Consider the following 72,089-nt stretch of genomic DNA (forward strand, 5'->3'; position numbering starts at 1 on the left):
AAAGCGGGCTTTCCTGTGCTACCGCGGCTTAGCGGAGAGACTAGAACTAGGAGTCGGATTCCTGATTAATAAGAATATAGCTGGTAACATACAGGAACTCTACCACACTAACTGAAGTTAATTGTATTGAGTCGGTCCAGAGGAAGGCTATTCGTTTTGCTTACCGTCGCTTCGACCGAGACTTTTCACCGTCAGCTGCTCTTGCGGAATTAATCCTCCAGTTTCTTTCTAGACGGCGGCACATAGAATCTCTGAAGATTTTCTATTCTTATAAGAAATCTCTTTGTCACCTATCAGATCCTTCCCTTTTAATGCCTGCTTGCCCGACTTCAACTAGAGCTTATCATGCCTCTAATATCAGACCACTCTATCCACGCACTAACACTTTCAAATACAGTTCCCCCCCCCCCCCCCCCCCCCATGATTGAACAGTGGAATTTGTTACCTGCCGAAGTTCGTTTGTTACCCATTTCTCAATTTTTAAATGCTATTGCTGATGTATAGTTCCTTCACATTTTTATATTTCTGTGTTGTTTTTTCTGCATATTATAATCAGTTTTCCTCGCATGTACACCCACTCCTGCCATAACCCGAACGGGCTCCAGTATGTATAAATAAATATAAAAATAAATAAAAAATAAAGAAACGAGAGGGCGGCAGCTCTTGTTGTGAAACTTAATAAGAGGTACAAATTAAAGGTCGTACAGGCCTGCGCGCCTACATCCAGTCATGATGATCAGCAAGTCGAAAGCATCTATGAAGACGTAGGATAGGCGATGGGTAAAGTTGAACCAAAATACACTATACTGATGGGCGACTTCAATGCCAGGGTTGGCAAGAAGCAGGCTGGAGACAAGTCAGTGGGGAATACGACATAGATTATAGGAATAGCAGGGGAGAGTTATTAGTAGAGTTTGCAGAACAGGAATAATTTGCGGATAATGAATACCTTCTTCCGCAAGCGGAATAACTGAAAGTGGACGTGGAGGAGCCCGAATGGCGAGACTAGAAAGGAAATAGACTCCATGCTCTTCGCTAACCCTGGCATCATACAAGATGTGGACGTGCTCGGCAAGGTGTGGTGCAGTGACCATGGGATGGTAAGATCTCGAATTACCCTAGACTTGAGGATCCATAAGAAGCCGGTCATAAGAAACCGACATAAGAAGCCAATCAATGAGTTAGCGGTAAGAGGGAAAATAGAGGAATTCCGGATCAAGCTACAGAAGAGGTATTCGGCTTTAACTCAGGCAGAGGACCTTAGTGTTGAAGCAATGAACGACTATCTTATGGACATCATTAAGGAGTGTGCAATGGAAGTCGGTAGTGACTTCGTTAGACAGGATACCGGTAAGCTATCGCAGGAGACGAAAGGTCTGTCACAGATGCCGATCACGTCCTTGAAGCTTCCTCGTCTTCTTGTGACAGCCTGTGAAGTGCGGCGCCGCGTTGGACCGCAGTATCTCCGGGATCAGGCCACTTTCCTCAGTACGTTCCTCGTAGCACGCTACGTAAACAATCGTGCGAGATTGTAGGGACTTCATGATCGTCCAAGGTTATCGTGCTTTAACACTTTTGCACCGGATTACAAATACCATCATTGTTTTAACATACACCGCATAACATAGCCAACGCCACATAGCAATAGGAAGCAGTCGAATTCTTGCTCGTCTCGCTGGCGCTGGGCCACTACTTATGCAGAAACCAACAACTGCCAAGTCGAGGGCGGCGTTGAAATCGTGCCGTTGCCGCCACAGGACGTGTGCGTCGTCGAGCTGCCATCGCCACAAATCTCGCGGTCCACACCTGCATACACTCCTTCACACAACCACGTTGGTCCATCTGGTATAGCTTCGCGGAACCCTTACATTGCTAGATAGACCTTTAAAATGTTTCGCATAACATTTGATTTCCAAAGTGCGTCGGATCTGCATAATATTTATTTAACACAATTGTTTTTCTAAGCAATAAATCAAAATTACAGATATTCAAGTTTGAGAATAGGCTCTGCCATATTTCTTTTTTAAGACATACATATAAAATTTTAACATACTACAATGGAGTCGACCTCATTTCACCTAGTATTGGAACAATATTAAAAGCGAGGGATGTCAAACTGCAGCACACTGTATGCGCTTGCTCCTGTTAAGTAAATTCTACTCCCAGTTGTCCGTAGAGGCCGCCTAAAGGTCACGAAAGTGCGCACTGCCAAAGTTACCTTCCGAGGTGCGCGTAAAAAGCTGGACTTCTACGGGCTTGTTTCCTTCTAGTTAGGCGAGGGCGCGGCCTTTCCCTCGGTTTACAGCCTGCTTTTTATAGGTCGCGTCGTTTCCATGTTACTGCGTTGCCACTTATCGCTTGGAAACAGCGGCGCAAGTCCTCGGCGCAACCACACGCCAAGAAATCACGTCTTCTTGGGCCACGCCCCAAGAATCTCGTTTCAGTTCGCATTCATAATTAAAGTACGCCGTCGACTCATGAGCTAAGGTATGCACGTCTCACGTCTCTGGCTGCGCGGGGAGGAGGGCTCATTGCCAATTCACGAAGCGAAATGAACGCAGAGAAAGATGCCAGTAGGGCGGCAGCACTACTCGGAAAAATGAGCTTAGCAGAGCCGTTAACGGGGGAAGCTTAAAGAATATTTGCGTGTACGTAAATTAGGTAATAGAGTGAAAAAGAGAATGCTACAGACCTCGTCCGACGCTGCCACTACTGTGCCGGGCGGCGAAGCACGGTACTCGTAAATTATTGCGACGTTGCATTTCTTTGTTCTACAGCATCATATAAGATTTGCCGCGGTGCCTTTCTACATTTTACCAGAGGTCATGCAAGAGTAGCTTCCCGAACTAAATTTACCAGACGGAAGCAAGCAGAATTGTCGAAGAAAAGACAACGCGGACTGCATCTCATTAACAGGCTAGGGCCTAAGTGTTCCAGCATATGGAAGTACAGTAGCAGTTTACCAAGTGCAATTTCGTTTACCTTATTACTGCGACAGCAATTATATGGATACTCCAGGGGCATTTTTATCGTTGGCGTTGTCGTCGACGTCGCTGTTAGGTTCCGTATAAAGTCTGAGGGCGATAAAACTGTCGCCGCGCGCCGTATGCTGCATGTGCGTTTGAAAGCGTGCCAGTGTGAGCCGGCGACCGCGGCGGGAAGCGCGGCGCCTTCTGTCGAGCGCAAGGCTTATGGAGTAGGGCGGCGTCTTTCGGGCAGCCTGGCCTGGATCTTGAAAGTCAGACCGCGCTGCGCTGTGCTTTCGCGGCGTAGTTGGCGTTGATCCGAGCGGCTGCGCGAAGGTCAATTGGCTCGATCGCTGCCGCTGCCGCGTTTCCTCATTGCAGCGTTTTGACAGCGAGTTCCCGCGGTCATCGAGTGAGGTGTGTCCATGTTGGCTTGTGCGCGCGTGACACCATGCTTGTTAATATGGTTAGTATGCGTTTACAAGTTTATACGCCCGATAAAACTACTATCCTCACTTATGTATCGTCACTTCGGCCACTAATTTGCTATCGCAATCGATGCTTCGTCCTTCGGGCGAAAGTGCGACATTTGTTCTCCAAAGGTAAACTTCACTGTAACTGAATGACGAGAGCCCAAAGATAGCACTATTCAGCATGTTATGTCATTGGTGCCTTGTTTTTACGTTTTAACCTTCTTTATTAAGATGAAACCAGCTGACCGCAATGAGTGTCATTGCAAAAGCAAGGGGATACTGATTTATGCCTTTGTTATTAATATCTTCAAGAAACAAATGTTGAGTGGGCTGGCTGGTTACTAATATACCCCAGTTAATAGCGCAACGATAATGAATAGACCGTGTGAAGTGAATACACGGGACACATGATTTGCGTTCAGTGTCCTGTCTGTGTGCACTGGTTCAGTCTGTCCATTCGTTATTGCGCAAAAAAAAGCTCTAGTTTAATTTATTCTTCCCGTTAGGGTTTGCCGCATCTCCCAACATACTTCTAAAAACTTAGGTGTGTTGGATGTTAGACAGCCCGACGGTTTTGAAAACTCACTAGCGCAGGTAAAGAAAAAAAGTAAGCTCACCAGAAATAAATGAGCGAGCTGCGGTAGAATTAGCAGCTGATAAGCAACTTTTCTTGCCGTTTTTGGGCTCCCGTGTTCTAGCAATCATTGCGGTTTTCAGAGTGGCACTCTGAGACGCTATTCATCAAAAACTGACCTATGCTTAGCGTCTATCCTTTCTCCAGAGAAAAAACATCAGATCATGTAAAGACTGCTTCTTTTATATAAACTATATGAGACGTCTTTCTCTTTCTTTTTTTGGCTGCATCAAATTTGGTAAATTTATTGTGTCAGATAGCACAATTTTAATGCTAGAGCTAAATTACTCGATAACGCGGTGATTGCTTCTACGAGAAATCAAAATGCTTAATTGAACAATCAGCCCAATTACATTGATTACCATTTTAATTAGTTACTTTAAGGCATATATTTCAATCTACGGATTGTAGCCGGTGAAATCGCAAAGCGTATCCACTTGCAACGAATTTTCAGGACTACGTCAGTGTTGAGATATTAATTTTCAGTATTCGACGAAACGCATTGGCATTCCATTAACTTTCGTGCTTCAGTGCATAAAACATTTTCTTAAAAAAATAAGCGAAACAACAATGTGGTTTTACAGCATTCTGATGGCGCATTTCTCGAAAGCGGTTCCGTACTAAGAATTCGTTCTATGTCGATATGCCTTGCAAACCCACTAGCTTCGATACGTAGATTGAAATATGTGCCAGAAAGTAATTAATTAAAAATATAATTCTTGTGATTACGTTATTTTGATTCTATTAGATATCTTGATCTTCCGTAGAAGCAATGGCTGACTTTTAGCTCAAGGGTTAGAATTGTTTCTTCTGCCACATGCAATTTTTTAAAGTTTGGTGCAACCAAAAAGAAACACCATATCTAGCATCTGCGCGGAAAGTGATCAATGCTGGGCGTTCTCTTAACATTATCTCAGGTTAATGAACAGCCGTGGTCATTTCACAGGCTCCAAGCCTCTGGGTAAGGGAACTTATTCACAGAAGCAAGACATTTTATTCGCTGGTGAAGCAGCCACCACTTAGAGGTGGTAAGCGACGCTTTATGTCGCTGTTTAAAAACAAAGTGCTGTGCGAGAACGTAAAGTGGCGCACGGCGTAATTTCTTGTGCAGGATCTCAAAGGAGCAGTGCCTGTCGAGCAACCAACCAGACGAAACCAACCAACCAGTGCGAAAAGACGACTCACTTCTGTAGAACCAAGTCCTCATTCCGCTATTGGAAACAGTGCCGCGTCTGATCCCTTTCCTTTTATGAAGGGGAGGCGATGAAAGCGTCTTAACCGGCTGTTCCGCGCGAAGGCTGCTCGGCGCGCTAGGAATGTGCGAAATGCTCGTGGAAAGCCCGAGGCTAGAAGCGTGGGGGAGAGAAGGGCGGAGGAGCATGGGTCGCAGAGTCGATGGGGAATGGGCTCTCCATTGTCTTCGGCATCTGTAACCGATGACGGCGGGAAATGAGTTCGTCGTTCGAGCCGCCATTAACGAGACGGACAATTACGGGGCGCGAACGACGGAAGAATGGCCAGTGTGCTTGCCCGACAGCGTGGCGCCGGTCACCCTTTGCGCCGCCGCTACCGATGCTTCTCCATTTCGTCCCTGGTGCGAATAGAGCGCGCTGCTTCTCAGTCGGAGGGGAAGGGGTGTCTCCATGGCGATGCGATCTCATCGCTGGCGAGCAATCGCTCATATCCGCGTTCGAATGCCTCTTGCGGCCGATTAAGCGCCCCACTAGGAGACGATCTCGCGTATGACCTACAGTCGCGGCTCCGGAAGACGGCGGAACTGCCTTTTATGTGCCGCAAAGTGATGAAGTCACGAGCCGTGGTCGAGCGAGGATTGTCGCTTGAGCCAACGTTTCGACGAGGGGACTCGTCTCTGTCGGGGCTTGACGAAGACGAGCCCCCTTGTCGAAAGGCTGGCCCAGCGAAATTCCGACCACGGTTCACCACTTCAAGCCTGCATGTTCCTGTGAACGTCTGCCTTGCAAAACAAACGAGTGCGCACTCTGCGTGATGAGAACTCAACGGCGCTAGGTTTAAAACAAGCCGGAAACAGATACGTTAACGGTGTAGTTTCTACCAGGGAAGTTAGTGCTAACGTTAACTTGCGCCGGCTGCGCGTTTGCCTAAGCTATCCGGTGCAGCCGTCGATTGCGGCGCCGCCGTACAGAAGGAACGGAAAACACATTTGCGCCGCTTATCTGGGCCCAGCCGCGCATCGGGAAGCAGACGACGTCTAGGTACGTCGCGCACCTACAGCGCAAATATCAGTATATTAGCGCGTTCGGTTTTGTCCGCTTAGAAAAAAAAAAGACAATAGCGGCAAACGGAGGCCTCTGGCAGAGCACGTGAGATGGATGAGACAAGATGGGCGGCGCAGGATGTCTGCAGCACCCACGGGCAGCGCGGTGATCAAAGCCATGGCCGAGGCCGGAGTGTGCCGGCGAGTGTTCGCATACAAAATGGCTGTGCACGATAGCGCGCGTCAGACACCTCCGGCACGCGGAGGCCGCGGGGAACCCGTTGCCCCTTTGCTGTCGCGGAGGCGCAGCCAAGGTGTAATAAAGATGATATGTCTACAACAAGCACTTGCGCAATTGCCAATGCGCTTCCCAGCGAGCATAACAAATGAACTACCAGAAATACTCGCGTTGTAGGTACGCTCCTTATTTCCGAGTCAGTGCAACAACAAAAGCCTTGGCGCGCGCCATGTAAACGTAGGGAGAAGGCGCACACATATATATAGATTTTCGAGGTTGTGGGTTCGCCGACCGTTCCGTGCGTCGTCACCGGCTGGACCGGTGAGCTTTCATGGGCGGGGCAGACATGCACAGTTGTGCGGCCAATCTGTGTCTCCGCCAACTGAAAGGTAACGGGGGTGGTGCGATTGATCCGTGGTTCTACGAGTTGTGTATGCCGCGGTCACATCAACTTTGCAAGAAATCATATTTGTAATCGCTACAATCACCAAAATCACAACGATCGCTTGCATGATCAACGTTAGTCACGCTTATTATGAGCCTACACGGAGATATTGGTCAATACTATGTCGTACCTGAACCCAGAAAATTTCTGACCTCAAATGTAAGCACACTACCGTGATCAATCTTATTCATTGCCATCTTTGAGGTCCTTTGCGTTCGCTTGTCATTCGTCCACTTGTGGTTATACACGGCAATTTTCTGCGATACCTGCATGCAAATGCGACTTGTAGTCGCTTTCTGTTTCTGCGTCTTCACCTTAGCTAGCATATCTGATCTCACTAATTACGGTGCTGTCTTCCCATAGCGGGAGCCTTTGAGTTTGGCCTAACTACAGTATTTATTTGCTTCTTCTTTATAGCTTAATTTTTAGGTGGGCCTTTATCCTTCAGTGACGTAAAAATAAAGAAAATATATATAGGTTATAAACAGGGATAAGGTACCTCGAAAGGCTGGCCAACATTTCGATACGAGGACCTATCGTCGTCAAAGGCGGAAATGAAAATAGGTCAAAGGCGCCTTTGACGAAGATAGGTGCTCCCATCGAAACGTTGGCCAGCTTTTCTGAGGCACCTGTGCTTGTTTATAACCTTTATACCACAGTGTGCTATTCCATCTGTCAGCCCCTTTGTTGATTTTAATTATATAGGTTGGAACTCGTAGGATTTGTTGCTTATAGATATGTGTTGTTTTCAATGATATATTCGAGCCACTGCGCTTCATATGAAAGTGCGTACGAATCATTATCGACCCAACGAGATGAATAAAATTTATTGGCACGAGAAAAATTTACGCCAAGCTAGAGGGTATACAGTGTGTGAGCGTAAAATGTGACCATGTGATTGTAGCTTCCTTCCTTACTTTTTTTTCGAAAGCAACTCCACATTACTAAAAGCAACGATATTCAACGCGCTCAACACGCACTTGCAGGGCCTGTTGCCATGCCGATGGCCGAGGCAGGTTCGTCGAGCCGAGGGGATCAGGCGGCGTGTAAGGCACGACGTGGCGCAGAGGGCAGCGCCCAGCGAGGCCTGATTCTCGCAGCATTTCGGTCAAAGACATCGACGCGACCGAGTTGATGACGGCTGCCTCTAAGGACAGAAGTACCCTAAGACGGACCATGACAGGAAGATCTTAGGCATAGCGCTGTATCGTTCGTGCTGTTGTCATGAGATATGTTGACAGCGAAGGTACAACCGTGCGGGGCACCTTACGTATTTCTTAAATACTCTCAAAATTTCTTATAATACTAGCAAGGAAAAGGCCTTGCTTTCAACAATACCCACTCTCACTCTTCCGTGACCATCAGATTGCCTCTTGAATGCTAGTGTCCTCGGTACTGACGCGAAACGCTGCTTAACGCGAAATTTTTTGATCAGCAAGCAGAAGTTACCCTTTGCGCGCAAACTCTCCGGCTTCGCGTGAGCGAGTGCGACCTTCATCGTCGAATCGATAGAGGAGCAGTACACAGCTCGGAGTCGTTGAAAGCTGGCTCACTGAAGCTCGGCCTTGGAATGCGACAGTCTGCAGCGGCGGTAGTGTGACGTACCGCGGTAATTGCATATCGTACGCCATCGGATGCAGTGAAGAGTGCAATTCGCACCTGGTTCGTCCGGCAATCGAATTTGTCTCCGAAAGGATTGCCAGTTAGGTCTTCCTGAACGCAAAGTGCGAACCTCGCCTGTGCACGTGTACCAAGGACATGTGCGTGTCCATGGAGGTGAGGAGAGACACACTGCATTGTACATCAGGGCAAACACGTTGTCGAGCGCAGCAAGTGGAGAGAGTTGACGTGGAGAGAGTGGAGAGAGTTGCTGACGGGGCGTGAGTCGTAGCCACGGGGAGCAGAACTCCCTGTCAGGCGAACATGATCAGTCGACACAGAGAGCGATGACGAGGATGACTGGCAAGCAGGTAAGCACACCAAGCTTTAAGTTTCCCGCACTATGGGAAATCACTGCTCTGCGGCAGAATACAGTGGCCGAATTGTCGCTTTCAAAAGAAACAACCGGCAACGCAGATACCCACTCGGCGAGCTGAATAATTGGCCCCCGGCTCACGGTCTTAGTAACATCGAAGTAACTGTGGGTACTATACGGCCCGTTTCATCGCCTACATTGGTGGATCACACTGATACGGACACCTTGCAGCCCCCTTTCTTAAGCATATGCATTCTTCTTTCTCAATGAAATATCGTGTCTTCGTCGTTGCCTTTATTGGAGCAGTGGAATGAAGAAACCATGCCATAACTTCCTTTTCACGGAACTTGTGAGTTAACAACAGCTTGATTTGAGCGAGTTGGTTCATCTTGAGTAAAACTTGAAGCAGAAGCAAGAAGCAAGAGAGTTAAGCTCTTTTGGCAATAGTCATTACGGACTTTGCGAGTGAATCTAATGTACGCAAATTCTCCGCGTTTTTTACGCGTTTCTTTGTCCTCGAACGTATATCGTCCTCTGCAAGGGAACAAGCTTCTTTTCTGAGAATATGACAGCGCCGATTGCCAAGCGCCCTATCCATTGGAAAGGCGGGATCGAAAATTCTGAGTTGCCTAATGTCTCTACTTGGTTTTTTATATGGTTCAGAACCAGCCACTGCCACGTCTTCTATTGCGCAGAGTAGTGAGGTTTAACATATACTTCGTACTTAACACCACAACATGGACTACAAAAGCGAGCAGTGCGCGTCATCACATTGACACTGGTCACTCATCCTGCTAAATAAATCTATCAGGAGTTACGTATAATATTACCATTCACTGTTCTGTACAATACGCCGCTTTTAGCAGATAACATTTTACGCAACAATAATCCACTTCCTTCTAGCGTGATTATTGTACCACTCCGAAATACGACACAAGCGTGAAGTGGTGTCTACAAGTTCCCCCTTTGCCACACTGTATGCGGCGAGAGACTTGTTCAATTTTATGGTGCTAATGTTTAGAATGAATTGCCACTTACAAAAAAGCCAGCCGAAAACTTCAAATTATCTAAGTATCTATCATCTAAGTTGTTTTATTTAAATCATCAAAATATTATCGAGTGATTTACCAGTATGCTTACATGCAGTTGTATTTTTGTCGCTTCAGCGTTCATGGCCACTAGCAATTGTATGTTGAATTATTCACCTCACTTTTCTTCTTTCTTCTTGTTTCTTTTCTTTTTAGTTCACCTCTGAAATAACGAGTAGATGCAATTTGCTTTGGACCGAACACTAGCCCCACCTCTATCGGTGCAGTTATAGCGTACAAATTTTCTTTGTGCCACTAATAAAGCTGATTGATTGAATGACTGATTGATAGAAGTGTAGCTGTTCGATTACGTCAGCTGAAAAAAAGGCAGGCGTAATCTATTTCACTCATGATATTTAGAGATATATTGCTCGATGGAAAAAAAAAAAACTCGCGATTTTGGAGAGCAAGGCGATAGCATGGTCCGTGGCCTTATTGCAATCGGCGCTTTAAATTGAAATAGAATAATCTAGATAAATATTAAAGGTTCAGTAGCACGTTACACTACTGCAACAAGTAGACGCAAAAGCCTGCTGCCCACTCGGTAATGCGTCGCCTCGCATCGTCGCGTTGCTGCTTTAGCAGTTCGGCTTTTTCGGCTCGTTTTCGACGCTTAGCTGCGGCTTCGCGCGCTCGTACAGCGTGTCAGGCTCGCGCCAGCGACGTTTCTCTTCGACTTTACGTTGCATTCTCTCAGCAGGAGATTGAAACGTATGCTACTCTGTGTGTTGTATGGGTGATTTGAACAATTGCATGCGCAGTTCGCTTCACTTGCTGAGCGCTTGTAGCCTTAGCCTTACGGCGGCATGAGCCAATGCACTATTTTGCTTGCCATTGCTTACGGAGGTATGAGTCATTGAGAAGCTCACGTCTTTTTTTTTTTTGTACCGCACGACTAGACGTTGCGTTTCTGTACGTTGTAGGCGCGATTCCCATGAATGTATGCACAGTATGCGCTTCGTTTTGCTGAGTGCTTGTAGCCTCTCCATCACGAGATGAGCCGTAGCATTCTTTGCTTGCTTAGGGGGGGGGGTTATGAACCATTGCTGATGATGATAGTTATTGTGTCATTGGACCGGACGACGCGTTCTTATCAAGGCCATCTTGCGCACGAGCCACTTTAGGCGTTCGCCTTAAATATAAGGTTTCACGCTACAAAGCAACGTACGGGCTATTACTGATAGTCTGGTAGGGCACTCCGGATAAATTACGACTAACTGGGCTTCACGAACGTACACCTAAAGCACGGCACACGAGTGTTTCTCATCTGTCCCTCATCGGAATGCGACCGAGGCGGCCGGAAATCGAACCCACGACGTCATGCTACGCTAAAGAAAGCCATGACAACTTAGTCACCGCGACGGGCTACGTAGATACCAGTCGCTACATCGGCATGCTGACTGCGCGAGCTTACAATGGCTGTCTGATATTATGCGCTGGCGTGGTCGCATACATTTTTCCCACACCTCCGTGGAAAGAAAACTGGTGACTGTCGCCATGAGCTGTGGATGCAAAGGCATCAGAAGTTGTACTGCCGTAAATCATTTTAATCGTTGCAAAGAATGTTACCTGCAGAAGATGTCCTGTTTATAAGAATTCAAATTGAGGAATTGCGTTTTTGGCGCGCGCTGAATCACTTCTAATGAGGTATGTTGTATTTAAGGGGAAAAGTTAGAAAATCTACTGACTGCAGGGTATTTGTTGTTCGTTAAATGTTGAAATCTCTGGAGAATAGGCCACCAAAGCGCCGGCTATCCTAATCAGAAATGGTAAACTTCATAAACAAGAAAGTTTAGAAAAAAAAAGAAAAGGCTGAAGAGTAACGGAGAAACACAACTCCACTCAACTGAGACATAGTCTGTTGTTATACAAGCTTGGCCAGAGAGCGCTGTATAGGCCACGTGCGAATGTCCAGTTGCTGCAGCTTGCGTTGGCAGAACAGTGGTCACATGTGCAATCACGACATAAAAAGCGCACAAAGAAGGAACCTTACGCGCAGTGAATAATAAAGCACGTTAAATAAAGATTAGCGCAAGTTTTCACAGAAGCGCACGAATCATAATCAGCCGTCCTTAGAAGGCTGCATAACGTACGTCACCGTCTATTTGGGAGCGGGATATTTGTTTAAGCCATCAGTTCCCTGTGACGATCATTACAGAAGTATGAAATTTAAGAAATAACACGCAAAGTTTACAACTGTGTCACTGAAAGTAAACACAAGCTATCAAAATTATGTCAACTGCATCTATTGGACAAACATACTCATATCTCCAGCATTTTTGAAGAACTCGCCTGTAGTATGCAAACCGAGTGGAAAACGCGAGCTTCTGGCGAGGAACTGCACAGTGACAATTCATGCTGCTCTTGGCGTGCAGGTTGCTTGACGCTGGTTTCCGACATTGTATTCACCCGCACGCCGACAAACTAACCTCACTGAGATTCTACAGAGCTGCAGCATTCAGAGAACCAGTCGATCGCTGCGGCCGAATTTCTCTTTTCTGAGAAACGATGGAAACGACGGAAAGGATACAGGAGAAGTGCTCGTCATGACAACGCAAATTTTAGCGCATTGGTAATCAGTGCGGTTGCATAAGCAAGGAGCGAAAGTGGAATGAATAAATAAATAAATAAATAAATAAATAAACCAGTAACCTCATCCTATGGATCCGCGAGTCGCCCAACAAATACAAGTTGGCGATGAATCACGACGACGGCAGCTGTCTGCTTACTAGCCCGGCACTACTGCAACAGACACCACATCGTCGTAGCGTTAATCATATATATATATATATATATATATTTTTGCAAAGCATAGATTGTGCGTGGTGCTAGGACATTCTGTCGTGCCAACGTGTTGGAATTTCTTTACGACATAAGAAAAAGCGAGCGACCTACGAAGTCTTCCTTTCGTACAGAAGCTACTGCGTAAGGCCGGAGAGATTATTGCGTGCGAGAGCGGGCTCCATTTCATTTGCATTTCATTTGCAGAGCTCTGAGCGGTGCTTGCTTCGCCGTCGGCAAGCCGTAACGTCTTATTAGGGGGAAAAATGTGCAGTGTTTGTCTGAAAAAAAAAAATGAGATAGTAAAGAGATGAGCCAGCGTTCTTTTTTTTCTTTTTTTTTTTGCAGTGAGGGGACTATCGAGCCTATCTATATTGTGTGCGTTGTTTGCTTTAATACGAATATGAGCTTCAGCGTTTGCTTATGTGATCTTATAGATTCAGCAAACAGTCGATTATAACGCCGCTGTTCTCCTATATTACGCAGCGTTCTTTTTTCTCCTCGTGTGTCAACGCATTAAACGCCAAAATGCGAGTCTCGGAATTGAAGAGCTCACTCTTATAGATTTTGAATTTACTCTTTGATAGTGAATTTTGAATATATCGGCCTTGTTAGAGGATTCTATCTATGTCTCCATCTATCGGGACTGCGGTTGCATTTCGATGGGGGGCGAAAAATTTCTTTTCGTGTACTTGGATTTAAATGCACGTTAAAGAACCTCACGTACGGTATACCTGAAGCCTCTCTGTTGTCCAATCAACCAGTGAAACGTTTACTTCGAGACAACCCCGGTGTAAACGTCGTTTCTTAAAACTAAAGGTTTCTTTGGCCAGTTGCCGCACAAAATAAAATTGCACGCTTTGTGTAGCTCCTTGCCTTCCACTAAGCGGTAACGCTTCACCAAAACTCCGTGTAACGTAGACCCCAAGAATTGCGTGGAACCTGCAGTCAGTTATTGGACTCAGAGAGTCGCAATTGCGAGCAACTGTGTTGCAAAAAGTTACACATTAAAGTGAGGCACCGATGCTGCACAAAGCGTCGATGTTATGCGGTAAAAGTTACGCTCAAAGTAGAGCAGCGACAAGCTGTGTCTTCCTGGACATCTCCCTCACGTCGATTTCGCTTACGTAAAAGCTGGCTTCCATCTGTTGCGCGTACTCATTCCCCAACAAATTGGAAAAGCACATTGTATCTGAATCTAACCGTTGCTACCTCATCCCCACTTTACTGTTACCTGGTACGACCCTTGTATTAGGTAGATCAAAACCCAAGGAAGTATCTTCTTGGTATAGTTGACAGAGACTTGTCCTGGACTCCTCACGTGAACCATGTCAAAAAGCGACTGATTGCTATATGTTATTTGTTCAGGTTCCTTGCAGGAAAGAACTGGGGGGTGTCCACACAATCCATGTTACAGCTGTACAGGGTGTTATTTGCTGGATTCATTCGGTACACCCTATCTATATCCAACACCTGCAAAACCAATTTGCGTACAGTTGAGAGCATTCAAGCCCAACCTCTGAGGATATGCTTTGGATTACCACGTAGCGCGCCTATGGCTGAAACAATTGCCATTGCTTAGGATTACTCAATGACGACGCACATCGTCATCGAGACAATGCGTGCGCATGTCAGGCACACTGCCCGGACCCCTTGCCACCACTTCGCCGCACTCGCCTTGGAAAAACCCCGTAGGTCATTGAGTACAACTCTCAGTGCATATCGTGCCTCGCTTACATCGGGGTGCACACCTGCGCCAAGGTCGGGGTCTCGTTCATGGTGTTTGTGCAGTCCTGAAGTACACTTCAGAATTCCAGGTCTAAAAAGAAAAGTCAGATATACCCCAACTTCCACTAGAACAATTGAGCTTACTCCCGTTGTACGAGAAATGCAGTAGCCACGTACACATCTATACTGACGGATCGGCCACATCGACCAGTTCTGGGGGTGCTGTGTTTATACCGACGAGAGGAATAACGCTGCGATTCAAGACGTCACATGTCACGACGTCCACAGCTGCAGAACTCACGTCTCTGCGCAGTGCGCTTCAATTAATTGACAAAAAGTCCTGGTACATGGGCCATGTTCTCCGACTCGAGAGCGGCTTTACACAGCATGCAGTGAATTCTCAGACGTGGAGCTCACGAAGAGCTAACATAGGAAATCGTCAAACTTCATCACGACGTCAAACAGAAAGGGCATGGAATTCTTTTACATTGGCAACCTGGCCAGTGGAAATGATCAGTGGAAATGATCAAGCAGGCAAAGTCACATCAAGGACAACACATCATTAGCATTGCTCTTTCCAGGAGAGACGCTGCAAGGTAGCTTCATCACATGACAAACAAGCTCTCTTCAACAGAGTGGGATACCCGAAATATAAAGCGCACCAGCTTGTACGAGCTGAGCCCTACGCTACAATTACTCCGACCTCCACCCGGGTTTCACCGACGTGAAGCATCGCTCCTCTACCGGCTGTGGTTGAGAGTGGCTTTCGCGAAGGCGTACACTACTTTGATAGGAATGACCGTCAGTGCTGCATGTGACGTCTGCGGCGTGGAAGAGAACACCGGACATTTATCGTGCCATTGTCATCGATTTCAGTCGGAAAGAGAAACATTATCTACCGCATTGCGACGACTGGACGATCGGCCGTTGTCTGTGGAGGTGCTATTGAAGACCGTCCCCACCGCTCGTCGGCCCACAAAACTATGAAGGCACTTTTGTCTTTCTTGAGGGCGACTGGCCTGTGTGAACGCCTCTGACGCGCTCAGGCCCACTGCGTGCGTGCGCGAGCTCACCACGGCTTTCATTCCCCTCCTCTCTCTCTGTCTTATCTTTCCATTCCCTCTTTCTCGTCCCCCAGAGTAGGGTAGTACACCAGGCCCATTTCTGGTTAACATCCCTGCCTTCTCTCTTTATTTCCTCCTCCTTATCCTCCTGAAAAAAACGAGGTTGAATACAAGCCTCTCTGCCAGCGGCTTTGATCTCCATCACATTAAACTCCGCCGCTCAGGTTTAGTTACTAAAATATTATTACGGCGGGGGTGGCTGCTTCTTATATAGGTACAAAAAATACAAGAACGATTGGGTAAATGGATGCACGCAAGCATTCGGAGAAAAGGCCGTTTCATGCCCGAGCAAAGCGACGCATCCGCCGTGCGCGAGCCGACGGGGAGCGGTACGAGGCCCAACCCTCGGCTGGGGAAGAAGCTGGCTGCAAGATCGGTCGAGAAGCAGCACGCGGAGGTTCCGGAAGGTGCTGAGAAAATTATTATTCGCCCGAAAGGAGGTATCAATCGCATCCTGGAGGAAGTTGGAAGATTGCGCATGCACGTCTACCTGGCCCAGGCAGCCGGGGTCGACCCGGAGGCTGCAGACGAAGACGTAGCATCACCAAACCTGACGCAGCAGTCGATCATGATAGCTACGCTAGATGCGGCACGGGCAAGCAAGTACGCTGCGATCACGGCCCTTCGCATCGGTGGATCGATGGTCGAGACGAAAGCGTATATTGCCATGCCGGAAAGCGGAGGGAAAGGAGTGATCCACGACGTCCCGCTGGATGCAACTCACGAGGAAATCCTCGATGCACTTAGAAGAAATAAGAAAAACCCATCGATCATTGGAGTCAGAAGACTTGGGGCGAAATCCAAATCTGTATTGATCCTGTTTGAAGACTGGAAGGTGCCGATGCAAGTTTACCTCCGATGCTTCCCCACACGCTGCTACCTATACAAGAAAAAATATGAAGTATGCGTCACCTGCGGAAAACTTGGACATCGGGCGGATGTTTGCCCGAACCCCAACCACGTCAGATGTCGGGGGTGCGGAGCCGAAAACCCCGAACCAGATCACAGCTGCGAGCCTCGATGCCTGCTATGCAAGAAAGCCCACCTCCTAGGCGACAACAAGTGCCGGGAGATATATCGCATGCCGTACATCATCAAGAAAAAATTATGGGAGAAGAAAATAGAACAAGAGAAGTTCCAGGTGCAAGCTCCAACTCAAGGCAAGCCCCAGGCCACCACCTCGGCACCTAGAGAGGAGCACCGAGGCAGAGCAAGGGATGCTCCCAGAGACCAGGCGGGGCAGCAGTCGAGAGCGAGATCTAGCTCGAGACCCGGAAGGAGGTCCAATTCGTGGTCCGGAGGAGGCCGCCAGCAGACTTCAGCCAAGTGGCCTGCTGACCAGGGCCGGGGACCCGCTAACCAGGGCCGGGGACCCGGCTTGCCGCCCAGGGACCCCAAGGACCCGTGGGGAAAAAAGAAGAAAGAAGAAAATATCCACTTGGTAAGCTTTGGTAGCAAGGGCTCCCAGGCTGAGAAAGATGAGATTAGCTTACTTAAGAAAGAAATAGAGGAGCAGAAGAAAGCAAACATGAGGTTAGAACGATTGCTGAGGGAAACCCAAAATCAGCTGAGCGCGCTAAAAACAGAGAGGGTACTTGCAGAGGCTCCCAAAAAATGCAACACCCACATCACTCCTCCTGCTCCTGTGCCAGCTGCATCTGGTCAGGAGGAAGAGGATATGAATGTGGATTTTACGAGACAACCCCCTTCCAAACGTAAGGCGGGGGAGACCGACCCGCTGGCGAGCTGGCAAAAGAAAATTGAAACGTGGCTAATGAAAATGGACAAGGAGAACGAAACCATGAAAGCAGGACAGCTACAGAATGGAGGAGCAATTGCGCTATTACAGGCGCAAGTGAACCAACAATCTTGCAAAATAGACGCCCTAAGCACGTCGATGGATACCTTAGGCACAACAATAGCTAGGCTGTGCGAGAAAATCGGCGCCATAGAAGCGATTCTTAATAGAAATGGATAAAAATTCGGTTAAGAAAAATGCCTCCACATTCTGGCAGTGGAATTGTAGAGGGTACCAGAGGAAAAGAGCGCTGCTGCAACAATACCTCGAGCTGCAACAGGAAGCACCCGTAGCCATAGTCGTGCAGGAAACGGGAAAGGCCCCTGTTAGATTATCGGGTTACCAATGCTTTGACAGCGGCAAGGGGGATAAATGCCGAGTCGCCACCTTCGTAAAGCGAAACATTGCAACCATTGTCCATGATGTCTCCCCCAGCGAGGCAGAGGCTGTTCTCGTTGAGATTATCACAGGGAAGAAAAATAGAGATAGCATATTCCTGCTGAATGTGTACAGCACACCCAAGCAAAAGAAAATTAGATTTATTACTTTATTCCGCAAAGCACTCAGAGCCGCAGATGGGAGACCTCTCATCATTATGGGAGACTTCAACGCGGCTCACGAGGAATGGGGATATACATACAGGGACCCCAAAGGTAGACGGATATGGGAAGATATACAAACGCTAGGGCTTACTCTACATACTGACCCATGCGTCCCTACGCGCACAGGCAACAGTATAACCAGGGACACAGCACCCGACCTCACGATAAGCCATATGGCGGGAACAGTAACATGGAAAAGCACAGGACAAAATCTAGGCAGCGACCACTTTATCATTTCGCTCACGCTAGGAAAAGGCGTCAAAACACGCCTCATCAAACAACCGAAACTAACGGAGTGGGATAAATTCAGAGAGATAAGAAAGGAGGCCTCACTGCCGGACGATATCTACAATATCGACGAGTGGACACACCTCCTTAAAACGCATATAGGGGAAGCGACTACAACTATAGAGGATGAGGACGCACCCCCAGCACTAGACAGCAAACTGCTGAACATGTGGAGCAGAAAGAGCAATCTGGAGAAAAGACTTAAGGCACAAAGATGGAACAGGAATATCCGGCGCGAACTAGCCAGACTCAACAAAGAAATAGAAACATATGCGATTAAGCTCAACGAGCAAAATTGGTACAGCAAGTGCGATGAGATGGAAGCCAATATGAGTCTCTCCAAAACATGGAACCTTCTCAGACATCTAATCGACCCTAGTAAATCAAAAATGCAAGCTAGCACAAACCAGGTGAGAGCGAGGCATGGCTTTGTTGGCACAGATGACGAGCTCATTAGCGAGCTCCAAGAGACATATCTTGGAAAAGCAGAGAGCGAGGTGTTTAGGGACTACGAGGGACCTCCCAATCCAGATCTCGATGCTCCCATCACCACGACAGAGGTTAGAGCAGAGATTAATAACCTGAGAAAGAGATCGGCCCCCGGCCCGGACGGGATAACAAACACAGCTCTTAGGAATCTAGACGATGAGTCCATCATTGCATTAACCAAATTCATGAACCAGGTGTGGGAGAAAGGAGAAATCCCCAAAACATGGAAACAGGCGGACGTAGTCTTTATTCCCAAGCCAGGCAAAGTACCCGGCTTGAACAACATGCGACCAATCTCCCTCACCTCGTGTGTAGGGAAATTGATGGAGCACGTTGTTCAAACGAGACTGACCAGGTACATGGAGGAGAACAATCTCTGGCCGCATGAAATGGTTGGATTCAGGCCAGGGCTCAGTACACAAGATGTCATGCTCAGACTTAAGCATGATATCCTAGACCGATACGACTCAACTGACACCAGGGCGATCCTAGGTCTCGACCTCACCAAGGCATTTGACAACGTTAGCCATAAGGCTATCTTGGTAGGCCTCGAAGAGGTAGGTGTGGGACACAGGGTATATGCATACGTCAAAGACTTTCTGTCACAGAGGGAGGTGAATATAAAATTTCTGGGTGTAAAATCCCCTCCCATCACACTTGGGAGCAAGGGAACCCCGCAAGGGTCAGTGCTCTCACCCTTCCTATTCAACATAGCGATGAGGGGTCTCCCGGCGGAACTCAATAAGATTAAATCGATTAAATTTAGCATGTACGCGGATGATATCAACATCTGGGTTAACAGTGGGAGTGACGCAGCCATCGAACTTGAACTACAGATAGCGGCGAATATGGTGGAAGAGTATGCGGCGAGCAGAGGCTTGGCGTGCTCTCCACAGAAATCGGAGCTGTTAATCATTGAGCCAAAACATCGAAGGAGACACGCTGGAAGTAGCAGACCCATCACTGTTTTCGTAAACGGAAATGAGGTTCCCAAGGTGGAGGAAATAAGAATTCTGGGCATGTATATCCAGAGAAATGGATGCAACCTCACGACAATCAAAAAGCTAGAAGGATACGCGGCGCAGGTCACGGGGATCTTTAGGAGAATTTCACTCAAAGGCAGGGGCCTCAAAGAGAACAGCCTCCTCAGACTCATGCAAGCCTTCATTACCAGCCGTATAGCGTATGCCACACCGTATCTTGTGTTTAGACGAGCAGAAAAGGATAAAATAGATGCGATCATTAGGAAGAGCGTTAAGAGAGCCCTAGGGCTCCCAGACTCGACCTCGACAGACCTCCTCCTCAAAATGGGGGTTCACAACACGCTAGTTGAACTCACTGAGGCAGTACGAGTGTCTCAGTTGGAAAGATTAGGCCAGTCTAAAACAGGGAGAAAAATCATGGAATGGGTAGGAATTCAATGTGACAGGGGTGCCCCGACTGACAAGAAGGACATTCCGTTGGACGTGCGTAAGCGCTTCAGAATCGCCCCCCTACCTAAAAATATGCATCCTATCTACAACAAAGAGAGGAGAGCTCACAGGGCTAAGGCTCTACTAAATAAACTTAAAGACACACCGGCGCATAATGTAGCGTACGTGGACGCCGCTTGCGGCAGAGACGGGGCTGCGGTTTCGACGGTGGTTGATGGCGACGGGTGCGTTAAGATAGCGTGCTCCACGTGCACGAGGGACGCCTGTACAGCCGAGGAGGTTGCAGTAGCGCTCGCTTGTGCGGGCACAAAAGCGGGAGTAATATTATGCGATAACAAATTAGCTATCCGAAATTTTAACAAAGGGAGAATCTCGGAAGAAGCCCTCCACATTCTACTCAAAAACCCTCCCAGGAGGGACATAACTTTTATTTGGGTACCGGCCCATGAAGAAGTCCCAGGCAACGAAGCCGCTCACGAGCTCGCACGAGCACTCTACCACCGGGCAACTCTAGAGCAGCCAGTTCCAGGGATAAAAGATAGCATGATCACGTACAGGGAAATTGTCGATCACTACAAAGCCGAAAGAAGAATCTTTTCGCCTCCGCATCGGTCTCTCTCTCTGGAGGACGCTCGCATCTGGCGACGCCTCCAGGGAAACAATTATACATCACCACATTGGATCTACCTAACACAGACGAGGGACTATAACGACGCCCTCTGCAAAATTTGTAAGCAAAAAGGTACGCTAGACCATATAATATGGGAGTGTGCTGGCTCCCCAGGGGCCAATGAAAACATTAACAGTAGAGAAGCCTGGGAGGCCTTGCTCCAGAGCGAGGCTGAAGACGACCAGCGTCGAGCAATTCGCCTGGCCGGTGAGGCCGTGAACACTCACCGTCCTCAACGCGCGGGGACTGCTTCGTCCTCCCCCCCTACCTACGTGTAGGTTAAGAGGCGGGCACCCCAGCTCGGTGGAACAATAAAGTTTTCAATCAATCAATCAATCAAATGATCACATTTATTAGGAGCTCTTAACTACGGCATCAAACATATACCCGCAGTGCAGCTTTTAAACAGTCAACCACATAAACATTTTATTACCGGCCGGTTCATTTCGTAGTATGTTGAATTGTTCAAATAAACAATGTAAAGGTTGCGTGACTAACATATTTTGTTACCGCTTCTTATGCCTGCACTTTTATTTAGATGAACTTGCAGGCGCATCTAGGCAGTTAAATAAAAAAGCTGAGGTAAGTGCCAAACGAAGAGAGAACATAAGGAGTGGCCTTTTCCATTTTGGTAATTACGCGAAACAACGAAGAGAACGGGGAGAACACAGAACAACCGCTCTATGCAAACTGAAGGTTTATACAAAGGAATGCACGAACATCAATTTCGCAGTGGTTCGCCTTACGTTTGCGCACTCGTCGCAATGAAAGGGACTTCAACATTACATTTCCATATTGAGAAAATGCAGGTACACGGGGAATTAAAGACACCTTCACGCCTGCTTTTGTTTGTGCATTAAGAGCTTTTTTAATTCTAGCAAATACCATCGCTGTGGTATTTGTGCGTTTAGAGCTGTACGACAAACCACCTGCAGGTATATTTTCTTTGTTTTACTTCAACATGCGGTGCTTCCTAAAAGCTGCGGAAAGTTAGAATAGTTAGATGTGTGCATTACATACCAGAAAACTTAAAATCATAAGGGAAAAATACTGATAGCATCATTTTAAGTTCAGTGACATGTAGTTCTGTCGTTTATTTACTCGTTTTACGCGTGTATTTTCCTTGACTGTAGAATGTGGTTTTATTGCTGCGCGGATACTACAAGCGAAGTTAAGCTAATCATCATCATCATCATCATCATCATCATCATCATCAGCCTGGTTACGCCCACTGCAGGGCAAAGGCCTTTCCCATACTTCTCCAACAACCCCGGTCATGTACTAATTGTGGCCATGTTGTCCCTGCAAACTTCTTATTCTCATCCGCCCACCTAAATTTCTGCCGTCCCCTGCTACGCTTCCCTTCCCTGGAATCCAGTCCGTAACCCTTAATGACCATCGGTTATCTTCCCTTCTTATTACATGCCCTGCCCATGCCCGTTTCTTTTTCTTGATTACAACTAAGTTGTCATTAATTCGTGTTTGTTCCCTCACCCAATCTGCTCTTTTATTATCCCTTAAGGTTATACCTATCATTCTTCTTTCCATAGCTCGTTGCGTCGTCCTCAATTTAAGTAGAACCCTTTTTGTAAGCCACCAGGTTTCTGCCCCGTACGTGAGTATTGGTAAGACACAGCTGTTATACACTTTTCACTTGAGGGACAATGGCAACCTCCTGTTCATGATCTGAACAGCAGGTTGAAATCTGAACCTGGCAACGTTTAACGGTAGAACGTTATCTAGTGAGGCGAGTCTAGCAGTGCTATTGGAGGAATTAGAGGGCAGTAAATGGGATATAATAGGGCTCAGTGAAGTTAGAAGGACGAAAGAAGCATATACAGTGCTGAAAAGCGGGCACGTCCTGTGCTACCGGGGCTTAGCAGAGAGATGAGAACTAGGAGTCGGATTCATGATTAATAAGGATATAGCTGGTAACATACGGCAATTTTATAGCATTAACGAGAGGGTGGCAGGTGTTGTTGTGAAACTTAATAAGCGGTACAAATTGAAGGTCGTGCAGGTCTACGACCCTACATCCAGTGATGATGACCCGGAAGTCGAAAGCTTCTATGAAGACGTAGAATCGGCGATGGCTAAAGGCAAAACAAAATACACTATACTGATGGACGACTTCAATGCCAGGATAGGCAAGAAGTAGGCTGGAGAGAAGTCAGTGGGGGAATATGGCATAGGCTCTAGGAATAGCAGGGGAGAGTTATTAGTAGAGTTTGCAGAACAGAATAATATGCGTATAATGAATACCTTCTTCCGCAAGCGGGATAGCCGAAAGTGGACGTGGAGGAGCCCAAATGGCGAGACTAGAAATGAACTAGACTTTATACTCTGCGCTAGCCCTGGCGCCATACAATATGTGGACGTGCTCGGCAAGGTGCACTGCAGTGACCATAGGAAGGTAAGAACTCGAATTAGTCTAGACTTGAGGAGGGAACAGAAGAAACTGGATCATAAGAAGCCGATCAATGAGTTAGCGGTAAGAGGGACAATAGAGGAATTCCGGATCAAGCTACAGAACAGGTATTCGGCTTCAACACAGGAAGAGGACTTTAGTGTTGAAGATATGAACGACAATCTTATGGGCATCAATAAGGAATGTGCAGTAGAAGTCGGTGGTAACTCCGTTAAACAGGACGCCAGTAACTTATCGCAGGAGACGAAAGATCTGATCAAGAAACGCCATTGGATGAAAGCCCCTAACCCTGCAGCTAGAATAGAACTGGCAGAACTTTCGAAGTTAATCATCAAGCGTAAGACAGCTGACATAAAGAAGTATAATATGGATAGAATTGAACATGCTCGCAGGAACGGAGGAAGCCTAAAAGCAGTGAAGAAGACACTAGGAATAGGCAACAATCAGATGTATGCGTTAAGAGACAAAGCCGCGGTAATGTCATTACTAATATGGATGAGATCGTTCAAGTGGCTGAGAAGTTGTATATAGATCTATACAGTACCAGTGGCAACCACGAAGATAATGGAAGAGAGAATAGCCTAGAGGAATTTAAAATCCCACAAATAACGCCGGAAGAAGTAAAGAAAGCCTTGGGAGCTATGAAAAGGGGGAACGCAGCTGGGGAGGATAAGGTAACAGCAGATTTGTTGAAGGATGGTGGGCAGATTGTTCTAGAAAAACTGGCCACCCTGTATACGCAATGCCTCATGACTTCGAGCGTACCGGAATCTTGGAAGAACGCTAACATAATTCTAATCCATAAGAAAGGGGACTCCAAGGACTTGAAAAATTATAGACCGATCAGCTTACTGTCCGTTACCTACAAAATATTTACTAAGGTAATTGCAAGTAGGATGAGGAACACCTTAGACTTCCGTCAACCAAAGGACCAGGCAGGATTCCGTAAAGGCTACTCAACAATGGACCCTATTCACACTATCAATCAGGTGATAGAGAAATGTGCGGAATATAACCTACCCTTATATATATAGCTTTCATTGATTAAGAGAAAGCGTTTGATTCAGTCGAAACCTCAGCAGTCATGGAGGCATTACGGAATCAGGGTGTAGACGAGCCGTATGTAAAAATACTGAAAAATATCTGTAGCGGCTCCACAGCCACCGTAGTCCTCCATAAAGAAAGCAACAAAATCCCAATAAAGAAAGGCGTCAGGCAGGGAGATACGATCTCTCCAATGCTATTCACAGCGTGTTTACAGGAGGTATTCAGAGACCTGTATTGGGAAGAAATGGGGATAAGAGTTAATGGAGAATACCTTAGTAACTTGCGATTCGATTATGATATTGCCTTGCTTAGTAACTCAGGGGACGAACTGCAATGCATGCTCACTGACCTGGAGAGGCAGAGCATGGGTGAGATTAAAAATTAATCTGCAGAAAACTATGTTTAACAGTCTCGGAAGAGAACACCAGTTTACGATAGGTAGCGAGGCACTGGAAGCGGTAAGGGAATACATCTACTTAGGACAGGTAGTGACTGCGGATCCGGATCATGAGACCAAAATAATCCGAAGAATACGAATGGGCTGGGGTGCGTTTGGCAGGCATTCTCAGATCATGAACAGCAGGTTGCAATAATCCCTCAAGAGAAAAGTGTATAACAGCTGTGTCTTACCAGTACTCACCTACGGGGCAGAAACCTGGAGGCTTACGAAAAGGGTTCTACTTAAATTGAGGACGACGCAAAGAGCTATGGAAAGAAGAATGATAGGTGTAACGTTAAGGGATAAGAAAAGAGCAGATTGGGTGAGGGAACAAACGCGACTTAATGACATCTTAGTTGGAATCAAGAAAAAGAAATGGGCATGGGCAGGACATGTAATGAGGAGGCAATATAACCGATGGTCGTTAAGGGTTACGGACTGGATTCCAAGGAAAGGGAAGCGTAGCAGGGGGCAGCAGAAAGTTAGGTGGGCGGATGAGATTAAGAAGTTGGCAGGGACAACATGGCTACAATTAGTACATGACCGGGGTAGTTGGAGAAGTATGGGAGAGGCCTTTGCCCTGCAGTGGGCGTAACCAGGTGATGATATATATATATATATATATATATATATATATATATATCGACGAACATCGATTTGTACAGCTCAATAGTACATTAGGTTGTGCACTCTACACTATTTTGACTGTAGAATGGCAAACATCACAGATGAACAACTTTGGCGCCTTTCTTCTACTGCTTGAGTGTTTTAACAAGTGAACCTATTTTAGTCAAACGACGACGCGTAGCGCAGTGGTCGTAGCGTTCACTGGGTGCACAGGGTTGAGAAGCATCCAGCTCAACTTGAATTTTTTTCATCTTGCTTCATCATGGAGTCAACGAATAAAGCAGCAAACCGATGAAAGTAATGTCTGTATTTATTATACTTGCTCACGCTATTATCGAATACAATAAAGAAAGCTTCATGTCACAAGCGCAACTTTATGAATGTAATGCCGAAACACAGTTCCAGTCAAGCAAAATTAGAACAACGTATTCCTCCTGTGTTTCAGGGCACGAAAAGTGCCATTAAAAGCAACAACAACAATGAAATGCTATTTGAGCTATATTGTAAATAATACAGTAATTACATAATTAGTAATTGGTTTGCCAAACTATCCGCAACAGGATACAGCGTGTCGAAAGCGTTACTCTAGGCTATTAATAAAGGGAAAATCAGACATCCACCCGTTCGTAGCAATTGCTACAAACTATTGCTGTTCGTAGCAAATTGCTACAAATGCTACTACTATAGGCTAGGCTGTAAGTTCACCTGCTTAAACCAAACTTTTGAGGTACCAACATCAGAGAACGATATATAGCTAGTTGGGCATTGCAGGGTTATTGTAGTATAAATAATTATGAAAATGCATAAGAATATTTATTTTTTCGTTAGCCAAGTGTGCTGCATAGTTCTTCTGAATGGTATGACGCACTATAAGAAGCTAATAAAGTATGCATGAGGGGCGTTTTGAATAATGAGCATCAATATTTCTCTTTAACAATTATATGCCTCGCCCTTGTTGAAATGATCAAACTCTTATTGAGTTATTTTTGCAACACGCTTTAGGGCCGGAGATTGACGAACAACCGGATGGCAAAGAAGCACGGCGCCTGGCGGTCACGAGCTGGAAAGATGCGCTCAAATGCGGTCTTTCGAGAATATCTGAACACGTGGGCGAAAAAAAAAATTCGATCAAAAAACCAGACCCGCCTAGGCGCGCGAAGGAGCGGGACTGCATCACGTGGTCGAATGATCCGAGTCACTGGGAGTGCGGCGCGCGATGTATGTGGCAGCAAAGAGCACTCAAGGCGCCACGCTGTCCTTGACTTGAATCATATTGTGACGTTGCTCGCTGCGTGCAAGCTGCGCTGAGAGCTCATTGCTCGAAAAGACATCGTTGAAAGCACATCGTTTGCTAGCAGGGTGCATCGGATAACAGCTGGTATCGGCTGGCGAAATGCCCCCTTTCCCTCGATGCAGCGTAGTCGTCGAGATGTGCCGATGGGGGCATAACGTGCTATCGAAGTCTATGGCCAAGAATGCAAAATTGACTGACCGAGCCCGAAATTTGATGAATATTTAGGAACAGAAGCACCCCAGTAGAATCAAAGTGGAGATTCTCTTTAAATATACGTTTGTCTTAACGTTTCAAATACAGAAACGTACCATAATCGTGACACCAAAAGAGGTCATAAGAAGTTTTTCGTTATTTATGCGCTTGATGACTCTAAACGTCGGCGAACATTTTCTCCGAAAAAGTGCATAAACCGCCTGTGCAAGGAGATTTAGCGTAGCTAGCATCATGGTTTTATTAAAATTACCGTTAGCTTTGATTTTGAAGGCCCTTTATATCGGCAGTGTTGTCGACTCCCTAGCGTGGTGAACGTTGCTCATAACGGCGGACAGCACAGCGCACTGGAGAACTAAGCTTTCCTCAGCTGCACCGCGCATAGTCTCGTTTCGATTCGTGTTAATAATTCAACCACCATCGGCGCCCCAGGCAAGGCTGTGGTGCAAGAATAAATAAGTAATCTTTAGTTTCGTGACGTAATGTGTCTGCCAGTTCATTACTAATTTACGAACAGCGCCAAGGACAGAAGATATAGAGATATAACACGGGAAACCGAAGGCCCAGATGAAAAACTTAACGCAGGGCGTTACCTAGTTGCTGACACAGGTATTTTTGTAGGGATAACAAGGGCACCTGCACGACAAGTATGAAGGTTGTATCGGAAGCAGATAAAGAGCTTGTATGTGACACTTTTATTTCGGAAATAAAACATACCTTCACATATTATTGCTAGAACATAACTCCTATTTATCCATATTGTTCGGCAGTTGGGCCGTTCATGCAGTGCGCAGGAACAATAACCGATGGTCTGCTGGAGTTACAGGTTGCGTACGAACGGAAGAGAAGTGCAGTTGAGGACAGGAGAGAACTAGGTGGTGTGGTGAAATTCGAAAATTTGCAGCCATAAAAGGATGTCAGCTTATGCAAGACAGGGATAATTGGAGATCGCCATGAGTGGTTTTCGTCTTGTAATAGACATAAAGTAGGCAGATAACTGTACAGAAGGTATCTCTGACCACCGTATGGTGTGTCTTACGTGCTCCCTCAGGGTGCAAAAAACAATTGTCCCTTCAGTTGTGATTAAGGACGTCTCTCATGCTAAAGACGAAAGTATTCTGGATTATCTGGTTCATAACCTAAATAACTCCCAAGGACCTGATGTCGAATCACGGTGGAACACTTTTAAGGGCCTTTGCACGTACTCTCTTGATAATTTCGTGCCGAACAAAAATTTTAAAAATAAACACGCAAAAACAATCCTTGGATAACGAGGGATATATTGCACCTCAAACGAAGAATTAAAAGGCTGAAGCGAGTAAAATCTAATAAAAGCTCAGTGCAAATGGCACTGACAAGTTTAAACGAGGCAATGTATAAGGCTAAGCACCATTATTTCAACTACACGTTCCCCTATTTCATTAAAAACTCCCCTGAGAAGTTTTGGTGATACCTGTCCACAAAAAAGAAGGCAGTTGATCGCATTGTGCGCGATGGTGTGACTATCGATGACAAGCGTAGTATTGCTGAAAAGTTCGATGAATACTTTCACAGTGTTTTTTCTAGCCAAATCGAACCGTTACGTCTGAGCCTTAAAAAACGGGTATGACATATCTACCCTTATATCAGAACCCGGTGCTGTTTCCGTGCTACTAAACTTAAATACTAAATCGTCACCTGGATCTGACACTATACCCAACCCCTTTCTTCGCCGGTATACCGAGGTACTTGCTAAATTTTTGGTTGTTATTTTTCGTGCTTTCCTATTATCAGCTAACATTCCTACCAATTGCAACACTGCTCGAATCGTTCCCGTCTTCAAAAAGGAGACAACATGCTATTAACAAATTATCGACCAATCTATTTAACATTTCATGATGTAAATTTTTGGAGCGTGTCACCGTGAATTATATAAACACGTTTTTAACCGATAATAACATAATAACACCGTTTCAACATGGCATTGGAAAGGGACTCTCCACAGTCATCCAGTTGACAACAGCTGTTCACAGCTTCACCTTGGTTCGTGAAAAATCAGGTCAGATTGGCGCTATATTCTTGAACTTTAAGAAGGCGTTTGATCTTGTATGTCATGCAAAACTAATCTTAACACTTCGGTCTCTAGGCTTAACCGAATTTTGTAGTTTCTTGGGTTGAATCGCGTTTAAGCGACAGAGTGCAGTTTGTAAGTATTGAGGGCCATTGCTCACTGCAGCTACCAGTGAGATCAAGTGTACCACAAGGAAGAATCTTTGGTCCCTTGTTGTCCTCAGTATACATACATGATATTGAAGCAATTAGTAAGCCAATTTATATCCAACCTTTTGCTGACAACTGCGTGCTATTTAATGAAGTGAGATGTTCTGAGGATCAAGAACTCCTTAATCACAATTTACGGAAAATTCATAAATGGCGTGAACAGTGGGACATGGTTCTTAACGGCCAGAAAACTGTTTTCATGAAAATAACAAGAAAATTCTATTGCTTTACCTTTCCGTACTCGCTTGCATCACAGCCACCAGTTGAGGTCACAAACTACAAATACCTAGGAGTAACTATAACAAACACATTGAAATGGAATTCACACATATCAAATGTTTGCGTGTCCTCCTTCAGCAAACTCTTTCCTCAGACATAAATTATCACAAGCACCGGTCGCGGCAAAATGGTTAGCATATTCGTCGTTTATTTGACCGAAGCTTGAATATGCAGCTAACGTTTGGGATCCACACACGAAACTTAATATCGACGCACCCTAGAGGATACAGAGGAAATCTATATGGCTTATTTATTCAAAGTATCGGACTGCCCGACCACGTTAATGCATGGCATTCAAACATTACAGATTCGGCGCAAGATTCAGAGATTGAAGGTTCTTTTTCAGCTGAAGCACAGGAAAACAGCTTTAAATCCAGATGATTATACATCGACCCTCTTCACAAGAGAAACAAGGCATCGCCAAGCTGAGTCTCTTACCCTTTTTAGCTCCACAAGCAATAGATTAAAGTTTTCTTTCTCTCCACGCACGGGTAATGATTGGAACGTTTTTCCATCGGCATGGTTGCGCAACATTGAGATAATTGAACAAATGGTTAAATAGGACGTAGTGGTATCTCATTTTCTTTTCTGTTTTGTTAGTACCTTATGTTGGTAGCCTTCTGTTCTGTTGGTACTTGTTACAATATACATATGCGTCTCCATTTGCTTGATTCAAATTGGCATGTTGTTGCTTTGCTTTTGTTACAGTATTTCGTGTAGTCGTTTACTAGCTTGATTGTACAGCTTAACCTAACTTTTGGCTGCTTGAAGAGTTGTAGTGGTTTTCAGCGTTGTCATTTATTTTAGAACTTATTGGTGTGCCAAAGCACCCTCTTTTAGTTTGTTTTGTTATCAGACTTTCTACGTTATTTATTGTTGTTGCTGTTACAATATTTGGTGCTTTTGTATTGATCCATCTGAATTACATGCATTTTTGCATTAGTTGAACGTATATATATCCACTCCTGCTACGGCCTGCTGATGGCCTGCAGTATCCCCTAAATAAAAAATAAAATAAATTGAGTCATGCTGCTACGAAGTTAACGCGCAAGAGCTCGCCGAACAATTATTTTTTTAATGATGCCCCACAGCAGGAGAACGCCTGCACCACAGCGCACTTCGTCATTCTCAATCTGGACTGGCTTCGCCGCCCTATTTTGTTTCATTTCTTACGGTGGAAAGTGACCTTCCCGCTAGGTCAGATGACAAAAAGGTAAAGGCCGACGGTGGGGAAATACGATCGCGGAGGGTAGCAGTAGCCTGAATGTACAGCACTGCTCAGCGGGTGGCAGACGAGTCAGTTGGTGCACCTCGCTCGCGGCAAGTAGCGCTTCATCCGTTCTATGTGGAAAACTTCGGCGCGCTGGCGCCATCGCATTGAACGAAGAGCGCCACCACTTCGAGGCACGACCTCATAATTTACGGATGAGGTGGCGCACGCTCGTGTACAGGCGACAGTATAGTGGCTGGAATTTCTCCTCACGGCGGTTGCACCTTAGTATCCAGCTCAACGTGCATTCGCCGGGATTGTATTGGATATTGCGTATGTACCCGCAATCTAACTCGTTGGCGACCCTCGGCGCAACGCTCGAACGTGGTCGTGCCTATGTTCCCGCGTTCATCGTCGTCTTCCCCAGCTGGCTCCATTGCCGCTCATCATTCCAGCGTGGTATTTCACTTCTGTTCTGTCGTGGTAATGAGGAGGCCGCGTTAGTTTTTTTTTTTAAAGCGAAAGCTTTACTAACCGCGTCGAGCCGAGTTTCGCCGTCACCAGCAATTTGACCTTCATTTGACCGCATCTGCGCCGTAGCCTTGGCAACGCATCACGTGACCCGCCGCGCCGAGCTCCACCGCCGCCGCCGTGTTGGCGCATGCGCTCTCCGCAGCTGGGTCGCCGCCGCCTGACTACGTGACTCGCCGCACGCCTGGCTAAGAGGAGCGCCGCTGCTCGCCTAGTCAGTGCGAGCTTCGCCATAGATGACAGCGAGGCCTGGCCGTCTTCTCTGAGCGTTGTGCAGGAGCCGGAGGCTTTGAGCTGTCGTCGCCAACTGACGTCTGACCACCCCGCGGATATCGCCCGGCGGTCTGCTTCACTGGAGAGAGTCCGGAATGCAATAGACATCGCACCGTCGAGATCAATGTAGCGACCGCGTTCGCACCCTGTCCGTTTGTGCTTCGAAGCTGCGCATGTTCGCGGCGTCTTTTTGCATATGTAGCACTTGCACTTTCCCTGTGACACAACAGGCATCGCACCGTCGAACGATGCATGTCTACCCAAGCCTAATCACAGTCATGTCTAGCCACCGACCTAGGCACAGTCGTCATACCTGGCTTAACGATGATTGTATACCTAGGTATAATAATTACAACTAAATCAAAAGTTAACCAAGTGAAACGAAGACTTACCTAGGCTAAATTAAGCTTTCGCTTTGCATATTCAGGGTTAGCTGAGCTAAGTCGCAGCCAGCTTTTTTTTCTGTACGGTGGTAGGAACCACTGCTAAAGGGTGCATGAGCCATTCATTGTCTTTCGTGACGGACGCATTTAATAACAGAGGTGATAGGAGAATGTCTGTGCATACCTATGATCACGATGACCACCGATCGGGATGATAAATATGTTCGTACCTTTGTTAAAAATTTTGTGCGACGTCTGTGTCGTGTGCTAAGCAGCTTCGCTGGTCACACACCTTCACTGAATGGAATGGCTCATTTTTCTTGGTCGTTTTTTTCTGTCGCTACCATCATATCACCATGAATATTGGGAATTCCCTGAATGTTCCATCGGAGGTAAATATTCAATCAGGGTTGGAGCACTGCTTAAATATCCTATAAACTGGCTGGTCTGTTTGATCATGTATTTGATGTATTAGTGATGGGAATCCTAGCAAACGGGTTAAGTACCATGAAATGACTGTTCCAAAACTACCAAGCTTGGCACGCCCAGTTCGCACTACATTAGCGACGCCAGGCCACTGCATGTCACCGAGGTAAATAATATCTGCGCACGTTTAACAAAGCGTCTTTCTTAACTGCAGTACACAACGAGAATTGTTATTAAGAAAAGCAAAACTCTTGTCCATCTCCTGCAGTTTAACGCACGTGCGGAATAATCAAAATAATTTATGCACAGTGCATGCGTTCCCATCTTTCTTCACGACGTGTGCAAGCTGCGACACCGACATCAGGAAAGCCTCATGGACACAATGCGCCATTTACGGAGCTTTTTCTTCCGCCTAGGACGTAATGCAATTAAGCGATTACCAGGCTCTGTGATACATAAACCAAAAATTAAAAGGCGCGCAGGCCGCGCGCGAGTCTGCTTTTGGGTTTTTACATTATTCCGTCTCCCTTTTCGGGAGAACGATGTGCTGGCATTGCGCGCGCCACCAGCCAGTGATGCAGCACAATATCAACGATAGTTAGAGTGTTTCAATGAACAGCGCCAGGTGTTTTGTTGGATAAGCTGAAGTCGCCTTGGCTTTGCGGTGTATAAAAGACAATTTTATCGGCTCGAACCTCCACTAGCTTGCACTTCCGTTTGAGTGTTCTGCTGATTTAGTAGAATTATCTCAATCTTCCGCTAGAGTCAATTATCGCAAAGAAAGCGATAGAGTCGCGAAATCATCCAGCCTAATTAAATGCGTCCTCATTTTGGAGCCCGGAGGCCGTCCGAGTTGAACGGAAAATTTTGGTCTTCTGCACAATGCGCAACGCTAGCGGCATCTGTCGCAATCCGGAACCATTGGCAGTAAACGATGTAGGCGCTGCCCTGGCGGCAGTTTATAAAACTACGCGTTGCATGAGCAATCGATGCCGCGTTGCGCGTGCAAGCGCCTAGGGGGCAGCACCGACCGTTCAAGCTATATTATGTAGTATTTATCGTCTGTTGTGCTCGAGAAAAAGAGCCCCCCCCTTCCCCCCCCCCCCCCCAGCTCAACAATAACGCCTCTTCACTTTCTCGGATGATGGGGTAAGGGAGTCTTGCGGCGCGGTCTTTATTACCACCATTAATACACATACTCGCACATTTATGCGGTTAAGCGGATTGCTCGTGTCTCGTTCTTGTCGGAGCCGTGGCTACATGACTCGTCCAAATCGAAAAATTTTGCTGTCGCTTGTTGCGTGATTGCAACGAACAAAGTTAACCTTCGGCTGCTTCACCTAAAGCTTTGTGCGATATGAAAAGTGAATTATGTGTTTTCTACTTATTGTGTAATTACTAAGAGAAAAGTAATGCGTATCCTGCGCACTGTGAGGATCGATTTCTGTACTGTTTATTTATTTACATATACTGCAGCACAAAATAAGGCTATAATAGGAGTGGGAACGTTATCCATTAATATACATTACACATTAAAACACACATATACACAAAAGGAGGAATGATCAAAAAGAAGCGCATTACATGTTAGCGAAGTGCTTACCAGTGCTAGCTAGCTACAGCATTTTTAGTGATAGCGAACAAATGTTTGCAATCATTGATGATAATGCTGACGGCGAATGTTTAAGTTCATCAGCATTTAGTACAACACTGAAATGGTGAGATGATTTTAAACGTTACTGGCGCACACCACGGGCGCTATAACGTAAAACTATTCGAAACTTGTCCATTTCGTGTCTGTAATCAGCCTTGGCCAAACGTGTTTAGAGCCACCCATGCAACCTTGACTGTCTGCAACCCGACGTCACAAAAACAGCGAAATCTACCCATATGATATAATGTCTACACATTGTGTTTGAGTAGACGAAACAAAAGAAAAATGATTATTTCCAATCCTACGCCTTTTTCGCCATCAGCCCATCGCTATTGATCAACTTTTTTTCAGGCTGCGCCCCTTTTGCCTCTTTGTCACGCGACCTTACAAAACTGAAAATCTCAGTGCATCAAAGTGACGTGTACGCGTTAAAAATGAATTGATATGCCGAACGAAACTGAATTTTTTTCTGAGCAGCCAGGACTACCCTGTTCCGAAAGGAATAGAGGACGGCTGCCCGCCGATCGCTCCGGCAGTGGCTACTCAGAGATGCCGATGAGAATTTATTTATTTCGGTAGAATAAAAATATTTTCTTAGTAGTACAACGTTTTCGAGCCCTTTCGACCATAGGGTTTCCTGCAATTACAAGAGGGAGCTCTGGCGCTGCGATCATTCAGGCACCATGGGAATGATGCGTAGTACACGGATTTGTCTGATCTTCGCGTTTGCGGCTTGAGACGTTCTTGTGGCCTTGTTTATTGCGCTTTAACTGAGCCTACATAGGCCCAAATTTCAAAGCAATATATGCATATTTTTCTATACAGAAGGTAATGGGACTCTTCAAGCACGCATAATTGCTCATAATTGCAGTGGTTCTGTTTGTCTGTGCTTCCGTGGCGTCATGGTTTCAATATGGGGACTCTGTGCTAGAGGTTCTGTGTTCGAATCCTGCCAACGGGCAATTTTGACAATGTTCATTTGATTATTTATAGCGCGTTACTCTCTTAAAATTGTTCTTTTGCTAAGTCACGAAGCCGTTTAAAGCCAGAAGGAAGAAGTTTAGGGGACTACACGTAACACCCACCATTCCCATGCTGCATGGCTGAACTGTCCTGCTTGCAGCTGTCGAAGGCACTAGCGCCAGAGTTCTTTCTACTAACTGTATGAAACTCTATGCTTTCGACCACGTATACATTGCTCTACCAACTCATCTTCGCTAAGCATCCGTTTTAGCGGCATTTCTAGCCTTCCGTTTCACGCCGCCGCGGATTCCGACCAACCAACCACAAGCTTAAGGGAATGCGGACCAATAGCAGACGCTGGCACCGTCCTCCTCATTCGGTTATCTACCTTCACTCCGCTAACTCGGCCCTACCAAAACCCCCTCTTCATGTGCATGCTCCTCGCCTCTTGTCAGCCAATTAGATTAGAAAAACCTGTCAAGATGCCGTTCACATTGAAGCGAAGTGACCTACTATAAACGAGGAGAGCGTTTGATGGACTGTTCAATGAATGCTGCTTGTCACCGCCCGATGTTTGAGTCGGCGGTTACGTAAATTTGATGTCAGGCGATTGGAATACAGTTCGGCAGCATGTTACACCCCTGGAACACGTGAAGGCGAAAGCCTCCTGCACACGTAGTAGTGCATTAAGCTATACTATCGAAGGGGTCAGACTTCTCGCAAGACATAACGAGCCGCAGTGTAGAGTAAAATTATGGCTCAGTAGATCGGCCTCCTCAACGACACATGCGCGGACCTAATGCAGTACCTGAAGCTTCTTTCGTTCTTTCTTTCTATCCGCCTTTCCTTCGCTCGTTCTTTCTTTGTTCCTTCCTTTCTTTCGTTTCATCATTCATATTCAGCCGTTGCATATTTGCTTGCTTACGGGGGTATGAGCCATTCCCGATGATGATATTGTCACGTGGTGGTGACGTTAAGAACACAGTGGCAATACTGTGGAAGGCAAAACTAGATTTTATTGGGCGAACCTGTGCCCACAAAACAGGCTACACTTATAGCACAACGAAAGCGGCGAACACAGTCGGCGATCGTCGAAAATCTGATCAGCGGGTCAAGCGCGTCGGCTTTTATAGAGCAGTCGTCGAATGTTCCAGACTAATCGTTCGGACCCGCGTGCCTTCCACAAAGTTCTACACCATTCGCGTCAGGTGATGAAATCAGATAACATAAGGTTCGGCGACAACAGACAACGGATAGAAGTATCGATAACTTTCCAGAAACGTCGGATACATGCAGGCATGTCCGTCGCTGTGCGATTACAGTTGTTAAGCGGCGAAACGTGGTCGCCCGATAACGATAAGTACACGTGTCAATATTGACACGTGTACTTACCTATCTTTACAGGCGACCACGTTTCACCGCCTAACAAATGTTATCGCACAGCGCAGGACGCGCCTGCATGTATCGGAAGGTTCTGGAATGTTATCGATGGTTCCATCCGCTGTCTGTGACCGAACGTTGTAATCTGATTGCATGTGTGCGCGACGCGAATAATGTAGACTTTTGTGGAAGGCACGCGGGTCCCAGCGATTATTCTGCAACATTCGACGACATCAAAGCGGACGCGCTTGACCCGCTGATCAGATTTTCGACGATCGCCGAGTGTATTCGTCGCTATCGTTCTTTAAGTGTAGCCTGCTTTTGAGGGCACAAGTTCGCCCAATAAAAGTAAAATAAAAGTCTTTCACAGTATTGCTACTGTGTACTTCATACGTCACTCCACGTGACATCTGGTGGAAGTGCTTTTCGTTCACGTATCGGACGCCCCCGACAAGCCGTGATCCAAGCCCGGACCGCAAAGAGAACACCAACGTAGTCCCGGACCATTGAGCAAGCCGCCGTCTTCAACAGCTGCCCCCGGAGCACGGACTTCTACCTGAGAAGACCAAGAACATTGTGGCCAAGGACCCCCCAACGGCAGCCCCAGCGTCCCCCATCATGCTGCAGCAGCCCAGGGAGCCTCCAACGTTCAGCGGTTCAACATTCGAGGACCCGGAAACCTGGCTTGAGACGTATGAGAGGGTCGCTGCATTTAACAGCTGGAACAGCGAAGACAAACTGCGACATGTCTTCGTCGCATAGGAACACGCTGCCAGGACGTGGTTCGAGAACTGAGAAGCCACCTTAACGACATGGGACCTTTTCCGAAGCGGCTTCCTGCAGAAATTCACAAGCGTCGTGCGCCGAGAACGAGCCCAAGCACTACTAGAAACCCGAGTGCAGCTGCCTAATGAGACCACCGCGATTTTTACAGAAGAAATGAACCGCCTATTCCGCCACGCCGACCCGGAAATGTCCAAGGAAAAGAAAGTCCGCCCACTGATGCGTCGTAAAGGAGGAACATTTCGCCGGAATGTTATGGAGCCCACCGAAGACCGTCGACGTGTTTCTTCGCGAGGCCACCAGCATCACGACACTGGAAATGCGGAACCGGCAATTCAACCGCCGCACTAACTCTACATACTACGCCGGAGTTCAGTAACTGGCCACCGACGACCTGCGCGAGACTATCCGAGCGGTCGTGCGGGAGGAGCTACAAAAGCTGTTCCCTTCATCACAGCCTCAAGTAGCTTCAATTGCCGGCGCCGTCCGTGAGGAGCCCCAACAACAACTCGGAGTAGCCCCTGAATCATCGCAGCCTCAGCCGCAAGCGATGACATACGCCGCTGTAGCCCGCCGTCACGTACCCCTTCCGCGCCCACGGCAGGGCCCAGTGACGACGCAGTTCCGTCGTCCGCCACCACCACCGCCGCCAGCACGCCGTTTAAGCTGGTTTACGGAAGAAACCCGACAACGACGCTCGACGCCATGCTGCCGCACGTCACTGACGAAGAGAATCTTTACGTCGCTGCCTATCTCCAGCGCGCCGAAGATGCCCGACAGCTCGCCCGCCTACGGATCAAGAACCAGCAGCGTACCGAGAGCCGACACTACAACCTCCGACGACGCTTCACCGAATACCAGCCCGGCGACCGTGTTTGGGTTTGGACCCCGATACGGCGACGAGGACTCAGTGAGAAACTATTGCGACGCTATTTCGGACCCAACAAGGTCATCCGACGTATATTGGCGCACTGGACTATGAGGTCGTGCCAGACGGCATTTCACAGCCACAGCGGCGCCGCGCACGATCTGAAGTGGTCCACGTCGTGCGTCTTAAACCCTTTTACGCACGCTGACGAACTTCCTTATTGTGTTGTTTCTTTGCTACGGGTGTTTTATTACTTTCGTTTGTTTGCAGCATTGGGTCGACGCTTTTTAAGTGGGGGGTATTGACACGTGTACTTGCCTATCTTTATCAGACGACCACGTTTCACTATCTAACAAATGTTATCGCACAGCGCAGGAAGCGCCTGCATGTATCGGAAGTTTCTGGAATGCTATCGATGGTTCCATCCGCTGTCTGTGACCGTACGTTGGGTAATCTGATTGCATGTGTGCGCGATGCGAATAATGTAGAACTTTGTGGAAGGCACGGGGGTCCCAGCGATTATTCTACAGCATTCGACGACTGATGTATAGAAGCGGACGCGCTTGACCCGCTGATCAGATTTTCGACGATCGCCTAGTGTATTCGCCGTTATCGTTCTTTGAGTTTAGCCTGCTTTTGAGGGCACACGTTCGCCTAATAAAAGTTAGTTTCGTTTTTCACAGTATTGGTACTGTGTTCTTCATACGTCACTCCACGTGATAATATCTTTTGTCTCACTGCACTAGACAACGCTGTTTTCGGCTATGAATGATTGCAACGAGCCACTTGCGGCTCTTGCCTTAAAAACAGATCGGAATAGTTTTACGTTACAAGGCCCCACTTGTGTCTGCGTAGTACCCAGGCCACCCAGGAGAACGTGCTTGAGAAATTGTTCGCTATTGTTCGAAGCCTGCGAGAAGGTTAGCACTGTCGTTGCCTTAAACAGCGAAACGCATCGACGCAGAAGTGTTACCCTTTGATTAAATTATGGGGCTTTATGCGCCAAGCTCACAATCTGATTATGAGGCGCGTCTTGGCGGGGGCCTTTGTTTTCATTTCGATACCGGTAATTCTTCACCATGCACCACATAAATCTGAGTAACAAGCGTTTATATATATATATATATATACATATATATATATCTTGATTTCGCCCAGTCGAAATACCGCTGCCGTAGTCCAGATCGAACCGCAACCCCGAGCACCGCCACTGACCATATTGCCCCAAAACAGAAGCGTTGCTTTCATGGCCGGGCGGTTGCGTAGTGTAGTCTGCCAACTTCTGGAATGTATATTGTAAATTACAACGAATCTAGGTACAAGCTCAATAATAGCTTTATTAGTGCTATATTTAGCATTGTTTTTTCCTTCTATTGGTACAGGACACTTTTTGGTATTAACCCAGACCATGGGAGCAAGGATAAGAAAGAAGCAAGGAAAGTCAACCCAAAGGTCCCCAGTTTGATAAAAAAAATTATGGAGTCTGAGTGGAATGTTTAGGTAAGCAGCACAATTCTTGACTGCATTTTTGTGAGGTGGAAGTATTGAATACAATGGACCGTAGCAGGGGTTCATGCTACTAGTAGAGCAAGTGACTTTGAGATGTTAAAACTGCTGTCTAAAGTCTAGCTACATTAGTGCACAAAAGTAGAGACAGCAGCCTAAACCCATCTTCCGAGCAGCTTGTATCGCTCTATGGTCGAGTAGCTTCTGCTGGAGATGCAACTCGTGCGTTTTTCAGGAGTTCTGTATGATTGCACAACATTGCAAGTAGAACCTAGCCTAAAACACGTCAAAGTGGATATGAAGACACCTCTACTGAAATAGAGGGAAGTGTTGGCTTAGAGGAAGATAGAATCCGTGAGGGACATACTAAATAAGCCTGTGCCATTTTCTTCTTGTTCATTTTCCTTATGGCTTTTATACAGTTAGATCCGTTATGGGTGGAATTGATTACTTTGTCATATGGATAGCTTTCCTAGCTTCATCATTTTTGTCTGTTATTGTTAAAATTTATTTCACACATTTAGGATAAAAACAGGAATAGCGCAACGCAGGACGAGCGAATAAAGAGCACAGGACACAGCGCTGACTAGCAACCAAATGCTTTATTTGCAGAAGCAGCATATAAAGACATCATTGAATGTGACATAAAGAATAGAAAAAGAAGGATAAGAAAAATAAGCGTCAGCCATGGAGATAATCCAGTTCTTTTGTTGGTCAGCCATGGAGATAATCCAGTTCTTTTGTTGAGAGCATGAGGGACGCAGAATTGACGCACGCGTCGCCACTTTTGAATATGCAAAATGCCTCAAATATTTCCCGCGCACGCTTTTCTCTATATCTGCCAATTATTTCGCACTTCTTAAAAATCGCGGTGCAACCACACGTGTTACAGTGGGCAGCCAGATGACTGTACGGGTTTCCTTTTAGTGAAGCGGCATGCTCGCGGTGGCGATCTTTAATGCACCTCCCCGTTTGCCCGATATAGCAAGGTTTACAATCGAGCGGGATTTTATAGACGACCTGCGTTGTACAGTCAATGAAGCCGCGAACATGATTCTTATAGCAGCTTTCGCGCGCGACAGTACCCACCCTGTTGACTATCTTGCACAACGCGCTCAGTTTATTAGGGGCATTGCACACCACCCTCACTCCTGCCTTGGCCGCAATTTTCATAATGTTATGGGGAACACGGTTTACATAAGGAATGACGGGAAGCCTAGATCTCGAAGGCGGTGACTGCACAGTTTGTTTTCCGGCGTTCTTCAATTCTTTTACAAGGCCACCAGCAACACTGCCCATCACGCTGGCCGGGTAGCCTGCTGATGTTAGCCTGTTGACTTGCGCTGAAAAGCTCTGTTCAACAGAGTGCTCGCACGAGCGCTTGAGAGCAGCTCGCAAACATGCCTTAGCGATGGCTCGTTTTACGAGGTTGGAGTGTGCAGACGAAAACGGTAGAAGCCCTTTCTTTGAGCGAGGCGAGTAGCTCCCACACACGTGATGAGGTTTAAGAACAATTTCAATGTCTAAAAGCATTAAACGGTCATTGGCGGGCTCTTGCGTCGTTAATGTAAAATCCTACATTATCTAACTGAAAGCATAAATAATTGTCTTGGAGGTTAATTCCGTGTCACGAAGGTCAACTGGATAAAATACTAAAAAGTCGTCAACAATGCGGAATATTCCTATGGTTGTCAGCTGTAGGAGAGCGTGCAAGCCCCTATCATAGCGTGCCAACAAAATGGCGTTAAGTATGTGTGCCAAACATGAACCTATACACACTCCCTGCTACTGAATTAAAAGCTTATTGTCATGGCAAATTTCCATGAAGCTGCCGAAACTCGTTCCACAGTCACTTTGAAAGTTCATAATTGCTGAAACTAAGAAAAAATATATGCGCGGGCCGTGCATTAAGTGTAAAAATATAGAAAGGGGGCATCACTTAGGGTGAAGTTGTAGATTTCATGCAAGGGCAAGTGTTGTAGTGGTGACGAAAATGACATGGGGAGTTGACTAAATCTAGGGGGTTCAGGCTTGTGCAGCTGGTCGGTAACGGTCAATAGAAGGAAAATGGGAGATGCCTTCTTTCACAGTGGCATATTTAGGCTGATGAAGAGGTAAAGCGCAGACTGAAGTACTCGTGGACAACTGCGCTTTATATCCCATTCCTTCTTCTATATAAAGGTGCCGTGAGAGAAGATCAGCGTCTGAAATCACTCTGCTCTCTGAATGCTGTATTGTGGTGAGGCCGCTCACTATATGCGAACGGCCTGACTACTGTAATTTAAGCCTCCATAGCCTGAAGCTCACGTTGTAGGCACTGGTATAAGGCCTCTCTATGAAGCACACAAATATTGTATTACGCTCTTTTGTTTCTTTTTTTGCCGATTTTTGAAGAGTGAAGAAACTACAAATTTGATCGAAATATTAGAAAGTGATTATTATGAAGTTATTTCATTTGCCCGGAATGTACATATGCCAAATGCAGAATTCAGGTGTGTGGAGATCTTTAACAAATGGTTAGCAGTATTGGCCATTTCTACGGCATTGTCTTGCTGTATAGCATATTTAGTTCACATTTTACAGCGGTGGCATAATACATGCATGTAGTTTTAGACTGTCTGAATGTCATAGCTACCTGCATAGTAAAAAAAAAAGCAGCAGCGTTGCTACCGTGTAAATAAGATTGAATGAATTCTGCACGATGAAATAGCGTGGGCATTGAAGATCGAGAATATCTTTTCTATACTTTACAAATGACCTGATTTGACAAATCTGCGTGTCTTCCCTTCCAGTAGTATGGGTAGGCAGATACCGACGTAAAAGATATTATAGTCTTCACTTTGCTCTGCAAAGGTTAAAAAACCAGGAAAACATAAGTGTTCATTTCACAGGCGACGACATATATTGCGGCGTAAAGGTGAGAAAGCCAGAAAATGTTGGTATGCATGTTTCACAGTGCAAACGACATTTTACACTAGGCTACAAAAAGAGAGAACGTTTGCCGAAGTTTCACATGCCGTAGTATACATAACGGCTTTAAGGCTAGAAAACACAAAATTGGTGTAGCGAAGGTTTTACAGGCTGTGGTTTATTTTACTAAAAAAAGACTGTGGAGTGAAAAACAGTGGGTAGATTTTTTCTACGCGATATCATTATATAAACGGCATGCATGCCCTATGCTATAAATACGGGTCACAATTTTTTAATTGTGAAAGTCTGGCAGCATCAGCTGCCGGTGCTTTCACTGTAGAAATTACGGCGAATTTCTTACAGTGTAGACGCTGCGGTGTTCTATGCGGTTTTGTGTTCTCACGCCTTACGACAGTTGTTCGCTTGACAAACTTGCGCGGTGTTTATTTTTCAGCAATAGTGGAAGCGTACTGTAGTGTACCTTGAATTTAAATTTATCCAGTTTGTCGGCAACTGCTGCCATGTCCAACAATAGCATTTCTGTGTCTTCTTGCGTCGCCTTTTCCTTCCCCCGCCTTCCCCCTGTGTATGCGAGCTGCGAGCGAAGAGTGGCAAGGGTGTTATTGACTGGTTTCGTGAATGCGTCGGTTCTGCCCATTCTCTGTCTCCTCTCGCTACCTCGTACTTACCATTCTATCTACTTCAGCTTGTGGGGATGCGTGACTCTCACGCCTCCCCTGAGATCTAGTTTTCCCGCATAGCTCGTCTCCTGCAGGGCGGCTTTGCCCGCGGCGGTCGCAGTGGTTGAGGCGCAGTGCGGGAGATGGCGCGAGTGTCGCGCTGCTGCGGGGTTACTTGGGCGTCGAAAGGGAAGGCGCTTGCTCTCTTTGGGTTCGGGAAGCGAGCGGGACGGACGTGCCGCCCGCGCGTGCGCTGACCATGCTTCTGCGAGACCGTCTCGCGTGGCCGCCTTGGACACCGTTGGCGTGACCGTACACGCGAACGACCAGGCGTTGGGATCCAGCATGGGGCGAACATATTCGCTCGTTTTCTGGTCGCGGTGAGTCGGACTTCTAGATTTGTCGCGCGCCCATCGGCATGTTTTGCGGATAGCAACTCGGCTAGCAGGCATTGATCTATGAAAGGTGCAATAAATGCCCTTGTGACTGTTTGCACTACTGTGTTGTCGTTCCTTTGTCCCAAGAGTACGGAGGAGAACCCCTTATCTCCCACAAGCTCTGGACGGTTGCATGTTAGCACAAATGTAAGCGCTGCAGTTTCCGCAATGCTTTTGCTGGAAGTCACGGATAATTGTAGCAGTGGTAAGGGTACTGTGGCGACGCGATAAAATGGCGTCAGTTTTCCTCTCTGCCGTGCTCATGCCATGTACATAGACGCTCTGAACCAACTTCCGACGCTGCGTGCAAGACAGCGACAGCAACAGTGGGAAAGTCGAAGGAAAAGGCAAAGAAAGCTTCGCTTTAAAAAATGAAACTGCCTAGTTATAAAGAACTGACAGGAGGACTACGGTGGACAATTATTCATTACGAGTACTCTAGCCTAAGACAAGACGGCGAAAACGAAGAAAGCGTCCTGTTTTCTTCCTTGTGCTCGTCTTATTTTGCATTGCCGTAGTCATAATGTGTAGTTCTAATATGAAGTGTTGCCCCATTCGTTGAGAAAATATACGAGTTCTGCTGCCACTATGCGAAGAGTTGGATTTGTGATAAATACAAAAATAGAGCAGTTCACGGAGCCGACTACCAACATTGGGCACTAGCAAACTGAGATTTACCTTTATTTGGAATTTCTGAAGAGAGAAAACATAACGCCATTTCTATAGGTGCCATTTCTATTCGGGCAACAACACTTAATATCTTCACGTGACCATCGTATTCGCCTCTATGCTTCCTTGGCGTCACAGAGCTATTCATAAGGAAGCACCTAACCTGTTCAATGTCATAACGACTTAACACACACGAACACACAAAAGGAATAAACGAACACAAGACTGCAATACAAGCAACCAAATGCTTACGCATTTAAAGTCTCTACGCGGTAAGGTTTTCACGCTCCAACGACACCTAGATATTATCAGGCATGATTTATGTGGTCGCCACACTTACCTAATAACACGATGAAAACTAATAAGAATAACCGAGCGCCTTTCGCATGATGGACAGTATATTTACTGTCCTAAGGTCGTTCAGCTAACGGGAGTACGCAAGTTACGTTGGCGCGCGCGTATCACAAAACATTCGTTTGTAAATCTAGATTGATTACCTAACAAACGAAGCTAACCATACCAAAAGTCATATACGGCAATATTTCTGACTTGCTTTATATAATTCAAGGTATAGCAGTAGAAAACTCTTGTTACACCTAAATCACACTAACAATTTGGGACCCTTCAGCTCATTCATCATCTCCTTTTGCTATAAAAGGAAACATATAACCATTGCTAGAAAGAACATAGGCTTTTGTAGCAAAAAAAAAAAAAAAAAAAAACCGGAGTGTTGCCTAACATATGGCAACATTAATCTAGCAACACTAACCATTCTCTTCATGGCGGGACGACAGCCCGCGTGGACGCTGAATAGACCATATGCAAAGAATAAATATTAGGGCAGTTGACCTTTTATTCATTTATAATATTTTAAGGAAAGCTTTAGCTCCCGGCAATGCCCCCTTTTGTTTCACATTTTTGTTGGTATCGACTTTGATTGGCGCGCTCCCTTCAACATTGTATCCTAACCAGCGCAGCATGGCTTAAAGGAAGTATGCAAGCAAAACACGAATACAGGCTTAGCAGGTCCCGAATGTATAGCGGAATGTATTCAAAATAAATGTAGGTTGATTTCTTGCCAGCACACAGAACGGCTACGTCGTGGCCACCAAATTTGGAGGCCAGAGCGCTGACGGTGCGTACTCATAAGCTACATTTTGGAACAAGGAAACATACGCGTGCAGCGTTGTGGTCACAGCGATGTGGCGACGTCTTGCAAGCTGCCGTCCCGTTGCACACACTCCTCTTTAATAGTCATCTAAGAATTAACCAAAGTACACATTCCGAAATATGTGCTCCCTTGATTAGTCTGTAAGGCGGTTACTTGCACGCATGACGAACTACTGCATTTTGAAAAGCAACAGCTGATGTTTGTCTTGGAACGGCGGAGGCGGGGCGCTCTAAAATGACAGACATGATTTAGTCCAAAATCAAGAAAGGGGCTGACAGATAGAACACCACACTTTGGTATAAAGGCTCCCTGTTTATAACCTTTATTCCACAGAGACCTGATTTAGTGTGATTCAACTCAATAAAAAACGTGCGATAGGGTAAAGCATATCAAACAGGCGAAGGCGAGCCTGGCAGGTATGCTTCCTGCCAACGGCAGTTGTCGAACCGTCATCCCGGGTAGAAAATCAACCGAACCATACAAACTGCTGCGCTGTAGACGAGAACCTCGGCAGCGTCGTTTGTCCTGCTTCTTGGAGAAATACGTTTCAGAACTGATCTTTGTCCTTTTGTTATTCGAAAAGCAGCACTTTGTGATCGTCGAAAGGAACAGGCGATGTGAGTTCGATTGAAAGGGTGTTCGTTTCTGCAAGGAGTACACCGAGTAACGGACATTCGGTATTTCTCAAACTGAAAGCACCTGGTACTAGCGTGAACACCCGTTATCTTAGAAAACGTGTCCAGCCAGCAAATATTTCTAGTTTTGCTTATTTCTGCGTTTGTCTCCTCAATCGTGTAAAGCGTGATATGTTTTTCAAGCATGTCGCTGACTCGTGCACGAGTTGGAATTTACTTCGTGAACATGCAGAGCAACAGCCGTAGTGTGTATACAATTTCCATCGACACCGGCGCGGCAATCGCAGGAACCTGCTTGATTTTCCTGGCTATAGTTTACCTGTAAACAAGAACCCGTTATGCATGCTACGGCAGGTAAGTTCCAAATTAAAATCTGCCTTCTCGCTGCGTTTATTCTAGTCCGAGGAACGCATGTGGCAGTGATTTTGAAATCGCAAGCAAATACTACCTCCTTCACTATGGAAACGTCATCATCATCATAATCAGCCTCGCTACGCCCACTGCAGGGCACAGGCCTCTCCCATACTTCTCCAACTACCCCGCTCATGTGCTAATTGTGGCCATGTTGTCCCTGAAAACTTCTTAATCTCATCCGCCCACCTAACTTTCTACCGCCCCCTGCTATGCTTCCCTTCCCTAGGAATCCAGTCCGTAACCCTTAATGACCATCGGTTATCTTCCCTCCTCATTACATGTCCTGCACATGCCCATTTATTTTTCTTGATTGAACCCGTTGAACCCAGTGACACCGAAGACACCGAGCTGTACTCTATGTCGGAAGACGACTCATTCGACGACGGCTTCATACCCGTCCGGAGTAAGAGGGCGAGGAGAAAGATCGCCAACACAGCGCCGTCAACTCCTGCGAGCACAACGACTGTGAAGTCAAGGCCTGCGCGCTGGCCACACGTCATCATCTTTATGCCGGAAGAACCGTCAAGCAACCTACGATTGCTGAAGAGGCAAGCCCTATCCATTTTTCTGGAATGTGCGGTGCCGGATCAAATTAAAGACATAAGAATCAATCCACGCAAGAATATACTCGCCATAGACGTGTACAACGCGAGTGCGCTTAGAAAACTTCAAGAAATCACAGAGCTAGACGGAATAAAAATGCGCCCCTTTATCCCGATCGACGACACATCCATAGCCGGTGTGATTTACGATATTGACATTGCCATTCCCAATGATGACTTACCTAGCATCATCAAGCCGGCATACGAAGGCACGATCATTACGCAAGTGCGCCGTCTTGGGAATACGCGCTGCGTAAAAGTAATATTCAAGGGGGATTGTATCCCATCCCACGTTAAAGTCAGACATTTCCGCCATCCGGTTCGACCATTCATCCAGAAGCCGCTTCAATGCCATCAGTGTTTCAGGCTAGGACACGTCAAAGGCGTGTGTCCCAACTCGCTACTGTGTCCCCGTTGCACTGAACCTCATGCAGAACAGACCTGCGGTGCCACGGTCCTGAAGTGCGTCAACTGTTGCGGCCCTCACGCGGCCTCGTCGAAGGACTGTCCCCGCATCAAGAGGGAGCGCGCGGTTCTCAAGCAAATGGCGAGAGACAATTCGGCCCACAGGGAGGCAGCCGAAATAGTCCGGCGTCGGCGTCGACGTAGGCGCCATCGTACGTCTTCGAAGAAGGCGCATGCGCGAAGTGACAGTACCCACTCCACTGCGGTGCCAGTTAGTCACGCCGCGAAAAGGCCCACCACTTCCACGAAGGAAGCAGAAAAGACTCTATCTTTAGAGGAGTGGCCTACGCTACCGAGCCGCTCCCTTGCGAAGGAACCTCAGAAGGTCGGGGCCCCACCTGATCCTTCTCCGGCCATGGATGATTCACCTAAAACCGACCGCCAAGTCATCTCGATGCTACGTTCTCTCAAGGAGGCCATTCGAGCTATTTTAGTGGACATCGGGACACCCTGTGCTCAAAACGCACTTAAACTGCTGGACGCCTTAAGCCCAGTGCTTGCATCCCTCAACTAGAAAGATGGCTACCCATACCCCATCCTTCCGGAAAGAAGTCAAGGCAGCGTCCGTCATCCAGTGGAACGCCAGAGGGCTCAAATCACGAATTTCAGATTTTCGTCAGTTTGTGTACACCAATCTGTTTCCACTCATCGTCATTTGTGAGCCCAACTTGTCGAAATCAATAAGACTGCCAGGACACGAATTTATCATGTCATCAACAAATGGTGCATGCAGCAAAATCATCATTTTTGTTCGTCGTGAACTCACCTATGTTTTGCAACAAATTGCGCCCCACGACGACAATCAATATATATGCATCACAGTTAAAAAGAACAAACTCTTGTTTACTCTCCTAAGCGTGTATATATCGCCTTCCAGCAATTTCGATACCAAAAGATTTGCGGATATCTTGAGTGTTTGTCCCGCCCCATGATTCATCATAGGAGATTTCAATGCACACCATCCAGCATGGGGAAGTACAAGGACAAATGCTAGAGGATGAAGATTAGCAAGCATCGCCCACAACTATGGCCTTACTCTCCTGAACGATGGTAGCCCCACCTTCCTTCGAGGTGTGACATACGGCAGCTGCCTCGACCTTGCTTTCGTCTCCAACTCTCTCGCCAGATGTGTGAAGTAGTTTCCAGACATTGAGACACATGGGAGTGACCACATTCCCACCTATCTGAACATCAAAGGCTTGTCGTCTAGATCAGGCTTACGGAGTACCATTCGGACGATTCAGTGGGCCAACTTCAAATCTGAGATGGAAGATGCCTGCCGCGAGGGCCTACCATCTGGGTTAGAGCAAACGATTAAAATTACGATGCAAAACGCCACTCGCATGATGACGATCTCTCCCACGCGAAATGACTTCGACATAGAATTAGAGCGACTTCGAGCGCTTCGTCGCCGGGCGGAACGTTGATATCGGCGTACAAAATCAATCCATGACCTTAGGGCAGCCAGGAGGATGCAAAAGAAGATTCAGCGTCGTATGGATAGATTAGCATCGGAACGTTGGGCAACGTTTTGCCAGAAACTCGACCCCCGCAAGCCACTGTCTCACATTTGGAAAACGGTGCAAGGTCTGCGTTGCCTTCCAGAACGGCGTTTTCCATTCAAGGCGCTAGCGCTTTTCCAAGGGCGGCAAGACATCGATGTCGCAGAAGACTTTTGTGCACGGATCGCAGACCAAGCGACTTTTCCAGATCCTCCAGCCCGAGCTGACGTCCCCCATTCCCGTGATTGCCGCATGGACCTTCCTTTTACAATGGAGGAGCTCGAAGCGGCTCTAGCTCTCTGCAGGCGCTCATCATCTCCGGGTCCGGATGGTATATCATACCGGGTCTTGTGCTATCTCGGAGAGTCCGCACGAATAGAGTTGTTGAGCCTTTACAACTCCTCATGGCAAGAGGGAAATGTTCCTGACAAATGGAAAGTAAGCCGCCTGGTGCCACTCTTAAAACAGGGCAAATCCCCATTAGAACTCACCTCTTACCGCCCAATGGCGCTGGCCAGCTGTGTAGGAACGATAATGGAACGGATGATCCTTGGCCGCCTGGAATGGTACCTTGAATACTACAAGATTTATCCGATTTCCATGGCTGGTTTCCGACGTGACCGCTCTTCCATCGACAATGTAGTTGATCTCGTTTCACATGTCCAGCACGAAAGGTCCCGTAAGCGTATATCTACAGCTCTATTCTTAGATGTGAAAGGGGCATACGATAACGTATTACATGAGGCCATTCTCGACGCCCTTGCTACGGTTGGCCTAGGTGGTCGAGTTCTTTTGTGGATTGCAAGTTATCTATCTGCAAGATCATTCTTTGTGTTAACTGATGATGGCCCAACTACGCGACGCTATACCAGCAGGGGCGTTCCTCAAGGCGGTGCTCTCAGCCCGACGCTATTCAACCTCGCTCTTGTTGGACTTGCTGAATACTTGCCAACTACCATCAAAATTTCAATATACGCTGAGGACATCTGTGTCTGGACTTCGGCAGTCACACGTCCTCAGATACGTGCGCGACTTCAAAGAGCGGCCACTTTGACAGCGAACTACTTGTGTAAACAGGGTCTCAGCATATCACCAGAAAAATGCGCACTAGTAGCATTTACTCGCAAACCGATGACGCCTTATATCATCTCAATCAATGGGCGGACCATTTCCTATGTCCGAACCCACAGATTCCTTGGCGTAATTATTGACCGAGACCTCTGTTGGAGCCCGCACGTGGCCTACATGAAACGGCGCCTGACAGCAACTTCCCAGGTGTTTAAATACTTGACAGGAAAGACGTGGGGGATGTCAGTAGACGCAATGCTTAAACTCTACAGAGCTCTCTTTCTCGGTTTTCTAAGATATAGTCTACCTGTACTGACCAACACCTGCAAGACAAATATTCGTGTTCTGCAGGCAGCACAAGCTCAAGCACTCAGAGTCTGCCTTGGTTTGCCCAGATGCACGTCAACAGAGGCAACTATTGCGATTGCTCAGGGCCACCCAATGCGAACTCACATTACGGTGGAAGCCCTGAGAACGCACATCAGACATTTTGCACGTGCCACCTATCTCCACCTTGCAGCACTACCTTCAGACAGGCACCAATCATCATTCTCTAAAACTATCATCAAATAAAACGACAAACTTCCATCGGGCTTCACCGCTGCATCTAAACCATCGATACCCCCTTGGTGTCTTATCAGCCCCACAGTCCATCTCAGTGTACCAGGAATCGGGAAAAAGTCTGAACTGTCGTCGCCTGTGCTGAAACAACTGTCTCTGCTTCTTCTGTACGAGAGGTACGCGGACAGTGAACACATTTATACTGATGGTTCTACAAACATGCAGTGTTCGTCCGGTGCTGTGGTTGTCCCAGCAAAAGCTATTACCATCAGCTTTAGGACTGACCACCCAACATCATCGACATCTGCTGAACTAGCTGCTCTTCGCGCTGCACTTCGTTTCGTCAATCGGGAGCCACCTCGACAATGGTCAATCTTCAGCGACTCAAGGGCAGCCCTACAATCTGTGCTGTCAGCTCTGCGTCGCGGGCCATTCGAACAGCTCGTATTCGATATTAGATGCCTACTCCATACATCACAGGAGAAAGGACACCACGTGACGTTTCAGTGGCTGCCAAGTCACTGCGGCGTCACTGGAAACGAAGATGCCGATAATGCCGCTCGGGCAGCTCTTGAAGACGCACAAGAAGAGGCCATACCGCTTTCACGATCTGACGCAGCTAGCAGACTTCGAGTGCTTGCACAGGAGATCACGCTATCTCTATGGTGCACACCAAACAGCCAGACCAACCAGAGCAACCGTCAATACCATCTGCCCTCGTTGATGCATCTCTATATGCCAACTGGACTCCGCCGAAGAGAGGCGACTCTGCTTTATCGCTTATGGGTAGGGGTGGCTTTCACGAAATCTTACTCCTTCCGCATTGGAATGGCCGACAACGCTCTCTGTAATGCCTGTCTTTGCGAGGAGACGATGGAACATATTCTGTGCGACTGTCCTGAATATAATGTTCAGCGACAGTCCCTGGCATCTGTTCTAGCGCACCTTGACAGTAGACCATTGTCCCTCAACACGATTTTCACATGCCGCCGGCAGAAGACATCGCAGGCGAAGGCGACAAAGGGACTACTTCGGTTTTTGAAAGAGACTGGATTGGACAAGCGGCTGTGAGAGTGATGTCACGTACCATGCCAGATTGATGGACTCCAACGGACGATGTGTGTGTGCTGTGCTGTGTGCTCTCTCTCCCTCTCCCCCTTCCCCATCTTTAATCTCCCCCATCCCTCTCCCATGTGTAGGGTAGCAAACCGGTTAAGCTAAACTGGTTAACCTCCCTACCTTTCCTTCTCCACTTTTTCCTTCCTTCCTTTTTCCTTTCTTGATTTCAACTAAGATGCCATTAACTCGCGTTTGTTCCCTCACCCAATCTGCACTTTTCTTATCCCTTAACGTTACACCTATCATTCTTCTTTTCGCAGCTCGTTGCATCGTCAATATAAGTAGAACCCTTTTCGTAAGCCTCCAGGTTTCTGCCACGTAGGTGAGTACTGGTAAGACACAGCTGTTGTATACTTTGCTTTTGAGGGATAATGGCAACCTGCTGTTCATGATCTGAGAATGCCTGCCAAACGCACCCCAGCCCATTCTTATTCTTCTGATTATTTCAGTCTCATGATCCGGATCTGCAGTCACTACCTGTGCTAAGTAGATGTATTCTCTTACCACTTCCAGTGCCTCACTACCTATCGTACACTGCTGTTCCCTTCCGAGACTGTTAAACATTACTTTAGTTTTCTGCAGATTAATTTTTAGACCCACCCTTCGGCTTTGCCTCTCCAGGTCAGTGAGCATGCATTGCAGTTGTGCCCCTGAGTTACTAAGCAAGGCAATATCATCAGCAATTCGCAAGTTACTGAGGTATTCTCCATTAACTCTTATCCCCAATTCTTGTATACGTGGCGTGCTGTAAAGACGAAGTTAGCGCCTCGAAAGAACGCGCCCAATTCTCGCAGTTCGATGAATCGTGTCCTTGTGATCACGGTCACACTGTTTGTTGCCATAACGAGCACCTCGCCAACTTCGCGCAGCAATTTTCAGCTTGTTGGCGGAGTTGCCTTATCCTTCTAGCAAGCATCGCCTCCAACATGGGACGCCGTCCAATCTCGGAGGCAGTGCCCCAACAAACGCCAAAGCTGCCGTGTGGTCTGACAATGTGACTGACAATGCGTAGGGTACAAAGACTACAAATGAAGCTGTGCAAGGTGACGTGGGCTGGACAAGTTTTGAAGTGAGGGGCGCTCAGAGTATAAGAGATTTTGAAGAAGCGCATGTGAAATATGATAGAAAGTAAATGGGTTGGGAGAGCGCTTAAGTACTTGTGCAGAAAAGATATTGACCCACAGTGGGGGGAAAAGAACTAGGAAGTTTACCAGCCGGTATGCGACCGGTATACTAAGCAGCATGGCAACAAAGAACATTAAATGCAAAGTTATAGAGGCTGGGACAACCTCCTGGGCAGCGAAAAAAAGAAATCTGGCTATGAGTAATCGCCTAAGGGGCAAGAACGAAACTAGGAACGAAAATATTTATGATAACTGAAATGAAACTCTTTTCGAAGCGAGATCAGGATGCCTTAGAACGCGTAGTTATAAAGCGAGGTACACCAAGGAAGAAGAAACATCAGCTTGCTGCAGTGAAGGTAGAGAAACGATGTAACATATTTTGTTAGAATGTGAAGATATATACACGGCTGTCGGTTTAGGCTTCGCTGGCCTCCTCGAAGCCCTTGGGTTCAGCGAGACCAGGGGGAAAGTAAACATGTCGGCAATTCCCGCCTTTAACTAAATGCTCTGCCCTTAGCGGCTACGACCAGAACAGGCCGACTTAGGTTCAGCCGCAGCTTCTCACATCACAGCTGGAACTTTGCCTCGCAGTTTTCAAATCGTCGTGATGCCGCCGCGCACAAGCCCGAAAAACAGAAAAAAAGAATGCAGAAACAGCACTGGAGTTATGTAAGCATGCATAAGTGTGCCCCCAAACTTCAAGTTGGCCCACCACCAAGCTTCAGTTGGCCCACGCCCAAATTTCAAATTAACCCGCCTCGAAATTTCAACTTGGCCCACCCCTACTACAAGCTACCCCATGCATTTTCTAAGGAGCCATATATGTATCCCTCTGGGTATTTTTAGTTCTTTAGTTTAAATAGTTCCGTATCGATTCTGAAGCTACCAATAATCTACATTTGTCCTATTTGCACTATTATTTGCAAATTAGACATTTTTGTGCTGATACAATGCATCAGAATTTTCGCGTGACGAGGCTTGGGTACTCGTCAAGGAATGCTTACGCATTAAAAATTGGATGTCGAAAGAATTTCGCTGTGTATCATTATGCGTTTCGTCGTGGTGGAAGGCAGCAATTCATCATTTCATTGTTTCCCGAAAGTAGCAGACGACACGCCACCAACATGAATGAGAAACCTGCGTATTCGGAAAAAGGTGACTGGTACTAAAGTTGTCTGTTCGAAACACTTCCCTCGCGAACGACTTCTTTAGTCCCGCTGAGTAGACCATCGCTTTCTTTTCGTATAGTTTAAATACTTTGCTGGCATTTTAAATAATTTCCTAGAGTGCACTTTGTTTAGGCAGACGCTTCAATAAATCAGTGACGTACGCTTAAGCTTCATTTGGCTTGGTTAGCGTATTTGTCTGCTCCAGTATAAGTGTTACAAATGGCTTAGGCAGTAGAAATATTCTCGCTAATGTACTGTTGTCCGCAGGCACCTGTAGTAGCAACGGTAACTGGCCCGGAAGGTCTGAAGTTGATCATCACAGATTATGCCGTGAGGCGACATATAGTTTTGATAGCATGCTTTAATTTAGCGGTATAAGCAGAAGATGCTGTTTTCTGATTCAGCGGGATGAGTTCTAAGTTTATTTGCTCGAAATAAATTTCGAAGCAACTGTAAACAGCCTTTGTTCCAGATTTGGAGCATTCGTTCAGGCCACAGGGTCGCTAGCTTACTTTCCAACACTGTGCACACAGCCAAATTCTATTACAGCTGGTTATCGATTCGTTTCCAAGTCATGCATTTGCGCTAATACAAGTGTCATCGCTCAAAAGAAAACACTCGGTCAATTTCGGAAACCCATTGCAAGATTGATTATTACTTCTCACGTTTCACCTAGGTTTGATGATTGGTATGGGTGGTGGGTGCCTGCTGAGTCCCTGAGCCTAGACCCCACCTCCAACACGGAGTACTGCGAGCCCAAACAAGTGCCAATCATCAGAGGCAGACTACCTGGTCACACGAATCAGCTAACTCTGAAGAGATACGTGCACCCCGCCGATTCACACACACACACACACACACACACACACACACACACACACACACACACACACACACACACACACACACACACACACACACACACACACACACACACACACACACACACACACACACACACACACACACACGCACGCACGCACGCACGCACACACACACACACACGCACGCACGCAGGCACGCACTCGCACACACAGACACACACACACAAGCACGCACGCGCACGCACGCACGCACACACAAATGTAACCTCCATAATATCATTATAATTTCCAAAATAAAACTACTCCGCTGACCTTTTCCATCACCGCGGTTTCGCTGATCCTGCCCCCTCCACCTGATGCACCCCTCCTTTTTCTTTTTTTTCCACTATTTTACGTTAGTTTTTTTTGGGGGGGGGGCGTAAGCCCATTTTATTTATATTTAATAGGCAAAGACTGTGATACTTGGTGGTACGCGCAGGGGTATTTTTAATTTTTTTGCCACTTTATTAATAATATTTTTACTGACCCCACAAAAACTATATATGACCCGGACTCACAAACGGAACTCTCATGCGTTTTAAAGCGTAAGTTTTATGGGCTCAGTCCAATTAGCCGTTTCGGTTGGCGATGTTGTTCGCCGGCGCCGCCGGTGTCCGTCTCAGCTATCGCCAAGAATAAGAAAAATATGCCCAGTTCCCGCCGGGATCGAGCCCGGGCCCTCTCCGCGGGAGTCAGCTCTACCACTGCGCCACGCCAGCGCTTGCTAGTTGTTCGGAAACATGCCCTACACAGGCCTCCCAGAGCGTGAGGTGTCACACGATCCAAGATGTGCGCCGCTTAGAGTCTGTACGTGCAGACTTTGAATTCAGTTGCGCTGTATTATACCAGGTTTTACGGCCGTAGCAGTTGCATCGCATAGTGCCACATGTCAGAGGATGTGACATGTGCGCCGCGTAGCCTCGATACCAATGTTTACTCTTCGGTATACGTTATAGCGTCTTCCCGCAAGGCACGAACCGCTGCTGAAGAAGCGAATCGAAGTGTTACGCGCGCGGCAGCAACCAGGCAACGTGATTCCAACCGTAATGCAACCGCATTGCAGAAAGCAGCGCAAGTCGCAGCTCGCCGTCGACGCCGGGTGGACAGTTCAGTTCGTTCTCGCGGAAACGACCGTACATTGTGCGCAAGAAAACCTCGGCACGGTATCTCTGTCCAGTACACAGCGCGCAGCTCTTCGCGCACCGGTTCTCGTTCGGATTTTCTATGCATAAACCACAAAGTACCCGTAGTGCCACGGTGCGTGTCCCTTGCGACCTACTTTTCAGATCATAAAGACGCCAAACGTTTTCGACATATCTATTTATATATATTTTAGTCACCCCTGAAGAAGGGACCGAGCTGGTCCCGAAACGTTAAGTCTCAAATAAATGATTGGTTGGAGTTAGTAATTCTTTGTTTTCAACTCTTGTTCCCAACAAGGCGGGCTTCCATCGAAGATGCTTTCATTCATATATATTTATGTTTCGGTAAAGCTTTGCAAATTAAGACACTACTGTTCGTACACTCAGCACTTGCAGGTACCGTCTTCGGGCAGCTTACGACGGTCTCCTACGGGGCCGCTCGTCCAGCTTGCGCTGTGACTGTGCTGCGCGTGCGGCCTGTGACCTTTTTGATGCGAAAGCATCAAGTGGCTCACCGAGCCCAAAAATGGCTTCTACGCCACGCCACGGGCGCGCCTCGCGCGCGTGTGACGCTGGCTCGCGCTTGCCGGCTCGGACCTGGACGGAGCAGAGCGGGCGAAAGGGTGCACCTGCTGCCGCCGTTTTGTGTGAGGGGAGCGGGCATCGCCGCGACGCGACGTCGTCTTGCTCTCGCTCTCGGAAGCCTGTGTTCTAACTGCGCCTCTGTAAGGCCAAATCAAAACGCACCAAGGGACTAAACGCGCTCGGTTGCACGCGAGGAGTTCATAACTCGAAGGACCGCTCAGCGGCGTTGATATGGACATTAATGCTTTCGCATTCACTGCCACTAAGAACTGCTTAGGTCTCTTCAAATGTTTATCCCAAGACACACTGACCAGCAAACTTAATAATGTTTGTCCTCGTTCTATCAGTGCACAGTATCCGCATTTACCGTATCAAAGCACGACAGACGTTACTGCCGATATATCGTGGGATGCTATGTGATATACTGCAACACAAGTGACAGTGCGGAGCCGCCTATGAACGTTGACAACAGTTAAGTATGTTACTTTTAGCAGTGGATCAACACCGTGAACAAGTGCTTGCACCTTTCGGAGGCCCCCTACGCGCAAAAACTTCCAATTTTTAACCTCCGGCTGGCTTGAAAGGCTCTTTGTCTATAAATAAGACTGATGCGGCTCGCTACGCAGCCGCGACGCTTGAACGCAAGGCCAACGACTTTTGCGGTTTGGTCAATGAAATCCTTCAGACCGATCAAAATAAGGTAATCAGCAGCAAGGAGCCGTTCAGCTTTGACGAAACACATCGATTCTACGCCACCAGGGGCGTAGCCGGTGGCATGTTCCGACACAATATAACGTGTTGACGTCCAGGGCGACGCGTCCACCCTGTACGTCAACACGCCATACTGTGTTGGAACACGGGAAGGTACGCTACGGCGCACAGCGGGAATTTTAGGTTTGCGCTCGCTCACACTGTAAACATCTCTACTTTTCGGACTGTGTACGATTATGCGCATTCCAAATATTTACATTTCACCTCAAAAACGAAACACTGCTTATGGTAAACCAATACTAAAATAAGGTTCAAGCCCAGCAGATAACTACTAGACGTTTTTGCCGCGCTTTCGCTGACACATTTGTTCAAAAAACAATATTGACGCATGTGGTGTACACTTAAGGATTTTGGGATGGACCTTCAGAAAGGCTGATGCAAATTTTGACCGTAAAGCTCTAGCTGCGCAATGCCGTGAAAAGATAGGACAAATCGAGGCGAATAAGTACGGCAGCGCGTTAGCAATAACTGAAGGTCCCGTATTCATCGAGATACAAATCATGCGTGTGACAGGTAAGAATAATGAAGAGGAAGTGAACAAAACCAGTCTTACAGTACCTGAGACCCACAGACACAATTTGCTTGCGAGTCTCAAAAACAAAGCAGAGGTCGAGGATTTCATCACGCCGCGGCTGCCTAATTTCAAAGGTGACCAAATGCAAAAACGCTCGCGTAATTATATTGAGGTGCATGTTAAAGAAGCCCGTGTGGAAAAAATTATTTCACAGTCCCTCACTACGCCCAATAATCAGATCGTGGTTTTGGCACATAAAAGCAGAAACTTTATTATTTTTATTAAGTGAAAAGCAAAATCAAAGCAAAATGTACGACCTGTAAACACATCTATCCAAATGAAAGGGAAGGTTTATTGACAAAATATATAGCTTTCACTTGAGCAATATCACAGGAAGACTTCCTGGAAATAGAGACATATTTTAAGGAAGCTCATTAACGCTATCCCCCGCCAGAAGTCACGGGAGACCATGCATATAAACTTTAGAAAAGGAAAGCGCAAGTTGTAGGGTTCTTATAAACGTGAAAACAGATCAGCCCAAGTTTACGCCTGCGGCGGTTTTACTTCCATATTCCATCCCCCTCGTTACATCTGGCTCGTACAGTCAGTGCAAGCATAAATACTGAGCCGAAACAAGAGGAGACTTCCCAGAAACATTTGGATGATCAGTGCGTGCGATTGTTAGAAATGACACATTTTGTTTCAGAAGGCTTCTCATCACCTTGGTTAAATACGGCAAACGCACAGTGCATCCCAAAATTTTCGGAAGGCCGTATGGCACGAAGGCACGAATTTAGGCATCGTGGCTAAGATGAACAAGGTTCTTGTCGGACTTTTCCTGCTTTCTGGGTAGCTGGGAAATATAAGACATGGGGTGCTTTTACTTTGAGCTTGTGGTGCACAAAAGTGTGCATCAAACGGACATGACGTATTGTTTTTGGCAATGAAAGATCGAGCACCTTTCACCTCACGTCGCGAGCCCGAAAATTCAACTTAGTGACATACCGCCAAAATTACAAATACCAGGCATGACGACCACGTCGCGCCGACAAAGGCATGCACATGTACGGCCACTTCAACAGCTCCGGCACAAAATGGCGGAGGTGCGGCGTGGGCCTGGTGAAAGGGTGTCACCACCCTGAGCGGTTGGAAGTGGTGCTGACATTGAGGCACTCTAATTTTGACCACCTGAGGTTGTTTCTTGCACATAAACCTAAGTACAGAAGCGTATTCGCATTTCACCTTTACCTAAGTGCGGCCACCGTGGTGGGGATCGAACCCGCAAGTTCGGGCTTGGCAGCGTCATCCTACTATAAGCTAGCAGGGCAGGTTACTCACACGGACTTGACCCATGCATAGGTGAAATGAAGTAGTAAGGAGCACGTGCTTCCAACCTTTCCAGCTGATGCCCTCGATAAATCTGTGTGCTACATGTAATTTAAAACACAAAATTGGAACAGCAGCACGCATGAAGTATTCCCAATTACGCCATGAAGGAAAACCAATGAGATCGTTCCGTGGAGTGACGTCGCTCATGCTTAGTAATGTCAAAAATTGGGCTAGTCGGTTCTGCATGATACAATGTATAACAGCGCGACTTCTTGAATGTGGACGAAAGTGAAGAACAGACGATGATAAGCGATCACTGTGAACTAGGAATGTTTACTACAGGCGAGAGATGTTGCGCAATGAGAGAAAACAAGACAGGAAGAAGTAAGACGGGCAACACCAGTGGGAAAACTGACCTGCTATCACCGGGAGCCAGTGCTCCACCAATAACGGCAGTTCTTTCTGGGATTAACTTGATTGAAGGTGTGCACATGGTTCCATCTGGGTAGTTTGCATGATTTTGCGTTGGACAGTTCAGAACAGCAATTTGTTCAAACCCGTTGGGACAACTATAGGTGTGACAGTGAATTGCTCACAACTTTCGCATGCGAAGGTTGTGGGATTGTTTCTCATCTGTGGCAAGTTGTTTTTTCGTCCACTTTCATTTCCATTAACTTATCGTTTCTTTATTTCACTGATTAAGCACAAGTGATTTCCCCCATGTTGTCCTGAGTGTCAGTGTTTGTTGGCTACTTAGATATGATATATCATATGTGTTCTTTATTGATGCACGCGCGCACCCACCGTCTCCTGTTACATTACGCGCGCCGAGGCGCCCAACAAGTGTACTGGCAGGCCTTCACAGCTATTTCGGCAGTGGCTGTGACGCTTTGAACCGTTGTTTTGCCGACCTCGTAAGCCGATGTTTACACGGTCATTTTTTCTGGACTGTTGATTTCTTCCTTCAGTAATAGCTACGTAATTCGGTAGTTTCCTGTCCAACTGCTTTGGCCATTGCAAGTCAAGGTGCTCTTTTTAGTCGAGTGCAGTTGTCGAAACCAAAGCGACGTTCTTGCACCAGTAGTGCGTCACCCATTTACAACACAGTCGATCAATGTCATTCTGTATGTCACTGGGAGACCACCGAATGTGGGGTATTCGCACGCGTGGAACTGCATAACTAGCCGTGAGATCAGCGTGCCTCTTGAGAAGCTGCTTTGCATTGAAGTCCAGGCACTCTTGCTATGCTTCACCGCAAAACTTTCTGTGCGTCTAACCACTTAGCGAATTTGTACTGCGGTGAAGCTAACCTTTTGGAACCGAATTTGTCAACGCTTTTTAGACCCTTGCCCCTCTACCAGCCACTACCAAACGCTTGTCGGTTCATTGCTTGGCAAAGGTCTTACCAGCTAATTTTCCTCCGTTGGGAGTGGGGGAGACACGCATATGTGAAAACTGCCAAGGAAAGCAATTGCCCTGTGGACGGCAAGCACCGCTGTCGAAACATATGCACTAGCGTGTTTGACCACTGTTATCACCGCAACATATTCGTGTATCACGGTGAAGCATGCCGATAGTGGGAAGGGTTCAAGGGAATCGGGAATGCAGGGTTTCAGTCAGCGAGGAACCTAATGTTCTAGTCTCAACAAAGCAGATTTTCATGGCAGCATGATGTAGTGACAACTTTTGTTAGCTAAAGCCATACATGCCAGGTTAGCTCTTGTCACTAATAACATGCTTTACCGCAATACAGAAAATGCCTCACTGCAGGACACGTCCGTCGTAGTGGGCCGAAACGCTACGTAACCATTCACTGCAAAACACATTGTGTATTGCGGTGGAACACATTAAAGCACAATTGTCAGTTTAGAATGTAAAGAACCTTGCCCTTCGCTTTTGTGATATTATGACATTCAGTATAATGGGAACATATTCACTGCTAGAACATCCACACTGAAATGGAGACATTGATAGGCAGCATGCGTGATGCTTTGTTGTGTACTTGTCATACTCCCATTATTAAATTTTCCTGTACTTTGTAAGGTGCTGACGTACGTAAAATTACACTGCGAGGAGTCACTCTGTTATTAGCGTTCAAAGACAAGTGTGACGGCTTTTCTCAAGAGAGGTTTCGATTAAGTTGCTGTGAAGATTTTTTTAGAGGGGTAGTATTCTGAGAAAAGATAAGATGTGAGAAAATAGACCTTCGGTACCATTGGTTTGAGTATTTAATGGTGGAAAGGATGTAGAATACATGAACATTTCTTGCCTGAAACCAAGAACTAGCTGAAATATGTAAAATATTTTAAGGGGACAGGGTAGGTCCTATTCTTGCCATGCATTTTAGGCTATGTTCGTGACCCTTTTTCTCGTGATCCGCTGGGGTTAGAACATTAATTTTGGTGGCATTGTAATAAGCAATGTTAGGTAGTGTTACTGAACCAGGATTATTTTGTTTTAAAGATTATATTTTTTGTTTTCATTTTTTTACTGGACCCACCAAATTTTAGAGCCAAAATCTGCAGTAAATAGCCTGTAAACAAAAATGCCCTACAAGAATATTTATAATCCTGGTTCAGTAGACTTTCTGTAATGTTTGCTCAATATCTGGAAAATATTATCGCCCTAGTGCTTGTAGTTTCTGAAAAAAAGGGTCAAATGCAGAAAAATTTGGTGTTTTGAGATAATTGGCTTTGAAGTGGAAGAAAGAGCTTTATTGCAATATAGGACAATAGAAACAAATTCTGGCGCATTTTTTCAATAGCCACCAGCCTGGTAGTCCCCTCCATCGTCAACACTTCTTTTCTGTGCTAGCTGCCTTGTTTTCTGGGCCTCCTTAGTTACCAGTCGTGTAGCCCTCTCTGCAAAGTACAGTCGCCGCCGGTCAACTTCGCGCAACCACTGGACTGTGAACCGTCCTGGAGAAACTCCGAATGACCTCAAAATGTCGGCTCGAGCAATGCTGCGGTCATTAAAAGTTAGCACAGCATGCATTGTCGCTATTTTCAGCGTCTTGAGGCCAAGAAAACACTCTTCGGAGCGCGCTCCCATACAACGTTGTTGAACGCCTCATTCGCGTTGTGAGTTTTTCCATGGAGACATTTCTGGAGAAGCTCAGGCTTTGAGAGCTGCTGAAACACCGGCGTTCTGCTTCGAGCGTTCCGCCGAGCGCGAATGCTTCGATGCAGACGCTCACGTGGTGGCCGCGGCGCCCACTCCTGGATTGTGTTGCGGAGAATTGGCGTCACTGGAGGTCGACTTGTGCCGGTTTCCGTGGAAGAGACGTTTTTTTAAAGCATTTCTTTGGCTTCTTCATTGCATTACCGCTAAATGACAAGCACCAAAGTATAAATAAATTCGATTGTCCGCGAAAACACGCCAAAGCACGAGCAAAACACCGCGCGTTGCGAGTAATCCAGCTGCGTCTTAGGATTCGTTTGGCTAAGTGAAATATGCTGGCTAGGTTTTCATTGTTGCCAGATGAGTGACAGCCATTCCGCTAAACGTGACAAAAAATAGGCGGTGAAAAAAAATTTTTTTTTTCAGTTTAGGAGAGGCAAAGATCCCAAGCATGTGTCAAAGGGGGCGTGGCTGGATGCTGCCTAGGTTTCGAAAAATGTTGATTTTGAGGTAAATATTTCGCGTGCGTGCAAATGAAACACTGGGCCATGTTAAGGAAAGAATAGAGATTTTAAATTGCACAAAAACAAAAAATCGATTTTTTTCGGAAAATTTGCCTACCCTGTTCTTAAATAGCATGCATGAGCAACTGAAAGCTGTGCACACCTAGCGCCAAAACACCCTTCTCGTGCTTCAGTCCATGCAGGCTCTCAGCTACTTTGTGAAGCCTCAGGTACATTCTCAGTGGCGCAGTAATTTTGGCCGTTTTTGCTCAAGTGTGCCGTAGACATAATTGAAAGATTTGTTGTTGCAACTGGACAGATGCCTTAGCTTGGGAGACCAGTGGTAGGGCATACTTGATAAAATTAGATGACACATAGTATTAGCAGTCTGAGAAGAAATCTGCTTGAATGTGTGGCACCTTTAACATCTGAATTTTTGATCGTGAATTCAGAAAAATCTGTCGCAGATTTAGATCCTACATTTTAAATGCTGTATAAGTTGTCTTCTTCACTGCAGTTGCACTCGGCTTCTGTCCAAATGGGAGAGCACTTCTGCATAGCTCATCAGGGAACACTCTTGTTTACATGCCTTCTTTTTATTTATCTCGCCTACAATCAGGAACAAGTGTACATAGCACACGAATGTGCTGCGCAATAACATAACTTACACTGCCATGTCCAACAGCACACTTCATGTAGCTGCTGTTGGCTCATTCAAGCTAGGCATTACTACAGCCTTTAACGGTAGGAATCATGGTTTGAGAGCAGAGAAATGGATATGCAAAGACAGTTGGGTGCGTTGAGATGACATCTTTTTGTGTGTAAAAAGATGACAAATGAGCAAAATTGGAGAGAACACATGCGCTTTCATCTTTTAGCACACACACACACAAAAAAAAAGCCGTGGGAATAAGTTTTCTTCACTGTGCCATAGAAACTGCATATTTGCTCTCAAAGGTAATTCCGATTCATTGTATTTGTTCTTGTGCTGTGTTTATTTTCTTGGGTGTGCTTTAGTTTTTCACGTTAATGTTTAAAACTCGTTCTTATTTTCACCGACTGAGCATCTCACGTCTTGGTTTCACTGCCTGGTACAGGATACTAGCATTCGGCATGGAGTGATGAAGCAGAGCGGTGTACGATTACCAAATGTGCAGATTTTAGCAGTGTATCAGCAGTTAATAAAAACAATGTGTGCTGAAAATAAAGTGTTCCTACCCACATTCCTCATTGTCTAATTTACTTGTATTGCTGTATTTTCTTCAGCAAAACCACTTATATGGGGAATTGATCGTGATAACTGCTCGTAAGCGTTTTAAATGGCAGCCTTGAAACCTTTCTGATGGTGAACTGGTAAAACGTATACATGCAGTAAAATTGAAACAGAAGGCAAAATAACAAACACCAATGTATGACGTGGATTTTGTCAGGCTTGTATGTCAGCAATTTGAGCACAAGACATTATACTAAGAGCATATTAGCACTACAAAGCATCCATCGTTCATGTTAGGCATATATTACCACAAGCTCTTCGAAGGTGGTCACAAGAGAAATGCTGGTTTTAATAAGAAATTACAAATGTTAAAGGCAGCTGTGAAAATGTATTGAGAAATTATGCGATGTGAAGCAGTTACTCAGTTCAGAGAACTTCCAAAGTTGTCATAAGGCCTTGATAGCTTTGGATGATGGAACAGTTGTAGCCGTATTTGGAGTACGAGAAAGAAAGATTAAGATTGAAACATGAATGACAACTCATACTGATATTAAAAGATCTTGCTATACCTTTAACAAAGAGACAGTGAAATGAAATTAGTGCCAAATTTTTTTTATTCACTTTGGTAAGTATATTGATTGTAATAACACAAGAAAGCATGGGGGGTGAGGCGCATAAGAAAGAATGCTAATCTGTTTTTATATACTGCCTTCTCTCCATTGAAATTTCAGTAAAGCTAACGTGAAAGCTACAGTGAAGCCATTGGTTGAGCCTGTATGGTGCATAACAGTGGCAATCGCCAACCTTACTGCATAGGTTTACAGTGCCTCATTTGTAGTGCATACCTATTTAAGTACTGAGCTATTGGAATATTGATTAAGGTGACCAGCATCCTTAAGGGGGAAGTAGTTTCCTGAGTATGAATGAATGAATGAACTTTATTCCCCTTTTAAGAAAGGGGAGGGGCCGGGTGGAGAGAGGGAGGCCTAAGTACTCCAGTCCCAGCAGGCGTCCGTCACCCCATTATGTGGGTAGAAGTCCGTCTACCAGTCGTGGTAGGCCTCTGCTACATCCTCAGCCCACCTCAGGACTCGGTCCTGTAGGGTGGGATCGGAGCTGCGCAGGCCAGTCTCCCACAGCTCCTCGCTACTAATTAATGGTCTGAGCGTGCGGGGGGGGGGGGGGGGGGGAGTTTTGATGGGGCATTGCCACATGATATGGGAGAGATCTGCTATGGGGACAGGGCAAAAGCGACACTTGGGTGTCGGGTATGTGGCGGGAAAGAATAAGTGCAAAGTGCGCGGGGTAAGAAAAGTGCGAGCTTGTAGTTGTTGCCACAGTATTTCTCTCTGGCGCGTTCTAGGCACAGAGAGACGTGGATACATTAGGCATTGGTGTCTGTAACGTGTGCAAATTTCATGGAATGTGACGAGTGTGTCTTTATTGGTGTCTTGTTGGGAGTCATTGGGTTCTAGAGTTAGGCCCATATTTGCAGCAACTCGGTCCGTGAATGCTCGAGCAGTGGCATGAGTAATTTCGTTGCCGTGGAGTTCTTGATGTGCTGGAGTCCATACGAGAGCGATGTCTTTTTCTGGTGGGTGACCTACAAGTATAGAGTGCTCGAGGTTGTTAATGTAGCCGTTACTGAAGTTCCGGATAGCAGTCTTAGAATCACTAATGATGACGTTGCAATCGCGGGTAGCCCCGATGCGAGTGCAATCCCCGCCGAGGTGGTCTTGACTGATGCTGAACAAACAGTGTTGCCCTGGTTGTCTACGACCGGTATATCATAACGATGTTTAGGGGTGTAGGCTGCAGCGTTCACATAGTACACTCCTTCAGCCTGTCCATAGCTGCGCTGTAGTGCCTTGGCTCGAAGTTTGCGGCGTTTGACGTGAAATTCGGGGTGCATGTTTCTGGGTAGGGGCTGGATGTGGTATTGGCCATGTATGTTCGGAGGAAGTTGATGTCGCTTGCTCTCGTTGAATGGTGGAGCATGATGATGTTGTCTCAAGATCTCACGCCCAGCTTCTTTGGTGGTGAGTCTGTGGTATTGCGATGATAGATGGACTTCGGTTAATTTTTGAAGGGTATTTAGTGTGACCGTGGTCATCACCCTCTGTGTGGATGCTCTAATTGGAACACCAAGAGCGACTTTGTGTATGTTGCGGATTAAGCGATTCACAGTATCCTCTTCCTGCCTAGAGAGTGAGAGATACGGTAGTGCTAAGGTGAGTTTGCTTAAGACAAAAGCCTTGATTAGCTGAATTAGCTGCTTCTCTCGAAGCCCTCCGTGTTTGTTGGAAATCCTCCCTATCAGGCGGAGCGTATCATCTGCCGTTGTTTGTAGTGCTTGCAAGATATGCTGATTTGCTCAGTTGCATTGGACGTGTAATCCAAGGACCCTTATCCTGTCTACTTGTTGTATAGGGTGCCCTTCAATCGTGAGTTGGATATTCGGGGGTTAAGTCCTGAAGCGTCTTGTGGGGCGCAGAAGAAGCTGTGATTTGGTGGGGGAGCACCTGAGATTCAACTCGTGGCCGACTTGTTCGACGTGATGAATTGCTGCTTGGAGGGTGTCTTGGATGTGCCCGTCAGAACCTCCGGTCATGCACACCGTAATATCGTCCACGTACAGTGCGAATCGGAGGTCAGGAATCTTCTTGAGAGTGAAAGCTCAAGGTCGCATAGCGAAATTGAAGAGGAGGGAGAAAGTAGTGCCCCCTGGGGCGGGCCAGTGCTTCCTAAACTTATTTGGCCAGATTGTTCGCTGCCTAATTGTAGCGTCGCAGTGCGCTTAGTGAGGAAGCTGCGTATATAGCGGTAGATTCGCTCCCCACAGTTTAATCTGCTAAGTTGGCGTAATATGGCCAAGTGGGACACGTTGTTGAAGGCGCCCTTGAGGTCGAGGCCGAGCAAAGCTTGCGTGTCACGTGCGTCGCTCGGTTCGATAATAGAGACCTTTAGCTCAGCGGGTTTACGTTTCGCTCCGCTCGCGGTCTCCACCGTTGCGCCAGCGGAGCGGCTCGCGAAAAAAGAATTTTAGCCCGGCGGATCACTCACCCGCTCGAGCGGGGCGCTCTGCTTCCTCACCTAGTGGTCCGAATAGGAGTTACTGAGAAATGAATTTGAATTACGCTTGCCTTTATAATGCCAGAAATGTTGAATAAAGATATATTACATGTTCTCAGTACATTATTTGTTAATAATATACTGAGTACTAATGTACGGGTCAGCGCCGCAGTCGCCGTCGTCGATGCAGAACTGCCGGCGTTCATGTTCGCGGCTGCCATCTTGCATTTCCCATACACGCCCGCGCGCGCTTACGCACGCTCACGCGCTGCGTATACCCTCCGCTGGGGAGTGCTTTCCAGCGGGCGTAAACGCTGCTCCGTAAAACCGCTGGCCGCCTCAGCATTGTGCGCATGCGCAGTCGTGTCTCCGCTCGCCCGCTCCGCTCCGCTCCGCTCCGCTTGCCGCAAACCCGCTGGGCTAAAACTCTCTAATGTCTTCTTTGAGCCTTAGCATGACATCCTGACAAGAAAGAGATTTGCGAAAACCAGTCATTTCCGAAGGGAACAAGTGATTATGTTCGATGCATTTGGAGAGGCGCAGGTGGATTCCGTGCTCCAAGATCTTCCCTATGGATGAAGTGAGAGAAATTGGACGGAAGTTATCAATGTGAATTGGCTTATTCGGCTTTCGAATGAAGATCACTTTGGCTGCTTTCCATTGTTGGCGTATCTCCCCCTCTTCGAGACAGTGGTTGTAATACTCGGTGAGTTTGCGTATGGATTGCTCATCGAGGTTGCGAAGCGTTTTATTAGTCACAGAGTCTGGGCCTGGTGCCGTGGTGGTTCGCACTTGGTTGAAGGCATGTCGAACCTCCGCTTCCGTAATGGGACTGCAAAGCTCCTCTTGGGTTCACTAGCATAGTCAGGGATGGGTATTTGCGTAGGAGGGGGCATATGTTTGGAGGCCAGGTTGCTGAACATGGTCGGCAGGCCGGCTGCATGTTCATGCAGCAGTTTATTCATCTGGTGGTTTTTGTGCGTCCTAGACGTGGTGGGGTCGAGCAGGTGCCGGAGCAATTGCCAGGCCTTTTTAGTGCTGAGATTACCATGCGCTCCTTCGCAAGCGTGAGTTGATTGCTGTGCCGCCAATTTGATAGCGTATTGTTGGATCTCAGAGTCTAATTTGGCGATTCGGATTCGGAGTCTGTGATTGTAACGTGCTGTTAGCCATTTCCTAAGTAAAGCTTGCTTCGCTTGCCACATGTGTAGTAGCTTGGAATCAATTGTGGCCAAGGGTGTGTCTAGCGGGAGAGTGGTGGTATGGCCTCTACGTCTGCCTGCAAGGCGCTCGCCCATTGCTCAATGTAGGTAATGGTTTCTTCGTTAGTGTTGCAGCGAGATTTTCTGAATTCCGTCCAATTGGTAAGCTTTAGTGGTATCGTGGCTAGAGGTCTGTGCTTAACATCTACACGGAGTTCGAGGATGTAATGGTCGCTTCCTAAGTTGTTTTGGAGGTTTTGCCACATCGCCTGAGGGATGCGGTGAGTTAGGGTGAGGTCGGGGGATGTATCCCTACTGACGCTACTTCCTAGCCGGGTAGGAAGAGTGAAGTCATTATAGATCGTGAAACCTTGATTTTGTATGTGCTGCCATAGAGCTCTTCCCTTAGGAGTGGATGCGGAGTGGCCCCAAATTTGATGGGGGGCATTGAAGTCGCCCGTTACGACTAGCGGCTGTTTATTGGCGTTAGCTTTGGCCTGAGCAAGCATGTGCACAAAGCTGTGTTGTCGAGCATTGGGAGGGCTATAAACATTCAACACTTGTTTGTTTGTTTGCTTGTTTGTGGCTTTGATGTAGAATTTCGATAAAATCGTGGGGGATTTCAGTACTGCTGAATGTGTCCCGTTTAACAGAAAGATGTCTTGCAAGTATGGCAGTGTTGGGCTTGTCTATGTGAGGGTCTTGAAACGTGTTGTATCCAGGTAGCGTGACTTTCCCGCGTGTTTACTGCAAGGCTATAATGTCAGGGAGCTCGTTAAGACTCTGTAGAAATAGTGTTAGGCACGCGCGCTTGTTGCGGAACCCCCTGCAGTTCCACTGCCAGATGACTAGATTACGGGCTGGCTTCATCATTATTGTCGTTTTGAAGGACGGGAACTTGTGACGTCGGGGAGCGTCTTCCCCAGCTGTCGATTAGCTCTTGGAACCGGCAAGAATGTGCAGATGCCTCACAAATAAATGCATCAAGCTTGCTCTGTAGCCGATTTTCAAGGGCAACAAGTTTGTTTTCCAGGATGTCCATGCGGTCAGTGAGGACAAATATGGCGTTTTCAACGGTGTTCTCCGTGCCTGTTATTTCGGCATTCTTCCTTTTTGCAGGTGGGGGCTGTGTGTGTGATGGAGGCGGCATTAGAGTTTCGGCTTCCGTCGTAGCAGTGGATGCAAGAGTGTCCCTTTGTTCTGTCGGAAGACGTGTGAGTGTGGGCGCAAGCGTCTGTGGCAGTGGTTTGGAAGTAGCAGCAGGAGTGTCAGTGATTTCAATGGGAGGGTGGAGCATTGCTTTGAGCTGTTTGATTTCGTTTTTAAGCCTTTCGTTCTGATTTAGCAAGTATTTGATGAGAGAGCTATCAGCATCCTGTGAGGACCTGCTATTGTGGGAGACTACTCCTGCCCAGCTCACCCTTGTATGGTTGATGGGCGGTCTCTCCTCGTTGCGTGGAGTCATCGGAGGCCAAGCTTGCTTCAATGATGGGAGCTGCGCCGCTGTTGCAGTGTTCTTGCGGCCAGAGCTGCTCTGCGGCTTCTCTTGTCCAGTGCGTTGATTGGGGGCCTGTACAGTGTTCCTGGCCGGAAGTGTCAATTTAGAATCTGGAGATGTCGGGGCGGTGTCCGTGGTTTGTAATGAAGTTTGCACTCCGAGGAAGCAGTCTCGTGTGTTACAGTGCAGATGATGCAAGTGGGAGTACAGCTGTGGTCCTGAGGAGGATCTGGCGTGCCGCATTTTGGGCAGATACATATGGTCACATTGGGGCAGACGTCTTGGCGATGGCCAAGCTGCCGGCACTTAGTACTGCCTCCACTTTTTGTCGATGTGGTCGGCAGCGGAGGTCTGTGCGGAAGTAGTCGATGTAGAAGGGGACCTTTGTGCCTTCGAAAGTGACCAGGATGGAATCTGTAGAGCCCATTCTTCGAGCAGCTAGCATGTTGATTGCTGGATTGGACTATCGAAGGTTAGCCAACACGTTCCCTTCTACCAGGGAGGCCGGCAGCTTGATGATACCCCTACACGAATTTTTAGCGTCTGCAACGTGCGTGGAGACTTCGTAGCTCTTGCCCATGATGGTGAGGGTGGCGATCTTCAAATAGCGATCAGCCCTGTCCATGCAGGGAGTGCTTATGATGATTGTGTTGTTAATCTCGTTGGCCCGGAGTCAATCTAGCAACGCTGCAGCCGTGGAGAGACCAGTGGACTTGATGACAGTGTCGCGGAGAGAGACTGGATGTATGTTGGCGCAGTTGACTCCACTGTGTACACAAAGAATGGTTTTGTATTCTGCGGCTGGAAATGGAAGAGGACGAGGCAGAATGTGGCTTACTTGCGGTGGACTTTTGAGAGTGCTGGGCGAGGTGGGCGAAGGCTTCTTGGTGTCGGAGTAAATAAATTTCTCGCGCCAATCGAGGATCTCTTCCGGAGTCATGTCGACGCTGTCGACGACGCCGTCCTGACTCACGGCTGCTGCAGCTGCTACCGCCAACGCTCGCTACCGGCGTTGCGCGGCAGGGGCGCGGAGGTTCGGATGTTTCGAATAGACGGCGATGAACTGAAGATGACAGGTCCGATTTCCACTGAAGAGGTGTCGTTCGACAGCGGGTCACTTACAGCACCAGTAATCCTAAAGTCACAAGAGTCGAGGCAAAAATTTGGACACAGCACACGAAAAAAAACGGAGCCGATGCATCATGCAACCACTGCGTTCCACAACCGAGAGAGAGCTTCCCTGAGTAAAATACATAGAAAAGGACGGACAGATAGGACAGAACACATGGGGTGTTTTATGCAAGTGTCCACCTAGTGGAAATGTTCATTTCATCTGCTGCTGCAGTTCTGATCGGCTGGGCTGGGGTACGCATGAGGAGGAGACAGGCACCCCCAGCTAGTCAGCACTTCAGCAGAAGACGAAATGGACATGTTCACTAGGTGAATACTTACAGAGACCCCCCCCCCCCTCCTCCAGCATTTAATGGAGTACTTCTGTGACCATTAAAGTGTGTCCAATCCAATTCTGTAACCAACATGCCTGCTATGCCATCCTTGCTTTCAATGTCTATCTTTGTCAGCAAAAGAGTGAAAGAACCAGGTTTGTGCATGAAAAATTTCCTGAGGGTGTGTGCCTTGAAGCCCACAGTGGTAACCACAGGAAACGGCGGTGGTTCCAGAGTACCACCGAAGGGCAAGGCTTCATCGAAACAAATATAGAAGGGAGTGACTGCATGCTCAAGCTTTCTGGCTTGCAAGTTTGCCAAGACTGAGTCACGTCAGTTGATGAAGCGTACATGGTTGATGAACAACCGCATAGGCTAAATTTATTTAGGTGCTGTTTATGAGGACTGCATTTTTACTGAAAATCTCAAAATAATTATGTTAGTGCGGAATACGCTCTGCTAGTGGTGACGTCCTTGAAAGAATGAAAATGTATGAATTGAACTTGTGTGCTGCATGAAGTTACATTAAAAAGAAAAAAACTCAGCAATGGAAACAAAATGCAAGGAGTAGTACTCTAAATATATTGCGACCTCCTTGGGACTAGATGAATGCAAATAATAATAGTAAGCAGTTCAAAATTGGACGCAAACTACGAAAATAAATATATGAGGTGTTTCGGCTCCGACAGGGGAGCCTTGTTCCCAATAATTGTGAACAAAACTCCAGTTGAACCATCCCTTTATTTTCAATTTTGCGGTTGGCGTCCAATTTTCGACT

This window comes from Dermacentor andersoni, chromosome 4 (genome assembly GCF_023375885.2).
Source record: "Dermacentor andersoni chromosome 4, qqDerAnde1_hic_scaffold, whole genome shotgun sequence".
In the NCBI taxonomy this organism is placed as follows: Eukaryota; Metazoa; Arthropoda; class Arachnida; order Ixodida; family Ixodidae; genus Dermacentor; species Dermacentor andersoni.